This window comes from Podarcis melisellensis (assembly GCF_964234715.1).
Source record: "Podarcis melisellensis genome assembly, chromosome: 2".
Taxonomy (NCBI): Eukaryota; Metazoa; Chordata; class Lepidosauria; order Squamata; family Lacertidae; genus Podarcis; species Podarcis melisellensis.
Window position 1 is genome coordinate 87470903 of NC_138529.1, and position 57536 is coordinate 87528438.

Sequence of the window (57536 nt, forward strand, 5' to 3'; positions counted from 1 at the left end):
TTTAAGTGGGGGGAGGAAAGTGAGGCAAAAGTTCTCCCCCCCCCACCCAAGCCCTTCCTTCCTTTCTCTTTCTCTCTCCCCCCTGCATGTTTTCTGGAATCTGCCAGAAATAAATATGGATGAATAGATGATAGACTTCCACTGATAATCTTTGCGGCTTAAGAAATTATTAAATATAGTTTCCTGAAAATAAACTACTAACCTCATTTTATGTGACCCAAGTGAACAGCAGAACAAAAAGGAGATAGCTCTGGTAAAAACTTTATTACACAGAGGTAAAATTATAACATCAAAATTCAAATGCTACAACAACAGTGAGAAACACCAAAGTAACCCCCATAGATAGGAAAGAAATGGCAACTTGGGAGGGCAAAAGTGTTCTAACGACAAAGAGCTACCTTTTTACAGTAATTGGAACAGTGCTGGTGCTTTATTTCTCATGAAAGAACTTCATTCATAGCCTTTTACAGCTGCATGTAGCTCATCTCTTATCTCACAAGCATTAATTCCTCTCCCCCTCCTAAACCTTTAGCTCAAAATCTGAATTAAAAATTTCAAGCATGTATAATATATGTTTCATCCCCCTAAATGCTTTCTAGACTGAAAAACAGTGCATTCAACATATATTTTATAGTATTTTAGCTATTCTTTTCAAGCTCACAGGGAAAGGCTCCCAAATTTGACAAATCGGTTTCAGTACACATATAAACAATGGACACAACTCACTGGCAACATCTCTTGAACACAGCTGTAATAAACCTTGGTCATTGGATGGTGCATAAGCATTATTATAGGTTACTATTAGGGAACTTTTGAGTATATTATTTGTTAACAGATGATATAACTAGCTATATTATCAGGTTAAATTCAACCACACTAAATATTCTCATCTAAATCTATCCTGTGTCCAAAACCAACAGTAGCAGTACACGGGGAAGGCTATTACAGCATTTTTCAAGTCTTATTCCAAATCAAAACCATGACTACAGAAATATGCTGAGGCTGAATAGTACGCATTCTCAGCAATATACATTGCAGATCAAAGTAAACAAGTGAATTGAGGCATAAATTGAGGTAGCAGGTGAGAAAACAGGCAGCACTACTGAGCTCTGAAGTTGTTGAACAAATGGATTCTGGGATACAGCTTATCATATAATGAACAGAAGCAACAAACTAGTTGCCTATTTTTGGCAACTAAACAAAACAACATGGAGGTGCTTCTCCAATGGCAAAATATTTTCATCTTAAATTAGCTGTCCTGTAGTAGGAAACAGGATAACTTGCTCTATGAATATGAAAAATACATTTGCACCCAAACTGAAACAGTAACTCAGGTTCACAGGCACATTGAAGAGTTACTAGTTTCATTAATAAATTGGCTATACTTTTCTATTTAAGCCCTGAAAACTCCTTCAAGAGTTTCTGGTTAGGTATGACACAACTGATCCTTGGACCAGCAAGCTTGCTCACTTGCTCCTATTTTTTTTACTCCATTCAATATCATAAGGATGGGTTGACTCAGAATCACAGGGAAACAATAAACAAATAGCCCTCCGAAAGAGTGCATGTGTGGTCAGTAAATTGAGCAAGATGTTACCAGTATGATCTTGTCTCCTTAATTTTTTTCTGCAGAGCGTTTCAAAAGGTACACAGCAGCATGGAGTCCCCCAACATTCACCCAGATGGTGTGAGACTTTCGCCATAGGTGTCCCATTTTTGACAAGGCCTGAAATGCAAACGAGTGGCAAGTTTCTCTTGACAAGCAGATATGAAAGTTACAGATATGTTTCCATTTTCACTTGCTATTGAAAATGCGCCTATATGTCACTTACTACAGCCCCTATCTGAAACTCTCTCTTTTTTTTAGTCAGTACACATAGTGTACCAGGAAAATCAGTTTCTCCCTCTGTCCACCCCCCTTCTTGGCTTTTTTTTGGGGGGGGGAGAGAGGGGAGGGAGCCCTTTATCCTTAGTTTAAAAGCACAATTTGGGATCTAGAATAATATATATTACCCAGTTGAACAATGAAAACTGATAATGCTATAAGAGTGTTAGTCTTTTCTAAATGGCAGCAAATTGCTCTATACTGAAACAAGAATATTTGACTTTCAGTTCTGGCAGTATTTATCCTAGATAACAGCAATACCATTGTCCTGCCTTCAGCAGTGAAGAGCAAAAGGCACTGTTAACAAATGCCTGGGGGTTAGCTAGCCACTACCTACCTTAGCAAAGCATTTCCTATCTTGAGTCAGCAGCACAGCTCTGCCAGTCCTTGGTCTGCAGATCCGGCCCATCTCCATAAGGCAGGATGGGTAGAGATCCCAGTTCTTTTTCTTGGACCCTATCCTAGAGTGAAATTGAGAAGCAACAGAAAGGAAACTTAGAAGTACAAACAGTCTATTGTCCAGTATTTCTTGCCCATAGTAGTGAGTTTATCCATATATTTAATCAACGGCAACTCCTTTCAAATTAATGAGTTGGAGTGGGGAAGAGAATCCAAGCCTTTCATACTGCCTTGCTTTTAATAACTTATTGAATGAACATTGCATAGAGGGTTGCATGAATACAAGTGAAGAATAAGCTCTCCAGTTTGGAATCTGGTTGGTTATGTAGAACCCTGATAATCTCAGATTTAACTAAACTTCAAAAAAGATTTGTGGACGGTAGAATAATCTGTTTGCTCCTACCCTCTATCTCCCTTATAAGCAATTTTTAAGCATCTTAAAGCAAGGGATTTACTGAACAAATACTGAATGTTTGCAGGGAATGTTCCTCCCATCTTAAGGTGCAAAAGGGAAATTGATTATGGAGATATTTTAACATTAAATACCATCCTGGAAAATCAGCCATGTACGATGAAGAAATGGGCCCAACAATGTCTTGGAAATCAGTACACATTTCTAAAGAAGATTATGAACCTATCTAAGACAATTTCACTGCAGAATGTATTATTAATAAAATAATTAAATATTACAATGAATTTCTAAATCCAGAAATAGGAATGCAGTACTTAAATGATTTAAAGCAATGGCAAAATACCAGTTTAAAAAGTACACTAGTAGCCAAAATTGTGGAAACCTTTTGGGAAAGTGTATTTCCGAGGTTTGATGGCGCATAACACCACTTTTTTTGGAGTAATACCATAAAATTATTTTTCAATGGAAAGTTATTTAATGAAGAATGTAATGAAATAAATTTTATGAAGGATTATTCATTACAAGAAATACCTGACTGGCTCTCTAAACACTCCTTTTTTGCTATTTGGCTATAATTTTTTATAGAATAAAGATAATTGAACAAACCAAACCTTGTTGCATTACATTCTTTATTAAATTATCTTTCCATTCATATATAATTTTATGGTATTACTGAATTAAAAAGTGGTGTTATGAGTCATCAAAGCTCGGAAATACACTTTCTCCAAAAGGTTTCCACAATTTTGGCCACTAGTGTATAAAGAAGATGTTACAGGGTCAGGTCATTTTGACCACTGAGGGGGTTACAGGAGTCAAATTAGAGGTGCAACCTCTTCCGCGGTACATAAATATGGGGAAACCAGGAAGAGAAATGGATTTTTTTATGACCTTTGGTTTAGATTGGAATGAGGTTACATACATGAGAAAATGGCAACAAGATTCAGGTCAAAGAATAACTAGGGAACAATGGAATTGCATTTCAGCAGATCCAAATAATTATTTTAAGACCATTTATCAGTGCTATTTAAAGGTAAAGGGACCCCTGACCATTAGGTCCAGTCGTGGCAGACTCCGGGGTTGCGGCGCTCATCTCGCTTTACTGGCCGAGGGAGCCGGTGTACAGCTTCCGGGTCATGTGGCCAGCAGAACTAAGCCGCTTCTGGCGAACCAGAGCAGCGCACGGAAAGGCCGTTTACATTCCCGCTGGAGCAGTACCTATTTATCTACTTGCACTTTGACGTGCTTTTGAACTGCTAGGTTGGCAGGAGCTGGGACCGAGCAACAGGAGCTCACCCCGTCGCGGGGATTCGAACCGCCGACCTTCCGATCGGCAAGTCCTAGGCTCTGTGGTTTAACCCACAGCACCACCCGCATCCCATCAGTGCTATTTACCACCCCACAAAAGAAACTTTATATATAAGTGGGTATCAGATAAACACTGGTGATGCAGATCGAGCAAAGCAAGGTATATATACACATTGGTACCTCGGTTTTCTAACATAATCTGTTCCAGAAGACAGTTTGAGTTCTGAAACGTTCGAAAACCGAAAACTCAATAGCCGACAGCAAGGCCTCCGAGGCGTATTCGGAAACCGATGTATTTACTTCCGGATTTACGGCGAAAACTGAAATGTTTGTCAACGGAGATGTTAGAAAACCAAGGTACTACTGTACACCTTTTGTTTTTTGTTTTTTTTTTATAAATATTTTATTAGGTTTTTAATAAACAAATTTCCACTTTCAAATACATACTTCCATGAATCCAATGGACTTCCCCCATCTCCCGAGCACTGCATTCCCTGTGTAACCAAAACCTCAGCAATTTGTTGACTTGTTTTATACATAACAATATATCTTCCATTTTATCGTGTTATCTGATGTAAACATTTCGATACAATTGCATTAATTTTTAATTTCCACACAATAAAAATATTTCGTTACCTCACTTCTGTCTTATAGTATCTTATTTATCAATTCAGAAATTTGCCGATACTGAAGGTATACCTTCCTAGAAAGGAGCATTTTTTAACATTCATACAACTTATAATGCTTTTTCAAATAGTCCTTAAAATTTTTCCAAACTTCCTCCGTTTCTTCTTCTCCCGAGTCTCGAATTCTGCCAGTCATTTCAGCCAACTCCATATAGTCCATCAGCTGCGTCTGCCATTCTTCCAATGTGGGTAGATTTTGTGTCTTCCAGTGCTTTGCCAACAGAATCCTCGCTGCTGTAGTAGCGTACATAAAGAAAGTTCTATCTTTCTTGACCATCCTCTGGTCTACCATGCCCAGAAGGAAGGCCTCCGGTTTCTTAGGTAAGGTGAATCTCAGCACCTTTTTTAGTTCATTATGTATCATTTCCCAGAAGGCCTTCACTTTCGGGCAGGTCCACCAGAGGTGTAAAAATGTCCCTTCCTCTTCCTTACATTTCCAACATTTATTATCGGACAGGTGATATATCTTTGCAAGCTTGACTGGGGTCATGTACCACCGGTATATCATTTTCATAATGTTTTCCTTCAAGGCAGTACATGCCGTGAATTTCATTCCGGTGTTCCATAACCTTTCCCAGTCTTCAAACATAATGTTATGCCCCAAGTCCTGTGCCCACTTTATCATAGAGGATTTGACAATCTCATCCTGTGTGTTCCATTTAAGCAGCAAGTTATACATTCTCGAAATTAGCTTGGATTTTGGCTCAAGCAACTCTGTTTCTAGTTTCGATTTATCCTCCTGAAAACCCACTTTTTTGTCTGCTTTAAAAACTTCCTGGATTTGAGCATAATGCAACCAATCTCGCACCTTGTTTTTTAACTTTTCCATACTCTGTAACCTCCAATTATCTCCGATTTTTTCAATTATTTCCCAATATTTAGGCCAGTGGGCCTCCATATTGAGTCTTTTACGTGCTTTGGCCTCCATCGGTGAGAGCCACCTCGGAGTTTTACTCTCCAATAAGTCTTTGTATTTTGACCAGACCATGAAAATTGCCCTTCTGACAATATGGTTTTTGAACAATTTATGAACTTTAACCTTGTCATACCACAAATATGCATGCCACCCAAAAGCATTATCAAATCCCTCCAGGTCAAGGACGTCGGTGTTCTCCAATAGGATCCAATCCTTCAACCAGCAGAGGGCTGCAGCTTCGTAATATAACCTCAAGTCCGGCAGGGCAAACCCCCCTCTTTCTTTCGCATCTGTTAGTATTTTAAACTTTATTCGGGGCTTTTTGCCCTGCCAGACAAATTTAGATAAATCCCTCTGCCATTTTCCAAAACATTCCACCTTATCCACGATCTGGAGGGACTGAAACAAAAATAGCATTTTCGGCAATACATTCATCTTTATAGCAGCTATTCTGCCCAACAAGGAAAGTTTTAATCTTGACCATGTTTCCAGATCTCTTTTTATCTCTGACCAACATTTCTCATAGTTATCCTTAAATAAATTCAAATTTTTGGAGGTCAAGTGCACCCCTAGGTACTTTACTTTTTTAACCACATTTAGTTCTGTTTCTTTTCTGAACTCCTCTATTTCAGTAGTTGTCAAGTTTTTTGCTAAAACTTTAGTTTTTTGTTTATTCAGCTTGAATCCCGCCACCCGACCAAAATCAGAAATTAATTCTAACGCTCTTTTAGTACTAGAGGCTGGCTCCTGTAATGTTAATACCAAGTCGTCTGCGAAAGCTTTCAGTTTATATTGTTTCTCTCCGACCACAATTCCCTGTGTCAACCGGTCATTTCTAATCATGTTCAGTAGCACCTCCAGGACTGAAATAAACAACAGAGGAGATAGAGGGCACCCCTGTCGTGTCCCTTTTTCAATTTTAAACTCCTCTGTCACCACGTTGTTTACTATCAATTTGGCCTTTTGTTCTGAATAAATTGCTTCTATTCCATTTTCAAACCCCCGCCCTACTCCCATCCTTTCCAAATTTTTCTTCATAAACAGCCAAGAAATGTTGTCAAAGGCCTTCTCCGCATCAATAAAAATCAACACCGCTCTTGTGTTTGAATTAATCTGTAAAAACTCCAAAATGTCAATGATGTTTCTTGTGTTGTCAAATAAATGCCTACCAGGGAGAAAGCCTGCTTGGTCCTTATGAATCACTTCATTTAAGACTTTCTTAAACCTACTTGCCAAAATGTCTGCAAAAATTTTATAATCCACATTTAGGAGTGAGATAGGACGATAGTTTTTAAGTTGAGTTTTTTCAGATTCTAGTTTTGGGATCAACGTGATGAAGGCTTCTTTCCACGTTTCCGGTGCCTTCCTCCCCTCCATAATCTGGTTGCAAACTTCCAGCAATGGTTGTGTCAATGAGTCCTTCAGTACCTTATAATATTTGGAAGTAAGCCCATCAGGTCCCGGAGATTTGCCCAGTTGGAGGTTCTGAATGGCGCATTCAATTTCTTGGGTTGTAATATTACAGTTCAGGGTTGCTCTCATTTCCTGGGGTATTTTTTGTAATCCATTAGTTATAACAAATTGGTCCACCTCTGAGCTTTTTTGTGGCCTTTGAGAATAGAGTTCTTTGAAATATTTCTGGAAGGACCTTCTAATTTCATCGGGTTTCTGAACCATTCTCCCTTCAATCTCTAGATTTGTAACTGTGTTAAGTTTTTGTCTCTTTTTCAGCTGCCAGGCTAACAATTTTCCACATTTGTTTGCAGATTCAAAGGATCTTTGTTTCATTTGTTTAATTTTCCATTCCACCTCTTGATTTATCAGTTTCGAATATTGTGCCTGGAAAAACTTCACTTCTCTCAATACTTCCTTTGATTTAGGCCTGGATCTCAGTTTTCTCTCTCCTTCTCTTATTTTCTCCAAGATCTTCTCCTTCTTTTCATTCCAGAGTCTTTTTTTAATCGTGTTCTGTTGTATTAGAAACCCTCTTATCACTGCTTTGCTTGCGTCCCAGATTATTCTTTTTTCCACATTTGTCTTTAAATTTATTTCGAAATAGTCCTTTAAAACTTTTTGTGCCTTCTTAACAATCTCCTGATCTCTTAACAAGGCGTCATTCATTCTCCATCTGAACGATCCGGTTGTATTTAGTCTCAATTCCATTCTCAAGGCGTTGTGGTCGGAGCAGGTTTTTGGGCAGATTTCCACTTTTCTGGTCTTAGGTGCCAGCCCTCTAGTTATCCATATTTGGTCGATTCGCGTCCATGTCATATGGGCCTCAGAAAAGAAAGTTCCTTCTTTCCCTAGAGGGTTCTTGATCCTCCATATGTCAATCAAATCCAAATTGTCAGTCATTTCAAAAAAGGTTTTTGGAAGTCTGCCATCTTTCGTTATATTAGCACTTTGTGACTTATCCATATTCACTGAGGCGACACCGTTCATATCTCCCAACATGATAATGTTGTTATAGTCCAAATAGTCCAGCATAATCTCGTGCAGCTTCTTAAAAAATTCCGATTTTCCATCATTTGGGGCGTAAATTCCCAGAATTAAAAACTTTTCTCCTTGTGTCTGGATTTCAATTGCCAAAATTCTGCCCTGTTCGTCTTTAAATACAAATTTTGGGGACAAGTTCTCCTTTGCATAAATCACCACTCCTCTTTTCTTAACTTTATCCGATGAAATAAATTCTTGGCCTAACCTTTTATTGATTAGCACTTTTCTATGGAGTCTTGTCACATGTGTTTCTTGCAGGCAAATAATGTCCAATTGTTCTTTTTTCAAAATATGAAATACTTTTCTGCGTTTTTCTGGAGAATTCCCGCCATTTATATTCCAACTAAGAAGCTGTAGAGACATCCCGGTCTACTTCTTGGATATCACAGTTGGGTATCTAATTTGTCGTCCTTTTCCGGAAGCTGTGGTGCCGGGCCGCCTCCAGATGGTATGGATCCTGGTGGTAATCCCGGTGGTGGAGGCCAAGAATCTACGGCTCTCTTTTGGAGGTCCTCCTCGTTGTCGTGTAGGAACTTCTGGTGATCTTCTGGCGTTTTGATTCTTACCTTCTTTCCTTTATAGGTAAATGACAGACCTTGAGGAAATTCCCACCTGTAAGGGATTGCGTTGTATCTTAACAATTTGGCCAAGTCTGTATATGTGGCTCTAAGGTCCAGCAAATATTTAGGAATGTCTCTATAAATTTCTGCCCTTTTACCTTCGACTTCCAGGGATTTTTTAAAGTGTTGGCCTAATATCTTGTCTCTTTCCTCTCTTGTTCTCAAACAAACCAAACAGTCTCTGGACTTATCTTTTTTAACCGATCTTCCCAGTCTGAAGGCCGTCACAATCTTGAAATCTTTATCTTCTTCAACCCCCCAAAATTTAGAAAACAGCTCCGTCAAGAATTTCTCTAGGTTGCCCTGTTCCAACTCTGGGACAGCCCTCAGCCTAAGATTACATTCCTTACTTTTCAGTTCCACCATTGACAGGTAGGCTTGCTGTTCTCCTACCTGTCTTCTCAGAGGTCTTACTTCCCCTTTGATCTCTTCCACCTTCTTGCACGCTTGCTCAGCTTTTTGATTGGCTTCCGCAGCTAATTTGTAGTTCTCCGCCGTAGCTCCTTGCAGTTTCTCAATAGCCTGAGTGTGCTGCGAAACCTGATCTGTTAACTTGCTGATAGTAGATGTAGCTCTATCAATTTTAGATGACTGATCGTCCACCTTCTTATTCAAAAGTGCCAATTGTTCCAAAATTTGTTTCAAGACTGGATCAGTTCCTCCAGCTGCCATTTCTTCTGTAGCAGGCGTTTCAACTTCCTCCTCCTGCGCCGTCAACACAGTTGGCACCGAGGATCTACGGTGATGAATCAAGGTTGTTTGGACCAGCTGCCCAGCTCTCTTGTCTTTTTTCTTTTCTTTAGCTTCCTCAGCTAAAGCTTCCTTAGCTTTAGCTGCTCTTGTTTTCGCTGGGCCACTCATTCCCTAGCTGCTGTTCAAGGTCAAATAGTCTTTCAATCCATGAGAAAGGCAAGTCCAGAGTATAAACAATTAAACCACAAAAAATCCCAATAAGATACAGTTCCCAGGCCACTATGCCTCCGCAAATCCACTAGGGGGGGTTTTCAAAGGAAAGAAAGTTTCTTTTCCACCATCAAAGCTCCTATTTCAACTAAAATCCCCAAGTTCAGAAAGGAGGATTTCAGAGAGTTCTGTTTCAAATTAGTGCCACAAGGTAACAGAGAGGTTTCGATGACAGTATTAAAGCGATAGTGTATCCATCAATGCAACAGTTTATGTTAAGAGAAAAGTTTCAGCAGCCTGACAGTACTCATTTGCAACACTGGCAGTCCAATAACTCGGTTATCCCCTTCAATTCCACGTCTCTTCACAATAGGAGGAAGATTCTCTAGCACACTGAACTAAAACATTTATTTCTTCACCCTTTTTCGATTTCTAGAAACACACAGTCTATTAATGCCCCTTCTTACTTCTTTCAAAGTCTCTTTTTAACGCTTCAGCCCGCATCGGGTTCTTTGCTTTGCTCCGATTAGCAGGACCGGAAGGCGGACTTCCTGTTACTCGCCTCCCGTTTTCAGCCAAAATAGACAAATTTAAGTTAATCCTTAATCAGTTCTTTGGTACCCCTTACTCACGGGTAAATTGCAGCCAATCTCGATGTTTTTCAAGAAGAAAGGTCGGCGCTCATCAGCAACAGCAGCGCGGCTTCACTTCCGCGAAAAGAGCGATGAACTCACAGCGCCGCTCCCCCGTTCACGATCCGGAGCCTCTTACGAGGTCCCTTCCTCGCTTCTGGGGGGGCTTCTGGCACCCGCCGAGTCCCACGGCCACAGGCTCGCTCTGCCTGCGGTTTATCTGGATGGGTCTCCGCTTCGCCGTAGCGGAAGACCCTTTTTCGCGGAGCCCCTCTTCACTGAGTAAAGAGGACCGCCATTGCCGTTTTGCGCCGCCTCCGGAAGTCCCACTATACTGTACACCTTTTGAAACTGCTCTCAAATACAAACTTTTTTGAAATTTGTACAGGCTACATTTCTGGTATGTTGGGATATCACATACCTTTAGAAGTTAAAATATGTCACTTGGGTATCTGCATGATGTTGTCCAGGAAAATGGCTGAGAAATATTATTCAACCTTGTAACTGCTGTGAATGTTATAGCCAAAATCTGGAAAAATGTTTATCTCCTACTTTATGTGCATGGTTTGGAAAAAAATCTGGTCTATAGTAACAATGATTACATTAACTTATTATAAAAGAATACATATGAACCAGCCTAATCTGTTCATAGAAAAATTGTGGGTTGTTTGTCCAAATATTATGACTGTTTGTCCAAATATTTATGTATTTACTTTATTGGAGCTAATAAAAAATTTTAAAAGGAAAGAAAAAGGAATAAAGATCAAGACCCAAAGATATGTTGACCATCAGCTGAGCAGAGATGGAGACCTATAGAAATGCGATTGTTTTCAACTTGGTAACTCTACAATGCAGTTCTCTACATTCAAATCCAGCAATTCCTTCCTAGTTTGGAAGCTTCATTGTACCTGCAAGGCTCTGGATCAGAAACACAGCTGTAAAACACCCATCATTTACCTCTTTCCAAATGGCATATCTGTTACAATGACATCCACAGAGCCAGTCCTCAGAGGTAGAGAACAGATATCCCACTGAATACTATCTATAGGTTTGCCTGCAGGTGTGCTGTTAAGAACAAAAAAACTAGATAAGTTAAGGAGTCACTACTTGGAAGAAATTTTTCATACCATACCAACAAGCTCAAGTTAATGAACTGGGAAACATTTTTTAAAAATATCTAAGTGACTATAAAAAAGTTACACAAACAAACGGCAAAACAAATATATGGCATAAACCACCACTGGGTACTTAATTCCCACCTTTCTTTACTTTGAATTTGCTTCAGTAAAGAGGCGATATTATTTGCTGTTCTCTTCACAGCCTGTGGATTGTTATCCCCAGCCATATGGTAGCAGTTAGGCCATTCAGTAGCCCCCTATCAATGAGAAAGAAACAGCAAACTTAGCAGCAATGCAAGAACCCAACTGAAATCTAATTCTAGGAGATAACATCTATGAATGCATTATATGGCACAAATTATCAGAAGGGGAACTGATCCTTAGTCCACCACCCCAAGTAAGGGGGCGGGGATTTCTCTGCTGTAGTGCCAAGGAAATCCCAAGGGTCAAACAAACAGAAAGCAGATGAGAAATCCACCCACCTAAAATGACTTTAGATTGGAACTTTATGTCTCTGCATGGCAGCTAAGAAATTATTCCCTTTGTGGGAGGGAGGATTGTTAGACAAAAGCCCAAGCTAACCAAGATGAGGTTTCCAAACTGTGATCCCAGCTCAGAGGAGAGCAATTTGTTCTTTTACCTTGCTTAGATTTTGGAAAGACCTTTAAGCCAGAGAGTCACAACAAGTAGAGAGAAAATTCTGTATCGGACAGCTGCTGAAAATACCTCCCACACTGAGCTGTGGGATCATATACAGGACCAGCAGTGAAGTAATATTGGCCTATCTCCTAGGGGTGCTACAAAGATTTCCAAGACTACATTAAAGATGACCAAGCACCTTTACTTAATCATAGTTGTGGAAGTAGAAATGGTTTATACATCTTGCTAGCCTGAGGATGCGCAACTTATCTGGTCATATTGTTTACCCAACACAGCATAAGGAATCAAAGTCTACAATCCTAATCAAACAAGGGAGTAAATCCCTTTGAACCCAGTCTGATTTCCATGTAGAGATGTTTAAGACTGCTTTGTCACCCTTACGTTCCAGTACACCAAATCCTACACTGTCATACCTCGGGTTACAGACACTTCAGGTTGCACATTTTTGGGTTATGGGCACGCCAAAACCCAGAAGTACCAGAACAGGTTACTTCCGGGTTTTGGCAATCGCGCTTTGCACATAAGCACCGAATTGCAACCAGCTCGTGCGCAGATGCGGCGCTGCGGGTTGCGAACATGCCTCCCACACGGATCACGTTCGCAACCCAAGCGTCAACTGTACAATGTGTTGCAACAATACATCAACATGCCAGGACATTTCTGGGACTTCAAGGGATGTTTCGTAGCTTACTATCAAATCTGAAGATATTGCTACTAATAAATAATAATACAGTGGTGCCTCGCAAGACGAAATTAATTCGTTGCGCAAGTCTTTTCGTCTTGCGAGTTTTTCGTCTTGCGAAGCACGGTTTCCCATAGGAATGCATTAAAAATCAATTAATGCGTTCCTATGGAAACCGCCTTCAGACCAGGTCCGGGGACAGTCTGTCCCCCGACCTCTTCTGAAGGCTGGCGGGGGGCAAAAGTCTTTGCTCCCCCCTGCCTGCCTTCCCGGGAGAGCGGAAAACGCAGCACTGCCTTCCCGCTCTCCCGGAAAGGCAGGCAGGGGGGACAAAGACTTTTGTCCCCCGCCCGCCTTCAGAAGAGGTCCTGGACCTCTTCCGATGACGGGCGGGGGGCAAAAGTCTTTGTCCCCCCTGCCTGCCTAACCGGGGGCTTTTAAATCGCCCCGGGACTGTCCGGGGCGATTTAAAAGCCCCGGACGGCTTTTGAAGGCAGGCGGGGGGGAGCAAAGACTTTTGCCCCCCGCCAGCCTTCAGAAGAGGTCCAGGACCTCTTCCGAAGGCAGGCGGGGGGCAAAAGTCTTTGTCCCCCCTGCCTGCCTAACCGGGGGCTTTTAAATCGCCCCGGGACTGTCCGGGGTGATTTAAAAGCCCCCGGACAGCTTTTGAAGGCAGGCGGGGGGGAGCAAAGACTTTTGCCCCCCGCCAGCCCAAGGGGCGATTTAAAAGCCCCCTGGACCTCTTCCGAAGGCGGGCGGGGGGCAAAAGTCTTTGTCCCCCTGCCTGCCTTTCCGGGAGAGCGGGAAGGCAGCGCTTGCCTTCAAAAGCCGTCCGGGGGCTTTTAAATCGCCCCGGACAGTCCCGGGGCGACTTAAAAGCCCCCGGTTAGGCAGGCAGGGGGGACAAAGACTTTTGTCCCCCGCCCGCCTTCGGAAGAGGTCCTGGACCTCTTCTGAAGGTTGGTGGGGGGCAAAAGTCTTTGCTCCCCCCGCCTGCCTTCAAAAGCCGTCCGGGATAGCGGGAAGCGCTTCCCTGCTATCCCGGACCGCTTTTAAAATGCTGGCAGTGGGGAGCAAAGCCTTTCGCCCCCGCCGGCCTTCCTGGACCTCTTCTGAAGTCCGGAGGGGGGGGGGAAAGGCTTTGCTCCCCACCGCCAGCATTTAAAAGAGGTCCCCGGAGATTTCCCTATGGGCTTTCGTCTTGCGAAGCAAGCCCATAGGGAAAATCGTCTAGCGAAGCGTCGCAAAAACCGAAAAACCCTTTCGTCTTGCGGGTTTTTCGTCTTGCGGGGCACCACTGTAATAATAATTTTATTATTTGCACCCTGCCCATCAGACTGCTTTGCCCCAGATTGTCAGTAGATGTGGTACAATCCTGTGTATGTCTAAGAAGAACTCGTACCACTGGATTTAATGGTACTTACTTCCTGATAAGTGGGTATCGGGTTGCAACCCAATACCTGGGTAAGGTATTTTATGCTTTAAAACTGAAAAGATAAAAAGCTACAGTACCTCTATTGGTATAGCACCTGTACCACACATTGGATCAATTATTATGTCCGCTGGCTGAAGATCACAAAGCCTAAACAAAATGAGGACCAAAGTTTGTGTAATAAAGACAAAAGCAAAATCTAAAAATATTATAACAGACATAAAAAAATGAAAAAAAAGCTGTTTCTTTGAAAAACACATCCAACTTCCTCTTTTGAATTTCTGGGCCGAAATCAAGGGCAAAGTGTAAAATAGTGAATCACACAAAAGACACTGCCAAATAGATGTCTGATCTTAAAAATCCCAAGTATACTGTAACTAATAATTTATAAATGTGGTCCCTAGAGGCTGTAGGACATAATAGAAAAAAATTAATACACTTAAACATTATTATTTTTTTTATAAAAAGGGGAACAGGAGTATTTCATTTGAGGAGGATTACTTATGTAAGGTACATTGAGACTGTCCTCTGCTTAATGTTTAAAAGTAGCAGAATATGCAGAACATGCAGTTACACAACAAGTTTGAACAGAGAACATATGTTTTAAGAGATCTTGCAACTGTTCCAGTTTCCTTACCTGAGCATACCATAAGCTAGAGTAGATCGAAGAGTTGTGGGTCCAAAATGGGTAATATTTCTTCTATGAAGACTCTCTTCTGTTAAGGCAATCCCCACTACCACTTCATTATTGTGGATGTTGAGGAGAACCTAGAGTAAAAGTCCCTTACATTTAACACAGACATTCCCCCTTTCACTGTAGGTAAACATTGATATATACACAAAAAACAGAACAGACTACCTCACTGAAGTGCTAATGTAGGATTTTCCAAAATTCTATCCTTTAAAGGGCTATCTTCCATAGTCCTCCTATACTTGGGAGATGAACAATCTGACCCACATAATCTGTTTAGTCTCCCAGGATCTAGTTCATCCTTCGCTACCTGTCCCTTCCTACAGTTATGACAGGATAGCTGAAATAGGCAAACAGCTGAAACATCCCAGGCTAGGAATTCTATGAATTAGAAATCCTAAGGTCAGAGGAGCCAACTTCTAGGAGCTGTGGGGGCTTTGGCCCCCACAATAAAATATTTGAGGGGGCTGGGCCCCCACGAAGTTGATAGGCATTGCCATTCAAATGGTGTGCGCGCACTGTGTCACGTGATTGATTATGCGGGGCAGGGCTTCCCTGGGCCCCCACAATATTCTATTCAAGTTGGCACCCCTGCCTGAGGTAATGCAAAGAAAGCAATGACCATCCACTGGTGTATTTTTGTTATGTGACGTGGAGTCTGAGGTAGGGGGGAAACTAGGAAAACATATGCCAACCACTAAAATATACAGCAATCCAACCAATTCTTAGAACATTTATCCTCCCCACCCCACTTTTGCAGATTACAAGGAAGTGAGATAGAAAACACTATATCCAACCTCCACTATGTTTCCTTGTAACATAGAATGAGGTATCTTGCAGTTGGGCAAACTTGAGACCATTAGTCAGCACTTGATTGTCAGTCATTCCAACCCTAAATCTCTCAAACTGGGAAGGCTATGTTATATCTAATGTAAAAGATGTAATTTTAGACTGGCCAGTATATGTGACCAGTGGTCCCAGTATGAAATCTCAACATAAATTAATACTAACATAGCCATCTCCATTTTCGTTTGAGCTGGTTCAGACACCAAGACAAAGAAAAGCTATGGTTTTCCATGATGGGAACAGAACACAGCAAGCCTTGGGCTTCAATGCTCCCCCACTCTCCTTTCTTCCTTTGGCACAGCTGCAAGATCAGATGTTTTCACTTCTGTTTTTTTTTTAACTGTAGCTTGTCTTTTAGTCCAAACACAACAGGCTCTGACTAATCTTAATTATAATGATTTTGAAGCTTGCTTGTTCCAAATAAGCCATTGTTAAGATAACCCCCCCCCCTTTAGGGTTAGGGCATAATGTTAAAATTGCAGTTAATAGCACACATAAGAAAAAAAGCTTTGATCACATGAACTTCATTGTAATGTCAGAAGCAGACTACTGCATACTGCTAAACCATGTAAATTCTGTCATATTTTAACCCACCCCTACTATTAATGGAGTAATAGTAATAATATTTTAATGGGGGGGGGGGAGAAAAGTATGCTGCACCTCCACATCAAAATTTGTCATGTCTGCTTTCCACTGAAAGAAATCTTGCACAGCTCCTCCAAAATCTCTCGCCGCCTCATTTGATTTGAAGCTGTGGTTATCACCGGCTCTGTTGCATGTTACCCGGAACTTCAGCGTCTCAGCTTTCATTTCACACTTCTTGCAGTCACCTGATCCATTTCTGCTTTCGCCATTGGATGTCAATTCTTCTTTAGAATCAGACAGTTCATCATCACCTGGTTGCACAATTTCATCTGCATTTTCTGGGTCTTGGACATCAGTATCCTCAAAAACATTTTGCACAGGTTCATTAATTGTTTTATCAACAGCTTGCTCTCTGCTCCCGTCATCCTCTTGTTTCTCTTTCTTTGCATTGGTTTGATTCTTTTTCCGCCTTGTTTTTCTTTTCTTAAGGCTTGTATTTAACCTCCACACATCCAAAGGGTCCGTCCATGGCAGTTTCTTAACCAAGTCCTCTAAATCCTTTAGAGCTTCTTCCTGAAACGTATCAGGAGAAAGTATCCATAAAAGTCATTTAATACAACCAATTATTTTCTATGTTTGCTAATTTTCAGAAGAGTAGCTGAGTTTATCTGGAGCAGCTGCTGCCCTGCTGCAGATATGGCACATTAGAGATTGGGCCTACCATGGTGGAAGTTTAGGTAAGTGAAATGGTTCGTGTATGTCATTAAGCTTTCAACCCCATTCACCAACAGCCACACCTTCATATCACATAGACAACTACTGAAATTATCCTGTATTCAAAAAGCACTCTCACATGTGGCACAGATGGGGTGTTCAGAAAGAAAATAATGTTCTGCAGTTCTTTAGAATACTTTCATAGGACATCAATATCATCAGATGTGTCAAAGAGGCAGCAAAAGTGGTGGGTACATACACACAATAAGAAAAACAACGACAAACAATTTTTTGCTGCAAGAGACTAACTAGGCTACCTCTTTACATACTGATACATACAGTGCGGGGGGCGGGGAGAGAGAGAGAGAGAGAGGAGAGAGAGAGAGAACCTACCTTAGTTTCCTTGAATTGATAATCTTTGAATTCTTGAACAACAACAAATAAGTTGTCCACGGACCTTAACTGGTGAACCTAAAGGAAATTAGAGACAATCTTTTTTAATGCTGTATTCTCCTTTTCTGATATTTGTCACCTGTACTTAAGTTCTGTAGTAGACCAACCATTTGTAGTGGCTGTCTTTATCTTAAAAAATGTAAAACAAAACATGTGTCTGAGGGCATTTCATGTCTTGAGGACATTTTGTGTTATATCACTGTAAACTTTAAATACAATTTTTTGTTTCATTTTTGTAGCTTCTATTTGCAGAAATGCATAAATAATGCACATGCACCTCTCTTCGGAATTAAGTGTGATATGGTATTAAATGCTTCAGTCCTGTATCTACTTACTTGGGAGTAAGCCTCATAGGACAGAATGTAGATGTGTAAGGATTGGCATAAAAGTACCATTATTTCAAAATAAAATACAGACAACTCCCTTTTTCCCCTGGGGTTGCATTCTGGGTCATTGTGCATGTCAGTGATCACACAGAAACATGCTGCACCCCCTCCCCATTCCAGGAAAACGAAACATACACTGGCGGTTGCGCTGGTATTTGGCTGTTTCCGCCCCCCTCAGTTTTATTTCCCCCCCAAATAATCTTTACTGGTTTTCATGTAAATACAAGGAAAGTTTCCTTGCTCCACAAAGACATTTAAAAAAAATATGTTTGCACTTCTACAGTTTACTATAATGAAGGAAATGTATATATCAGTAACTGCAAGGAGTACAACACCCTCAATCAATCAAATAGTTACCAGGATATATTATTCAAATAATAAAATATGCAAACCTTTGGAAGGCTGGTTACAGGAATTTCAAAATAGATTTTCCCTCGGTCCTTGCTAATTGTAGACTTTGATGCTAGCTTCTCTTGTACTTCATCCGCTGCAGTTAGCTCAAAGCCAGTTGGCACAGTAGCTCCAATAGTGACCACAATATCTTTAGGGGTTGCATCAGGATTGGCTTCTCTGTGCTCATCTAATGGCTTGCATGAATCACCAATGTTCACTTCAGATAGCACAGCAGCAGCATCTTCAGCTCCAGACATTCTGGTAGCATATATGGCCTGCACAGAGGCTTATATTTTAGAAGAACTTCTGTAAAGGACAATAAGTCTTTAAGCAAATCTGCAAATGTAATTCAAGTACTGTAATTCACTTGTTGAGGTATTTAAAACAGCAAACAGTACAGATTCCAAAGCCATTACTTCTTCCCTATTTATAGGCATATTACAATTTAAAAGATGTTTTTGTAACAAACAGCACATCTTTTTACATAGAGCCATCTGATCCCATTGAATTCGATGGACTTACTTCCAAATTAGCATTCACAGGATTGCTGCCTAAATTTCAAGCAAGTAGATACTTGTCATAATCTCAAGATAATTTATTTTTATGTATTTTAAAAATATAGACCACTATTTCATTAAAAGGATTAAAGCAGTTTACAACAAAAATACATAAAACCATACAGTAAAAACGTACAGGCAACCCCCCCCCCATTTATGTGGGGGTTACGTTCTGAGGTACACCATTGAAAAAAGCCGGCAAACACCCTATTCCACCCCTGCCTTATTTTGTGACATTTTCAGGTCACTTCTGGGTTTGGGCTGATGCTTGTTAGTGCTGTCACACACATATTGAATGTGCATAAATGAGAAGTTGCCTGTATTAAAAAGTTAGTAACAGGTATAAATTAACCATTGTATAAAAATGTATTCTTAACTTCTTTCATAGGCCTGGCGGAATGAAGATGTTTTCAGCAGGCATCCAAAAGTTAAAACAGCAAGCACCTGCTGAATGTCTATTGGCACAGCATTCCACAATACTGGGACAATGACGTGACAGGTTCTATTTCATGTTGTTATAAAGTGAGCCTCGCCAACTCAAGGAATGAGCAACAATGCTCCTGCAGATTATCTCTGTGATCGAGCTAGGATAGAAGGGGTCAGGTGATTCCTGAAGTATCCTAGACCTAAGTAGTTCAGGGCTTTGCAAATTAATACAAGGATAAGGCTCCTCTGACAATAGCACTCCAAAAACACAGGGTTGTGTTTCACTTCTATTTTAATTACAGTGGTGCCTCGCTAGACGAAATTAATCCGTTCCGCGATTCTCTTCGTCTAGCGGTTTTTTCGTCTTGCGAAGCAAGCCCATTGACAGCTTAGCGGATTAGCGCTACAGCTGTCAAGCGGCTTCCAGCGATCAGCTGTTAAGCGGCTTATCAGCGGAACAGCTGATAAGCGGCTTAGTGGCTTAGGAAAAGGGCGAAGAAAGCAAAAAAAACCCGCCGGGGGACGCAAGATTTTTTCGTCTTGTGAAGCAACCCCATAGGGAAATTCGTTTTGCGAAGCGCCTCCAAAACGGAAAAACCCTTTCGTCTAGCGGGTTTTTCGTCTTGCGAGGCGTTCGTCTTGCGGGGCACCACTGTATTCCCACCTATCTGCTTATTCAGATACTTGCACAAAAAATAAACCTCTGTGAAACCTGATAAATAGATAGCCCAATAAAATGTATATTGGCTACTAGAAATCTTTATTTGACAACAGCTTTCTATTTGATATTGCTTCATGCCAAATTACAGCCAAACTCAGCACTCCTAGGTGCAGTTACTTAAGAGGAGGTAGCATTCAACATGGCAGAAATATACACTAAGTTACACACCCAAATAAATGGAATTAATATGCACAAGTAATTGAACTGGGGCCCTACTGGGATGAACCTAGGCTGGCGAAGGCCCTACTGAATCCTAAGCCAGTCAAGTCCCAAAAAGGGACCCAGTCCAGGTCCACTGCTGTTCAAGTGTGGAGCAGGCACAACTAAACTCACAACCAAATACTTCAAAGGTTTTCCCATAGAATTACAAGGTCTTGCACAGCTTGGTGCTAGCTACATTACCTTTGAACTGCTTCCTTCCATACTGCCCAGCTCACTCACAAAAGTTATCATCAGAAGCTCTTCTAGCTGTAATATGTCCAGTGGAAGTACACCATATGGTGACTGAAAGGAGAAATTTCTCTGTGGTTCGCTCCACACTGTGTAACTACCGACTTTTAGAGATTTGCCAGGCATCTATGGTGCAGGTGTTGTACCAGCTGCTAAAAACTTGATGCCAGCATCCCTGGGCAACAATCCCTAGTACCAGTACTATTGAACTTTGGCAATCTGTTTATAAATGTTATTGTGTTGGCTTTATTTTGCAAACCACCTTGTTGTTTTTATAACATAAGAAAGTCTATAAATGGTTTAAATAAAAAAAAAACCTGCTGCCACATTCTATTCTGGCTGGGAGGAACTTTAGAACTTTGTGAGTCCCACTAGACATAGTGGAACTTCTTCTATTCATGTGTGCACATAAAATGTTTAAAAATAAGTTTAAGCCTTTCACTAAAATTAATGGGACTTAAAAGCAGTTACAGCTACTAGTCACAGAATAACAGCAAAAACAAGTAACACAATGAATTATTATCATTACATATTTATTTATACCCTACCGTTTTCCCTGACGGGACTCAAGGCTACTAACAGATACTGTAAAAACAATCACTAAAACATTAAAAAAATCATTAAAAAAACAATCAAACATTAATAAAATTAATACCATATACAGTACATGAACCACTTAGTCTTGCAGAAGAGTACAGGTGAAACTCAAAAAATTAGAATATTGTGGAAAAGTTCATTTATCTCAGTAATGCAACTTAAAAGGTGAAACTAATATATGAGATAGACTCATGACATGCAAAGCGAGATATGTCAAGCCTTTATTTGTTACAATTGTCATGTTTATGGCATACAGCTGATGAAAACCCCAAATTAACAATCTCAGAAAATTAGAATATTAAATGAAATCAGCAAAACAAGGACTGCAAATAGAGCAATATTGGACCTCTGAGAAGTAGAAGCATGCACATGTACTCAGTACTTGGTTTGGACCCCTTTTGCATCAATTACTGCTTCAATGCGGCGTGGCATGGATGCTATCAGCTTGCGGCACTGCTGAGGTGTTATGGAAGACCAGGAAGTTTCAATAACAGCCTTCAGCTCTTCTACATTGCTCGGTCTCATGTCTCTCATATTTCTCTTGGCAATGCCCCATAGATTCTCTATGGGGTTCAGGTCAGGTGGGTTTGCTGGCCAATCAAGCACAGTAATCCCATGGGCATTGAACCAGGTTTTGATACTTTTGGCAGTGTAGGCAGATGACAAAGTCCGATTGGAAAATGAAATCAGCATTCCCATAAAGCTCGTCTGCGGAAGGAAGCATGAAGTGCTCCAAAATCTCCTGGTAGACGGCTACGTTGACCCTGGACTTCATGAAGCACAGTGGACCAACATCAGCTGATGACATGGCTCTCCAAATCTCTTTTCTGATGAGAGCAGCTTTTGCATCTCACTTGGAAACGAAGGACCCAGTGTCTGGAGGAAGAATGGGGAGGCACACAATGTCAGATGCTTGAAGTCCAATGTGAAGTTTCCACAGTCTGTGTTGATTTGGGGAGCCATGTCACCAGCTGGTGTTGGTCCACTATGCTTCTTTGAGTCCAGGGTCAACGTAGCCGTCTACCAGCTGTACGCCATAAACATCACAACTGTAACAAATAAAGGCTTGACATATCTCGCTTTGCATGTCATGAGTCTATCTCATATATTAGTTTCACCTTTTAAGTTGCATTACTGAAATAAATGAACTTTTCCACAATATTCTAATTTTTTGAGTTTCACCTGTATACTTTAAAAAAATGATCCACGTAAAGCTAAGCACTGATTAATGAAATTAAGCATATTGTTAAGTCCCTTTCTATTTGAATAAATGGGTTTACGATGCTTAAATCTGGATGAATCGTGGCATATAAAATATCCTGGCCCGAGATGAGACACGCGAATTCCTTTCAAACCTTTTTGTGTGTGTGTGTGATAGAAACGATGCTACCTTATTTTTTAGAACGACGACGATAAAACTGAAATATCCACAACTTCCCAAGAGTGACACCCACAAACCCGGAAAAGTTAACTACTTAAATAGGACCGAAGTTCGAAAGGAATAGCAAAGAAGAAAAGTTTCTCGTGTCTTACAAGGCAGGAGGGGGCAGGGAGGGAAGCGCCTTTCCTTCCGAGCCCGTTTCGCGTCGCCCTGGCGGTCCGGGCGCCGCGCAGAGGGAGAACGGGGGCCGCTCGAAAGGTAAGACACACAGAGACACAGACCGTATTTCAAGTTCTTCTCTCAGGTAAGGCAACGGCCGGGCCCGTTTCCCTCAGCCGCAACGGCAGCAAGCATCCGATCCGGCCTGCGCACGAGGAGCACCGGGAATTTCTTCCGGGGAAAAGAAAAGGAGCGCGCTCGCTCGCTCGCAAGCACTTCCTGCGGAGCGAAGTCAGTCGGAGGCGCTCACGGCGAGCCGCCCGCTCTGCTCTCGCGCTCCGCTCACGCCTGTAGGAGAGCTCGTGCTCAACGGCTACATCGGCCCGCGTTGCTATGGAAACCGACCTCGCGCGAGACCCAAGGCATTGGCTCAGCCGCCGCCAACTGCCTTTGTTTTTATAGGGGTGCTCGTTGGTTTCCGTATGAGTGCCGGATTTACGTAGAAGCTAAACAAGCTGTACTGTATAGCTTAGGGCCCCACTCTCTTGGAGACCCCCCAAAATTTAAAGAAAACAAACCCTGGATGTACATTTCCAAAATATAAGATAAAAAACAAATAAAATAAAACCAACATACAGCAACAGTGCCTTGTGTTGTGTAGGCTCCTATGATGCAAGTAATGGGTCCGGACTGCTAGCCTGCTCCCTAAAATAACACTGGTTTCAGTTCATCAATTACTTTGATAAAATACAGATTTTGTGAAGTGCAAATACCTTTAGATACCTATTAGGTCCATAAATTGCCATTTAGCAATAGTCACAACAAAAAACGGCGACAATTTGTTGTTGACAAAGGACAGCTGGACATATAAAGGGCCCCATTATCATCAGTAGCTTAGGCCCTCATGGAGAGTGTTCTTCACCCTTTGCACTCCCCAGCCCCCACTGTTGACGGTGGGCACTCACGCACCTGATCTCTGTGGGGTGTGTGTGTGTGTGTGCCTGGTTTGCCCAATGTGTACCCAGGGCAATGCCCCCCCCCGTGCCCCTACACTATACCACTGACTAGTAGTCTTCCTGGTGTTGGATGCAAACACCCATCAGTCCCAATGGTTAGGAATGATATGAGCTGTAGTCCAGCAACATTTGAAGGGCCACAGATTCCTCCCCTCTGAACCACTCGCATGCGCATAGTAGGAGCCTCCAGCAGCCATGTTCCTCTCCAGCAAAAAGGCACCTAAGCTGCAGCCTAAAGCCTTCAGCCATCAAATTTGGGGGTTAAGGTTGCTCTGTAAACTATCTTCTTATGTATGTAAAATGTAAGGCTGTCATCACGCTGCAGTTTATGCAGCTGCCAATATGAAGACACATCAATTTCCACCATGACAACAGGCAGACAAGCAAGGAGGCAGCAGCTGGCCTAGATGTGTTTATCAAAGGGGAGAAAGGGCAGCACCCCCACCTCTGACTTAAAGGTGGAAATAATACACAGTCTCAACTTTCAGATGCAGAAATCTAAATATAGTAAAAGAACACTGTAGTCACAGTAACAAGTAAAATGCTACAAGCAATGTAATGCTACATATGTAATAGTTCCCAAGTCCTGGTCTTTATTTCTAAAATGTTTTATTTCTTCTAGTCCTTTTCTTCATATATTCCTTTCAGTGTTTTTTAGGGTCATGTAGCACATTTTTGTTTTAAAAAATGCACCAAAAGGTGATTGCAACAAGGTGATGCACCAAGAAAGCATTTTAATTGCAGCCACCTGTGGCTGTTTACAATGAGGAAATGATGAGTGGGGAAAGGGATAAGCAGGCCTCCTGCTGGCCTTTCTCCCCTATCAATTGCACCCTCCCAAAGTGGCTGTTGAAACAGGACATGGGGAGCTGAGCTGTAGCTTCATGTGCCTGTGTGTAATATGTGGTTTGGCTCTCAGGATGCTCACTGAATGATTTAACATGTGTGTCCAGGGTCAGCATTCATCACATCTTCAGAAGTCTGAGGGAAATGGGTTGTACCAAAATGGAGGCCATTATAATCTGAGAATATATTCCAACAGTCTGAAGACTAGTTTATCAATTGGAAATCCACCAGGAAAATAAACAGGTGTTGACTTTAGCTGAGAGTCATGCGATTTGTTAAAGGATTATTCCAAATATTGCTTCAAGTCTGAAATGCTCGTTTTACTTCAGCTTGATTCCCTCAAAGCTGATATTTATTCTGTGGGTGATACTGAATGGCTCACTAGAGGGCAGTATTGCATGAATATATCAATCATAAACCTCACAACCACATCAATAGGTACGGCTAATTAGTACCCAGGGTAAAGCCAGCAGAGTGGGCTGAGATTTTAATTCTGGAGGGCTTTGAACATCTAAAACTCTTACTGAGGACAACTCTCCATGATATTTACCATCTAATAGGTCTGTTAGGTCAGTTTGGCAGTTGCAAAACAAGTGTGGCCCACTAAATAAAAAGAAAAGCTGCAGTGTAGAGTGCTTCTGTTCATGACTACAGGCATCCCCTAGGATACCCCATTCCACTCTCCTCGGTTTTCCGTTTTTCTTTGCCAACTGATAACATGCCTTGGCCACTGAACATTCCTCATTGGCCTCTGGCTTTTCTTAAAAACAACACCACCACCAATGTTTTATGCCTCAAATGTACCCCTTACTTCTTCTCCCCACTGTCCTCACACATCTCCCCACTCATTTCACTTTATGTTTCTTGCTTATTCCCACTTCCACCCCTGTCAGCCATCTCTCCCCACCCTCTCGAAGTAACTGGCTTGGTTTGGTGGCCTGGTGAGTTCCAGATTTTATATTTGCTCATTACCACATGCTTGTGCAATCTAGCTGTTCTCTGTTTTCAAAGGATGTTACCCCCTAAGCCTGGGTTGGGGGATCCCTTTTAAAAAATTTTTAGAAGCCATTCACTCATGCTGGGGGACCAAACAGGGGCCAGTAGGCTTTTCTTAATCCATGGCCCCTGCCAAGGCTGCCCCATGTTGCAGCCTCAGTCTTCAGCCAATTTACAGCACAATCACACTTTTCCTCTGCCACCACCTTCAGATAATAAAGTTCAGCATTTCTAGTCACACTTTAATCAAAGGTAGTCTGATAAGATTCCAAAATGGCAGCAGTTGGTTTTTGCTTTAAGCCGTGCCCTATATCAGATGTACATTCTGTGCTCAGGTTTGACTATATGCTATCTTAAAAGCAAAGCATAGAATTACCTTGTCCTTATCAGGCCCATAATGAGAAAATATATCCCTGTTGTTAACGCAATCAAATTAAAGACTCCACTCACTTAATATATCTGGCTTCTTCATCAACTTTTGCAGTGTAATGGTCTCAATAGCATTTTTTTAAATTTCAAATGCAGAGGGTTTCAGACTGGAAATATCTCCTTTCTAATATTCAGACGATGTAGAGGAATGGCAGCCCTTGTTGGCTCTTGAACAATGTGAAAATGTGTACTGTGCCAAGAGGAACTATACCAAGCCAAATATTAGGAAAAATTATTGTCTCAAGCGGTTGGTTTCAGATGGTTTTGTAGCATTCTGATCCAAATGATTGTGTACTCAGAGCCATTGTTAATCAAGCAGCTTGTGTAGACAGCTTTCGCAGTGTGCCATTGATGAGGGGGCTGGCATATATAGCCTTGGAGAAACTGTACATTGCAATGCCAAGACTGTTAGAAGTACTTCTGCAATCAAAGAACCTTATACTCCAGTAGTCTGTTTATGAATGATGGTGTAAAACTGTTGTAATTTTAACTCATCTTCCAGTTAGTCAAACAGATATGGCAGTACAAAGCTGCTAGTCAGTTTTTCTGCCCTGGCAAGACTAGCTCCAATGAATGAATCTCTCTGTGTATCCTTTATTCACCACTAAAATGGGAACATAAGCTTACCTCAACTCATTTTGGAAATTGGGCACTTGAGAATTTTAAATTATTCTCTGTTCAGCATAAAAAATTACCACTGTGAAATACAGACATGCTAAAAAGAATGAAGCACTTATGATTGACAAAAAAATATTGAAGGTCAGCATTAAGAAATAAAATACAGCAATTAGGAACTAACTTATAGCAGCCTCAAGGAATCCCTGTTGGAGTTAGAGAACAAATGAGAATGGAAGCTGTGAGGCACACAAGCAATGTCATTAAACAGAAAGACAAATACCAAGCACCTTAAGGTGAAGAATTGTTTCCATGACAACAGATTGCTGCTGGAGCTATTTCTTTAAAAAATTATGATGATCTTTCTGTCTGTTTGGTTGCTACAATCTAGGCCTCCATGTTCAGGAAAATTATGCTGATGAACAGAAGAGGTATATCATCCTCTTGACTTGTTGTTTTTACAACCATGGTCCTAAACACTTGCTTCTTATTGGAATGATAAGAAAGCTTGCTATAGTTAAAAGGGTATGAGGAAGTGATGCAGTGTAGGAGGGAGGGAAGAAAACAACAACCCCAAGATATGTTTTATAGTTTTAGGGTTGCCATACATCCAGAATTTCCTGGCCATAACCAGAATACTGCAGTTGGAAGCAGTGTCTGGGTGGAAATCGCTGAAATGTTTGAAATATGCACCTGATTTGTCTGGGAGAGATAAACCAGGAACATGGATTCACACAGAACACTAAGCCAAAGCATAGCTTAGCTAACAGCAATGGGCAGTGGTGGTTGTACTTACTTACTTACCTACTCTGTAATAACAAACTTCAAACTCCACTCCAATGGGTTCTCCTAGACCCAGGCTACTACTACTATTCAGTCTCACTTATTGCCTGTGAGCACTTAACAATAACTTAGGAATTGTAGTGTAGAGGAGTGGTACAAAGCCAGCTAGCTACAGATGTTACCATTAACAAATGTATTTATGCTGATTTGTTACAAGATCATTAAGTGCACAGGCTTATCTGGTTATTTTAAAATAGTCCTGCATATTTAAACGAGCACACACTTTGTCAACTTGTTACTGCCCTTTTAAATACCAACAGCTTCTATTCAACTACAGTACATATTAATGAAGGAAGGAGACAGCTTGAAGGAAGCAGTTAGTTACCCTATAAAAACTCCTTACCCAAAATGCTCCCTTTATCTCTCTATGCACCCCAATTAAGCTCCCCTAACACTGTCAATGAGGGCTGGGCTGGAAGCCTTCTTTCCCCAGCCCTTTACTGGCCTATTAAACCACAAGCTGGTCTGGCTCCACTGCCCTGGAAATCTTCCCCCTGATCCTTCTACCAGCCACTAGCGACCAACATCCCAAGCTGCTTCTCCCTTCTCCCCAGTTTCTCCCCTTGTCTCTCCCATCTAAGCCAAGTGATTCAATTGGCCCCAGCAAGTCTCTGGCCATCTCGATCCATTTCAATTGGGGTTTTGGCCTAGTTTTGGCCCATAAACTGCTTTGGACTCTCTGCATGATAACCTCTGTCAGGAGAAAGATGGAGGAAATGTGTTACTGTTAATTCTCCTCAATCTCTCAGCAGCTTTTGATACCACCTGGAATGGCTGTCTGAGTTGGCACTGATTTTGCAGTGGTTCTGGTCCTGGATGGTCATTTCCCAGAGGGTGATGCTTGGGGTGGGGGTGGCCCTGTGTAGCCTCCAATGTGGGGTTCCTCAGGACTCAATTTTATCCACCATGCTGCTTAACATCTACATGAAACCGCTGAACTTCTGGAGTTTTGGAGCACGTCAGCAATATGCTGATGACACATAGCTCTACTTCTCCATGATATCTGCAGCTGTACCAGTGGAGGTGCTGGACCGTTGCCTTGCCTTGGCAATGGACAGGATGAGGGCCAACAAGCTGAAGCTCTATCCAGCTAAGACTGAGGCATAGCTAGTGGGTGGTTCACTAGACCACATGGCTGGGAGGTTGCCTGCTCTTGATGGGGTTACATTCCCTTTGAAGGAGTGGGTACATAGCTTGAGGGTACTCCTGGATCCTTTGCTTTCGCGTGAGGCTCAGATGACCTTGGTGCTGCAGAGTGCTTTCCATCAGCTTGGGCTGGTGGCCCAGCTGCACCTTTATTTGGACAGGGATAGCCTAGCCCAGGCACCCCCAACCTTCAGCCCTCCAGATGTTTTGGACTACAATTCCCATCATCCCTAACCACTGGTCCTGTTAGCTAGGGATCATGGGAGTTGTAGGCCAAAACATCTCAAGGGCTGCAGGTTGGGGATGCCTCACCTAACTTCTGTTGCCTGTGCTTTGAACCTCTAGGTTAGTTTACTGCAAAGCGTTATGTGTAGGACTGCCTCCGAAAATGGTTTGTAAACTTCAACTGGTGTGGTATTTGGTGGCCAGGTTGCTCATGTGATCATCATCTGAGGCCTGCCTTTGTGTGTCCTCACTATGAGAGGCCTAGAGGGGAGTAACATGAGAATAAGCCTTTTCTGAGGTGGCTTGCCTGGTGCCTTCATTACATATCTTTACGCACCATGCAAAAACATTTCTCCATAACCAGGCCTTTGGCATATTGATTTGTTTATTTTATTTTATTATGTATTTTGTGTTCTCATTTTGTATTTTTATGTTGTAAACTGCCCTGTGATCTTTGGATGAAGGGCAGTATACAAATTTTATAAATACCAATTATCTTCTTCATCATCATCAAGCCACTCTGCCTGCCTCTGAGATCTTCCTTCTTCTTCCCTGGTCCTCTTCCATCTTCATCTTCTAGATGACTTCATGAACACCAAGCTCCAACATCGCTAACTAACTCCCTACTGATCAGCACCCATTCATATATACACTTCCTCCGGTCCCTCTAGTTCAGCTCCAGCCAATCACCCTGTCTAACTGAAAATTCTATACTGCCCTCCACCAATCAAAATCTCCTTTCCCTCCTTCTTCATACTGAGAATTCTGACACCAAACCTTCCTTGCATGAGTCTGTTAAGACTCCAAGCGACAGTTAAACTGATTTTTACAGGATCAGACAAATACACTACAAGACAAATGTCACGATGAATTATATAATACCCATTCATATGAACAGGATTTCTCCATAACATCTAAAGAAGGTGGGCCAGGGAAAACAGTTAACAGCACAACCCTTAACCGTTTTCTAGTAAGAAGTAAGTTATATTGAATTCAATGGGTTTACTTCCAAGTGAGTGAAATGATTGCAGTCAAAGCACAAAATCTAAAATTACCTAACTGCACCAATGACTGTCAGGGGCTGTAAATCTTATTGCTGTTCCAGCAAGGAAGGAGGCATGCGTAATCATTTCCATACTGTTTTTCGGGTCAAAGTTGTTCTACACTCTTAGGTTGTTTTTTCCACTGCAGGCAGACAAATAGAAGTACAAATGTGTACAGGTGAAAGAGTCTGATCACATATTGCAATCTACTCTGGAGTAATGTATTCTGTGTCTTCATATGTTTAATAAGAAAAGTTAATTATATTTCTTAATTAAAATAACAAAAAGGGGATAATAAAAAATTACCCACCACAAACGTCATAATGAATGTGTGCCCATTACAGTGGTACCTCGGGTTAAGTACTTAATTTGTTCCGGAGGTCCGTTCTTAACCTGAAACTGTTCTTAACCTGAAGCACCACTTTAACTAATGGGGCCTCCTCCTGCTGCCGCTGCGCTGCCAGAACACAATTTCTGTTCTTAACCTGAAGCACTATTTTTGGGTTAGCGGAGTCTGTAACCTGAAGTGTATGTAACCTGAAGCGTATGTAACCTGAGGTACCACTGTATACTTGACGCATAATTAGACTTTATACCTTAGACATTTTTAATATAGATGTAGTTTACGATTATTATGCAGAGGATCAACTGCTGACTGTGTGAGGCTACTGTAATGTGACAGTGCCATATTTCTCTATATTTTCCTCTGTTCTATTGTAAAAACTTCAATTGCTCCATTATTGCCATATTATTTGGCACCAAGGAAGCCATTTACAACAGAGCACCATTATAGCTGTGCTAATTGAAAACCAGTTTGGACAGCTATAATTTAAAATTGCTGACAACTGAGTTCCAAAGTCCTTTTTTTTTAGTATATCATAGGTGGGTGGGTGGGTGTACCACCGAATTATTAATCTATTAATATAACTTTACAGAATAAAAGTTGCAATGTCTCAAAATAGTGGTTTTAAAAATACTTAATGAAGCTATGGAACCTACAAATTATTTTCTATGAGCCAATTTGAATGGAAACGAGACTAGAACTTACCAGAAAGAAGAAGAATCTCCTTTCTTTCACCTGTTCTAACTGAACAAAGAGCTCCATGTAACTCAAAAGCTTCCTTAAAGAAACAAAGTTATATGAGCTATAGCTCTACCTATCACCATAGATGGTTACTTTTTGTATACATTGGTGGCTTCTAACATACCTCCCTCCCCACTTTAAAAAGAGTGGCAAACCACCAGTTTCTTCTAAACATTTTAGTGTTGTTTCACACCACCCCAATCTCCAAGCAGTGTGAGATTCAAGGGGTTCCAGGTGCTTACCCAGAGTTCATGTTTCCTTGGGAATTGAGGCACAGTGGAGACTGTGCTGTCTTTAGGATATATGGTTTATTTACACATATATACAACCTGAGCTTACAATGGAGGGGTTCACAGCATCAACACCCTAAAGGGTCTTGTTTTTCCCATAGCCACAGCCCTGGATTCAAGCTGAGATCTACCATTTCTCTGCCTTTCTGACTTTCCCGCTTGCTGCCTTGCTTCTTAGTCATATAACTCCTTCCCCTCTCTACTCTAAATTCTGCCCTTATCTGTTGAGGGATGGGGGTTTCAGCCATTTGCCGACTTGCACAAGCCATTTGATGCCCTTACCAGTTCATTAGCACCATGCATCAAAACTCTAGGACTGAAAGGTACATTGGGGGTGGAATTTTATTTTGAGAGCTATCGGCTCTTTGGAGACTCCTGTTCAAAAGTATTTTGATATAATGTTTAGGCTGTTTGTGGCTTCAGATCTGTTCATGATGAAATTCCAGGTAATGTTTCATAGGCTTGGCTTCCGGCCTCTATTAGTTCTAAAAAATATCGATATTTGATCCTTTAAATAGGTGATATGAGACGTCTGCTTTCAGTGTTTTAAGACGGCATCTATGAATGTTTCTCATTTTACATCAGAACCTGGGAAAATAAAGTAGCGACTTCCTACTAGATAGTCTGGCTGCAGTAAAACCTATTTTATTAGGCTGTGTACGCATTTGTTGTTTAGTCGTTTAGTCGTGTCCGACTCTTCGTGACCCCATGGACCAGAGCACGCCAGGCACTCCTGTCTTCCACTGCCTCCCGCAGTTTGGTCAGACTCATGTTTGCAGCTTCCAGAACACCGTCCAACCATCTCATCCTCTGTCGTCCCCTTCTCCTTGTGCCCTCCATCTTTCCCAACATCAGGGTCTTTTCCAGGGAGTCTTCTCTTCTCATGAGGTGGCCAAAGTATTGGAGCCTCAGCTTCACAATCTGTCCTTCCAGTGAGCACTCAGGGCGGATCTCCTTAAGAATGGATACGTTTGATCTTCTTGCAGTCCATGCGACTCTCAGGAGTCTCCTCCAGCACCATAATTCAAAAGTATCAATTCTTCGGCGATCAGCCTTCTTGATGGTCCAGCTCTCACTTCCATACATCACTACTGGGAAAACCATGGCTTTAACTATACGGACCTTTGTTGGTAAGGTGATGTCTCTGCTTTTTAAGATGCTGTCTAGGTTTGCCATCGCCTTTCTCCCAAGGAGCAGGCGTCTTTTAATTTTGTGACTGCTGTCACCATCTGCAGTGATCATGGAGCCCATGATCCATGATACGCATGGTATACATTACCAGCTTGCTACTGGTTCACTCTTCTCCAACGTGTTTCCACTGCTGGTGTTTAGAGGTGGTGCTGTGGGTTAAACCACAGAGCCTAGGACTTGCCGATCAGAAGATTGGTGGTTCGAATCCCTGAGACGGGGTGAGCGCCCATTGCTCGGTCCCCGCTTCTGCCAACCTAGCAGTTCGAAAGCACGTCAAAGTGCAAGTAGATAAATAGGTACCGCTCCAGCGGGAAGGTAAACGGCGTTTCCGTGCGCTACTCTGGTTGACCAGAAGCAGCTTAGTCATGCTGGCCACATGACCCGAAAGCTGTACGCCGGCTCCCTCAGCCAATAAAGCAAGATGAGCGCCGCAACCCCAGAGTCGGTCGCGACTGGACTTAATCAGGGGTGCCTTTACCTTTACCTTTACATATGACATAGCCATAATCCAGGTGTATCTTGAGAAATACTCGAGTTTCTTGAGAAATACTCGAGTTTCTTGAGAAATACTCGAGTTTGGTTTCCCCTCAAACCAGCTTTCATTCAATTTAGTTATGCAAACCATGGTTAAGCTGAGGTATGTACAGTTCAGACAGCTGTTGCACATGTGCAGAAGACAGCTTCCTTGAATAGGAGTTTGCGGGGTTGCAGGGAAACAAGTAAGGTAATATCTACAGTGGTACCTCGGGTTACACACGCTTCAGGTTACCCGAGAATCAGGGGGTGGGGGGAGTGTTAGGAGAAAAAACTTAAGTGGGCCACCTGCATTCCCTAAATGGAACAACCTGGACTGAGCATGCTTTGTGGTCACAGAACACAGGCTGAAGGCGGGGCAGAAAACTAGGGAGGAGGAAGGAGAATGGAATGGAGTATCCTGAAAAGAGGCAAAGTTGGTGGAAACCTGAACAGGAGCACTCCACTTGCTAAGTTTACAGAAAGCAGCTTCTACCTCAGGTAAAAAAAGGGGGGGGGAGTCCCTTTACTCTATTATTAACTAAAGAAATGCCCAAAAGGAACTAGAGCAAAGCTTTCCAAACTTTTCAAGTTGGTGACACGTTTTTTGGACATGGATCATTTCGCGACACAGTAAGTCAGTTTTACTAGCAAACCGGAGGTTAAACTAACCCTTTCCAGTCCCAGGAGGAGCACAGGGAGCGTTTTGTGTGACACACCTACTACACATTGTAGCTGACACACTAATGTGTCGTGACACATAGTTTGGAAAGCTCTGAACTAGAGGCTAAACTGGCTTGTTCATGTACCTTCGTAGTTCTGGAGAAAGGAAGACTGCGGGGCTCAAGTTGACTTAGGGCTGCTACATCAGCCACTATAATTTATGAGCACGGTAATATCGATTTTACAATATATGAAAGCAGAACATTGATCTTCTTGCCTTCTCCCCCTTCTTGCCATCTTCCTATCCATATTTCTCTCCCCCCCCCCATAAGTGCATTGATTTCTGAGCTCAGTGGTTGAGCCGTTGAATGAATCACAGATTTACAGTGCTGAGCTCTGCTGTGCAATTGAACACAGGGAAGGAAGTCCAATCAGGGTCTAATCAGAGATCTACTCTCCAAAAAAGCCTCCTGACTGCATCACAATTAGATTAATCAGAGCTTGAGAATATTTTCTGACCTCTGCAGCTGAAGCAGATGCAACACAGCGAAGGCTTTTTGCTTAGAAAATGAAGACCCACTGAGCTGCAACTGAGGTGAAGGGATAAATCACCCATTTTAGTCACCATTCAGCACAGAACATTATTATGCTTACCTTCTGATTAGGGTGGAGCTCTGTGTGGGAACACAATGGCACTAAAATACAACAATTCTATATTGAATTTTTCCTGAGAATTCAATTATTATTCTTTTAAAAAAATAAAACCTGGATTTGTGTGTTGTTTCTTTTTTATATATGCGTGAATTTCCACTTGTGATGGCCCATGTTCTGTTGAATAGCTAGAATCATTAAAGTTGGCACCAGAATGTTTTATGTTGCTTTTCCTCCAGAAGGCCTAATCACTCACTCACTCTTGAGAACAAAACATTAAATTGGACTGCCAGTGTTGCCAGAATCCCAAAAGATGGGCACTTAATTTGCATCTAATTTAACTATTATTTGCATACTTTGATGTCAGAATGGCATTTGCTCAAACAATTATTGCTGCCTGGATATAATCCCAATTTTTCACATACAAACCCTGTCTACAGTGCCTTCTGTCCTCTCCCTCTGAAGGGAATAGGCGGGAATCTGTACTACGTTATCAGACGCCAGCGACCATACACCGTCTCTGCCCTAGCACCCTGAACTTTTATGGTGGGCTTTTACCGGTGAACTTCTTTTGGGAGCTAATCTTTACTCCAAAGCAGTGTGTAAATGTAGGGTGGAGTCTTTGTGCATCTGAAGGGCATCTGATCCAGTGGATGGCTCCACAAATAGTAGAGGGGAGGTTATTTTTACCGATTCTCTGCTCCCCTGCAGCTCCCCCAAACCCAAACATTGGCTCCAGAGAGTTGGGGCATCCTCCACTGTTGTATCTCCAACATTAGGAAGCTGATTAAAGATAAAAAAGGTAAAGGTAAAGGACACCTGACAGTTAAGTCCAGTCGCAGACAACTCTGGGGTTGCAGTGCTCATCTCGCTTTACAGGCTGAGGGAGCTGGTGTTTGTCCGCACACAGTATTTCTCGGTCATGTGGCCAGCATGACTAAGCCACTTCTGGCAAAGCCAGAGCATCACACGGAAACGCCATTTACCTTTCCACTTTTTGGCATGCTTTCGAACTGCTAGGTTGGCAGTAGCTGGGACTGAGCAATGGGAGCTCACCCCGTCGCAGGGATTCGACTCACCGACCTTCTGACTGGCAAGCCCAAGAGGCTCAGTGGTTTAGACCACAGCGCCACCCGTGTCCCTGATTAAAGATACCGAGCCTCAAAACAAGGCCTATTATGAGTACCTTAGTGTGTAGGTAGGTTCAAAGCTAAGGTCTCATTGCCTGGAACTCCTTTTAACAGGTGCTTTGAAGAAGGGCGAGCCCAAGCCATTCTGCTGCCTGAGGTGGAGCTACCAAAATCAGCCGCCTGAGTTGGTCACCTCACTCTGCCTACTGGCAGGGCCAGCCCAAGGCAAGTCCAAAATGCATCTTCCTAGGAAAAGCAGCTGCAGTTTAAAAGCTCAGAATATGAACCAGCTGATAGTAAAGAGCATTCCCTGTATTCTAGGAACACCCCCGACAACACACATTACTCATTACAAACAGAAAACGGTTAAAAGCTCAGGGAGGATGAGGATTAATACAGATCTGTTTTTGTCCTCCCATAGCTTCACTCCTCAGGACTGGAAAGCTACTTATCGGCTCCAAACAGAAATCAACACCCTTGCGAGGCTTGGCAGGAAGTTCGCTTTTAAAAACCATTTACAGTAGGAGATTTCCCTTTGTGTGGAAACTGCTAGAGGATTCGAGGGAGAGGAATGCAGCCAGGCTCAGATGCAGAATTGTTTGTGCTCAGTGGATAGGAAAAGTGAATGAGTGCGGATGGGTCGGGGGAGGACTGTAACACGGCCAGAGAGTCTGTAAGAAGAAAGAGCTGTTTGGCATCTGGCTTCCTGAAGCTCGGCTGCCTCTCTCGCCTTGTCTGCCATATCAAATAGCTTTTTGAATGCAACGTTCAGTGAACCAAAATACATTTCAAGATCTTATGTGGGGGAGCCTTGCCCCGAATTGAAGTAAGTGGTGGAACTCCCATTAATTTCAAAGCAAGGTAGAAGGAAGGGGGAAAGGCCTTTTGTCATCGTCCTCCACATTTTTGCCTTTGTTTTCCACCTCCTCCTCCATGCTCTGAAAATCATGGCTCATATCCATCTCTGGTGGTACTTGAATAACTGCTCTGCTGTGATCTGCATCACAAAAGTGCCTTTAAAAGCAAGTCAAGCGAGCAACACAGCGCTTGTCAGGGCTCCATTGCTCCCTCTCCCACTTTGATTTCTCCTCCCTCGGGACCCACTGCAAATCCGCCAGGCATCCAGATTTTGTTTGACAGAACAGGGAAGCGTTGGAAACAGAAACGTGTGGCGTCTTTGCAGCGGGAAACTATGGGTGTTTTCATTTGCCGTGTGCTCATGAGACACACAGGGTGGGTAGGTGGGGGGGAGGGGGTGAATAGTCAGTCGATAAATTCTATAGGTATCTGGAGAACTATGTTTTCAGGGGACGAAGCCAAATTTCCAAGAATGTGCAGGTCGTAGGACTGGTGAATGTAAAAGTAGGCACGGCCAGCAAATGCTTCCCTCTAGTTCAGGCATGCCCATTTCCATGAGTGGACGGCTGAGTCACTTGATTTGGCAGGGCATACCTGAAGGGTGTTGGGCACCAGAGCTGCTGTGTAAGGGTAAAGGGAACCCTGACCATTAGGTCCAGTCATGGCTGACTCTGGGGTTGCAGTGCTCATCTCACTTTACTGGCTGAGGGAGCCGGCGTATAGCTTCCGGGTCATGTGGCCAGCATGGCTAAGCCGCTTCTGACGAACCAGAGCAGCGCACGGAAACGCCGTTTACCTTCCCACCGGAGCGGTACGTATTTATCTACTTGCACTTTGACGTGCTTTTGAACTGCTAGGTTGGCAGGAGCAGGGACCGAGCAACGGGAGCTCACCCTTTTGTGGGGATTCGAACCGCTGACCTTCTGATCAGCAAGTCCTAGACTATGTGGTTTAACCCACAGCGCCACCCACATCCCTGTGTAGGTACAGCTATACTGAAGTGCTGATTTGGGGCTATCACATCAGTCACTACGTCTTGCTGTATTCTGCTGAATCATAAGGCAAATTCAACACATTCTGCAACGTGCCCTAACATAACTCCTTGTGAAAAGAAACAGGCCATCAGGCTGGACTGGTTGCTTTTAATCCAGGTGATCCATTTGCATCCTGTGATCGACCAATGTTTCCTTCTGCTTAGTACTCTCTGCCCACTTTCCCACCCACCCACCTGCTTGCTACCTCCCTAAACCATGGTGGGACCTGGTGGCACTGCCTCCAGAATGAGAGCTGATTTTTTGGTGAGAGAATGGAAGAACATCCTTCTATATGTGTTGTCCTAAAAACACTTATTTGTGGATCCAAGGTAAATAATCATAGCTCCAGTTTCTTAGCAGACAAGGAAGAAGAAGCATTATAGAGGATTTAACCACTTCCCTAACAATGGCAACAAAGAGTTAGGGGGAGTAAAGGGGAATTCATGTTTATACAATATTTCAAACAGGGGCAGAGACTTCCATGAAGTTGTGGATACTGCAGGGGAAAAGTCCTATGATGGGCCAGAGGCTGATAAAATCCTGCCATGCTCTGTAGCTGCATGAAGTACATCAGGCACAGTTAATAATAATTTGGAATTATAAATCAATTATAGTTGGAATGCAGTGAGTAGATCATCTTTTTTTGTAATTAGTCAAACTTAGTTTTTACCAGCGATTCAGCACAATGCGTGTCTGTATCTATCCTCCCCCGTAGAAACGCCAGAATACAATAACAGGTTGGAAAATCTGCCCTCTCCAAAGAGGAGAAGAATAAATTAAGACAAATTTTATACCAGGATAAAAATTATTTATAACATTTTGAACATCAGGTTGAACTGAGAGATTGCCAACTAAACAGACTTTACTGGGGAAATGGGAAAGAGAGAAAAAAACAGTATCCTGATAATAATGCTGCCATGCCCAGCATGCAGGAAGTGATTGATGTTTATTGGCACAACACATGTTAATTAAACAGATGAGTCCTATGAATTCCTTAATATTTCCTGTTCCAAGGCCAGGAAATGGTTAAAAATTTCATATTTTGTGCTGTTAGCACCCAAAAAGACCATATTGATGGGAGAGTCTCTCTATATAAACTAGGAAAAATTACATTGTGAATAATGCCCTGGTGTCATTCATCCAGTACCGGTATATTTCTCTGGGGTGTTTCCTTCTATTTGCAACAAGGCTCCTTCAGTATTAAACTGGAAAGGTTCAATTCAGAGTTCTGTGCTGAGGAAATTTTGGAGCACGTTCACTGCCCGCTAATAAGCCACTCTCTTATTACTCATGCGACTGTTGGCTTTGTCAGGTAATCAAAACCTTACAACATTGTTGAAAACTTCCTACACACAGCACTGAAAAATGAGCGTGGGTTAAGTGCATTTTTAGATGCTGAGTGAAGATAAAATGAGATTGGCAGACCGTAAGAGCAGCACTCAACGCCTATTAAAACCCTTCATGCAAAGTTCTTGATTCTTAATTTAAGAGCTTGTTGGAATTATATCTGTTAATCCTATGTATACATGGTTAAAGGGGTTATATGATAGCAATCAAACCTAAACTTTCCAACCACGGCTGCACCCTGACAAAACATTTTTTGAGTCAAGAATGAAGTGATGGCAAATGCTTCTATATATAGTGAAGTACAGTGGTACCTTGATTTACAAACTTAATCTGTTACAGAAGTCCGTTCTTAAACCAAAGTATTTTTAAACCAAGGCCTGCTTTCCCATAGCAGCGGGGGGCTCAATTTACACATGGAACACACTCAACAGGAAGCGGAACATGTTCTTATTCCAAGGCAAAGTTCACAAACTAAAACACCTACTTCCGGGTTTGCAGAGTTCTTAATCCAAGTTGTTCATAAACTAAGCTGTTCTTAAACCAAGGTACCACTGTAGCTGTAGCAGCAGCAGTAATAATAATATTTATACTCCGCCCATCTGTCTGGGTTTCCCCAGCCACTCTGGGTGGATTCCAATAAAATATTAAAAATACAATAAATCATCAAACATTAAAAACTTCCCTAAACAGTGCTGCCTTCAGATGTCTTCTAAGAGTCAGATAGTTGTTTATTTCCTTGACATCTGATGGGAGGGCGTAAAATCTGTTTTAAAAAAGGAACCCAAACAGAATTGTCTTAAAGAAAGCATGTCATGTGTCTCACAAGACTTGCCCCACTTCAGACATTCAGATAAGGGCAGTGTGGCGTCACTCATGATATCTGACTTGTATAGATTTGCATGCTAAGAGATATATGATAAAATGTTATGTAGCTAAGGAGATATTTATAAGATGTAAGGTAAGGAGTGAGAGCAAGTGGGGGAGAGGGGGTGGAATGAAGGAGTGTGTCATGTGTTGATATGCTGAGGGTGGAGTGTGACAGTTAGGAGATGGGTGTGAGAGGAAAGGGGAGAGTTGGATTTCGGGAGGGAGGAGACGGGGGAGGGGGCTGTATGTGTTGACAAGGACCTGCATGGAATGAAACTGTCTCAGGCACAGCTGTGCTCAAACACAGAAGACTAGAGCAATGTGCATCAGCTTTAGTCTCTTGACATCCTATCTCTACTGTAATAATAATAATAATAATAATAATATAATTTATTATCTACATCCCGCTCATCTGGCAGGGTTACTAGTGCTTATGCAAGACCAGCCCAACCAAGGTGAAGCATCTGCCACAGGTGGCAGAAACCCCTGAAGTGGTCCTTCCCTCGGCACCCCTTTGCCTCTGGCATCGGCGGAGAAGCAGTGCCATCATCAGAGCTGATTTCTGATGAGATCTCATGAGATCTTGGCTGGAAATCGCTGTTGATACTGGCACCGCTTTTCTGGTGGCAGTGCTGACAGAGGCGTGTGGTGCCAGCAGCTGTGGGTGGGCACAGTGGTGGTGCCAGCGGCAGAGCAGGGTGGCACTTAGCACTGCACAATTTTTGCTTCATATGTAGATTGCAAACTAAGATGGTCCAGAAAAAGAAAATATATTTTATTTGTAAAATCTTTCTTTGCACAGGTATAATGCATCATAAATGGCTTAAAGTAAAAACTTATGAGCTGCTTCCAGCCCCCACTTGTATATGAATCTAAATTTGGTTCCCAATAAAAAGGGATCTTAATATAAGCTGTCTTGCACAGAGATTTTCTCTTGACTTTACTAGCAGACACAGGCAAACTCGGCCCTCCAGATGTTTTGGGACTACAACTGACCACTGGTCCTGTTAGCTAGGGATGATGGAGTTGTAGTCCCAAAACATCTGGAGGGCTGAGTTTGCCTGTGCCTGCTTTACTGCTTCAAGAAAGCTACTGTGCTAGAATGTAATCACAGTAATCTGGAAACTCTAACGGAAACTATGTGGTGCCCTCATTAATACCGCCAAGGCTGCAGCCTCCTACATGATTGGATGGAACCATTAGTCATCAAGTTTTATGCACATTTTCTCAACATTAAATTTCTTTCCTTCTTTATTACAGCCTTATGCTATCCATCCAATGAAAAACCTTTCAACCGTGAAAGGCCAAGTGTCTCAGGCCTCAGGGTTGGGATAAGAACTATCACACAGAACGTAGCTAGGATTGTAAATAAGGCAGCACACACTGGCATTTTCACTGTCCATTAAAAGTTCCTTCGAATTTGTTCTTGAAGTACTGCAGCTGAGTACCAGAAAGGCAAGTGAGAAAGTAAGTGGTATATTAATTTGTTGTTGCTGTTTAATCCATAGCTGTGACCAGAGGAGAAATGGCTGCTGAGAGGAGTGCAGAGAGAAGAAACGCCATGGTGCATCTGCAGCAGCACAACCAGACGCCTTCATCTGCCCCAGCTGCAACAAAACATGTCTCTCTTGTATCGGTCTCTACAGCCACAGCAGGCACTTGTAAATCTCCAGTGGTTTAACTTCATCCCCAAAGGCGCACTCCTGTGTTGTCTCCTGAAGCAAATGGATGCCAATCCTATTGTTAATATAAGACTTTGAGACCTGTATTGAAACCAGGCCGAACCATTTATGAGTCTGCCTGGAAACTATTATAACTACCAACAACAAGAAGAAAAGTGAACCAGGACAAATGCAAACTACAGTGGTACCTCGGGTTAAGTACTCAATTCGTTCCAGAGGTCCGTACTTAACCTGAAACTGTTCTTAACCTGAAGCACCACTTTAGCTAATGGGGCCTCCCGCTGCCACTGCGCTGCCGGAGCCCGATTTATGTTCTTATCCTGAAGCAAAGTTCTTAACCTGAAGCACTATTTCTAGGTTAGCGGAGTGTGTAACCTGAAGCATATGTAACCTGAAGCGTATGTAACCCGAGGTACCACTGTATTTTCTCTTAAGAGGCAGCATCAGAATCCACACACAGTGCAACAGGTGAACATCATTAAATACCCAAGGGTCCACAATTGACACTCCTCAAATATTACAGTCACACTCCTTCAGTGCAGTTCATAGCTGTCAACTTTTCCCTTTTCTTGCAAGGAATCCTATTCGGAATAAGGGAATTTCCCTTTAAAAAAGGGAAACGTTGACAGCTATGGTGCAGTTCACTAACAACTTAGTTTCCTCAAAATAATCTGATGGCCTGGTGCTGATAAAGGGAATCAACAGCTAGGAGCTAGTGATAGTTAGGAGTGTATATAATTTGTCTTGTATTACCCAGGTTCTTCTCAAAATCAGTTGTGGCTGGTGCCCATTGGAACTGATGGAGTCAGGGAGGCCAATAGTAAGCTGAACCACAGCGGTGACAGGCAGAACCACCCCTGACTGGCAGACTGAGGTTGGTGGAGTAGAGCCCCTTATGGACCAGCCTCCATTGCTCAAAAGACTCTATCAATCTACCTATTTTTTTGTGGGGCCACATTAAGTCACCCTGGAATAAGAATGATTGTCCACCACCATTGTTGTGCAAATGACAGACTCCATTTCCTGTTTACTGTTTAAATCTAATGTTTCCAGAGCAATTCATTTGCAAACTGTGTTTGCAATAGAGATGCACCTCACATTTAATCACAATAAACATAAATGATACAAAACCAACTAGGAGCCTTCTGAAAGCTGGGAGATCATTTCTTAACAAACCATCTTAATATTTAAAAGGTAAAGGACCCCTGGTCGGTTAAGTCCAGTCAAAGATAACTATGGGGTTGTGGCGCTCATCTTGCTTTCAGGCCGAGGGAGCCAGTGTTTGTCCACAGACAGCTTTCCGGGTCATGTGGCCAGCATGACTAAACCACTTCTGGCACAACGGAACACCGTGATGGGAACCAGAGCGCAAGAAAACGCCTTTTACCTTCCCGCCACAGCAGTACCTATTTATCTCCTTGCACTGGCATGATTTCAAACTGCTGGGGTGGCAGGAGCTGGGACCGAGCAATGGGAGCTTTACCTTTATCTTAATATTTAAAAGTGATAGAGTATGCAAGACAACCAAGGTAATTGAGGTTTTTTTAAAACTTGAAAGCCATGTATATATCAAAAGGGAATAATATGTTCCATGTGTCAATAAGATCAAAGAGATGTCTGAAAAAGTATGTGCGTGTAGGGAATAAATATTTTTTTTGCTGCAATCATATGTACTTTTGCAGAGATCAAGCCCCACTGAACTCTGAACCCTCATAAAACACTCACATCGCCAGAAAGCACTTATAGGGTAATTTGGAGTGAAAAAAACTCTCACTTTGAGAAGGACACAAACGCACCTTCATTTTTCCAGCATCGCATGTCCTTTTGCTTTTGGCTCTATAAATGGGAGAAAGGTGGGATATACATTTTTGATAGGGGACAGATGGAAATAAACCTGGGATAAAGACTAAGACTGGGGTTGGGGCAGTAAATGAGGGATTGAGGAGGAAGTCCTATCCTCTCATCTGATTCCAAATCCTGTCCTGGCATTCATAGAGCACGTTAGCATTGCTAATGTGTAAACTGTGCCTTTCCAGGCTTAGTAAGAAAAGACCTCCAGCTCAGCTGCTTCCCTTCATGTGACAAGATTACCCTTCTTGCTTATCTTTTGAGCAGTACACGATACTGTAAATTGAAGAGAATGCTTGCCTGAAGAAGTTGCATCCAAGGGTGTAATAACAGTCCATCGTCTTTACAAAAAGTGGAAAGTGTGGGTGGGTTGGGGGGGGGAGGCGGGGAGAGATCCACAGTCTGCCAAATCACATGACCCAAAATCTTTGAAGCAGATGGAAGATGCCGGTAATGCCCAGCTGGAAAGCGTTTTGAGTAGTTGAGAAAAAACCTGACTCATATATTTCCTCTACATTCTCTTAGTAGGTTTTATTTGAAAACTCTGGCATGCATTGCTTGTAAGGCTGTGTGTGCTCTGCTGCTAAACCTTTCTCTTTGACCACAAGAAACCCCTTTCCCCCCCTGAACCTGGTTGTTAAATATGAATACGCTTTAAGTACGTTATCATTTTTGTGCACATGGGTGTTCTGATTAAAACCGGTAATGTGGCTAAGCTGGTATGTGTGCCATGATTTTAATTTTGTGAATTCCAGCAGTTCTTTTATCAAGTATTTGTACAGTTTTACCGAGGTAAGTCATAGGAAGATAATACGCACGTATGCTGCATCTTTGGATAATTTATTGCAGATTGTGTGCTTCTGAAGCAGTTGTGCAAAGTAACATTGTGAAAACCAGATGCAGCCACGTATCCTTTGGAACTTTTCTGTGGGTGGAAGAGACTGAATGATACTTGGGTTATATGAGAAGAAAAAAATCTCTTTAATCTAATTAATTGACAAAGTTTGGATACCAACATTCACACACGGGTTTTCAGGGTGGTTTAAAAACCAGCTTTCTGAATAGACTCAAGACAACACAACGTATTCACAATGAAACCAAAAGCAAAACAAAAATAGGAACCTAACAAACATAAGGATATTGGATGAGGAGAGCCTTGTTCGGACAGAAAGCTATTCCAAGCAGTGTGGTGGAAACTGAAAAGGTCTTCTTTCTAGTGCAGACCAACAAGGGTCTGCGAATAAGTTGTAGGGCTGTATCAGCTGATCTCAAGATTACAGGGAAGCTCATTTAAAAATGTTGCAGATAAAAATGGAAACCGTATTTGCAGGTGTTAGCATAGTGAAAGTTCAGACAGTTGGTGGCCTACATTGCACTCATTTCTATAGAATGCAGTTCACTCAATTGGCATCAAGGTATCCTCACTGGTATACAGCAAGGAAGAAGCAGGCCAGCCTGATTGTGGCAGCTATCACCTAGAGACAATGTCATTGGACAGCAACCGTTGGCTACAGAGTGGGCAAGGTCTCAAAGATGCCATGGGAGCACAGCTATGGAAGACATAAGAGGATGTTATGAACATATTAAAGTAGAAGGTAGAGAACGAGGTGAAAGCAAGGAATAGAGGGTGAAGGAGATAAGTGAATGAAGCAGTGAGAAGACAAGAGTAGAGAAGAAAGAAGAAAGAAGCCTGGCTCTGACTGGCTCCAGCTGAGAGAAAGGAAAGGAATGGGAGGAGAGGAAATGAGAGTTGGAAGGAGTAGGCCATTAAGATGGAAAGCATGCAGGGCTGGAACAAAGGCAAAAGAGAGAAGGAGACTGTTGGGGCTAAGGCAGAAGAAGGTCAAGAGACAAGGGGAGAAGCATGGTGGAGTGATCACAACCAGCATGGGTGGGAAAAACTTCCCAACAAAATGCAATTATCTGAGGGTGTTGTACATCTCGGCCTCTTTCTTCCATCAAGAACCTGCTGGGTGATTTTGATGTTTTACTGTGGTTTTCTAATTTGTTGGAAGCCACTCAGAGTGGCTGGGGCAACCCAGTCAGATGGGTAGCAGATAAATAGTAAATTATTGTTGTTGTTGTTGTTGTTAATTAACTGCCATCTCCTCAGGGTTTTTTAAATTTGGAAATTAAGTGGGTAGTAGTGAAGATAATAGAGATTATAGCCCTTCACTCACCCCCAAGTTCTCATGCTGTACTATAGGGAACCGAACCTAAGCATATGTAAATGAAAGAGTTGCATATTCCTACCTTATTTACTATGCATTTCCTACCCCCGTTCCTCTGTTGTTTTTCCTGTGTCATATTTTAGATGGTAAGGCCCTTGAAGCAGGAGCCTATCCTTTCATTCTCAGTGCTGCCCCATGCATTGGCAGTGCTGTATACATACAACAGAGATGCATGAGTGGTACTTCATCTTGGATATCATATCCTTGTTAATGCCCTGTAGGTAGGGAAGAAATCATTCAATTATTTGCATCAGTGTGTGAAATGCAGCCCCCTGACTTTCCAAGAAAGCCGCCTTGCTTCCTTGGTTCTACCACCACTTTGGCTCCTTCCCGTTACTATCCCCATGCTCGGTGTGGGTTTTCCCCATTAGCCTCACAAACTTTCTGCTTCTGTCATAGTGATCACACTGATGGATAACGTTCCTCAACTAACTCTTCCCTCCAAACGGTTAATGAATATCCAGTATGAGAATAGTTCCGTTGTGGGTGGATGACAGGCAGCTAGCTTGTTTTCGCTCGTTCTGTAAATCCAGTGGCCCATTATTTTTGTTTGCTATATCTTCTCATAGATATATGAATGTAAGGCTGTCATCACACAGAAGAAGAAGAGTTTGGATTTGATATCCTGTTTTATCACTACCCGAAGGAGTCTCAAAGCAGCTAACATTTTCCTTTCCCTTCCTCCCCCACAACAAACACTCTGTGAGGTGAGTGGGGCTGAGAGACGTCAAAGAAGTGTGACTAGCCCAAGGTCATCCAGCAGCTGCATGTGGAGGAGCGAGGAATCGAACCCGGTTCACCAGATTACGAGTCCACCACTCTTAACCACTACACCACAAGAAATTCACACCTCTCCACTCTGGCTCGGAGTGGCTACGTCCATGAGCTCTCCAAGCCGCTACTCTGGGCGGCCAGGTGAGGCACACAGACTTATCTTGGTGCCTTGGCGGAGGAATGCAAGGGACGTGTTTGTGTGTGCCAATACAGCTCCTTGCCAAGGGCGCAAGGGAGCCTAGGTATGCCTCTGGTTGGAAATGACTGCAGGCATGAAGAATAGGAGGGGATGGTGGCTTCATAATGAGGCAGAGGGTAAAAAGGGTGCTTGGTATTTGGAATGTATGGGAAAAAGATGCAGGAGGTTAGCAGGAGTTGGTTTGTGTGCAGGTTGTGCCCAAAAATGAAGGGATGAAAGTGAATACCTGGGTGCATAGCAGGGCTGCAAAACAGAAGAGAGAAGAGACTTCAGAAGTGGGGTTGGGGTGGTGAAAAGCAAGCTTAGTAGCTGCATGGGGTGGGAAGGGGAAACTCTAGGGGGTTAATGTGGTTGGAATGGCAGTGGAGTGAGTGGGGGGTGCAGTCCCTAGCGTATTTATAAAAATGAAATATAAACATTCATGTGCTGTCACATAAAATTAAATACAACTTGCCTTCTGCAGACATATTGTTCCTAGATGGCACTTGGAATGGAATGGGGGAAGTTCTATAAACACACCACGCACATGCAGACATAAAACGTTTGTACCAAATTTGTATTAATTGAAAACCAGTGTGGATTCTCCCACCTCTCCCACCCCATTCTGGCAGTGTCAGAAAGCTAGATGTTGCCAAAACAATACAAAACAAATTTGAATGAACCATCTGTTATGATTGCTCATATGTCTTTTGTGGTTTGGGGTGGAGAAGGGAGACCAAATTGGGACAGCTTTTTATAGGAATCGAAACAGACACAATGAGCACAAAAAGTCCCTGCTATTGATACACAATGTAGTCTGATTTTATGCAAAGACTTTTAAACAACACTGAAGGATTTGCATCATTTCCCCTAAGTCAAAATGGAGAATGTATTCTCAAATAATGCTCACAATCTGGCTAAGAATGTTTGTGACTAATGTAACTTTTGGCACTCTTATGACCACTGGCCCACGTGGAACGTGATTCATGATTTTTTTAAAAATATGATTTTTATTCAGTACACAAATGTATTTTTCTGGTCAAAAGGTTGACTGATGTCCCTGTTGATTAGTACTTTGTATTTTAATATTACCACAAATCTGGGAAAGAAGGATATGAAATTGAGGTTTAGGCCTGGTTTTGGCACTGAAACTGCTTTGGTCGCCCTGCTTTTGGTTTCCTTTGTTGGGAGAGAGATAGGGGAAATATATCCATGTTCATTCTCCTTGACCTGTCAGTGGCTTTCGATACCATGAACCACAGTACCCTTCTGGAATGGCTGTCTGAGTTGGGAGTAGGTGGGACTGCTTTGCAGTTGTTCCGGTCCTACTTGGATGGTTGTTCCCAGAGGTGATGCTTGGGGAGTTCATTTCAGCCCCATCAAGCCTTCCCTGTGCAGTTCCTCAGGGCTCAATTTTATTTCCTATCATAGCTGTCAACTTACAGATTTGAAAATAAGGGACCAGCAGCCTTGAAAATAAAGGAACCTGCAGCCTCACCTGTTCCAGGTACTCCAGTCTTCCTGTCCTCTTGCAGTCTGGTCAAACTCATGCTGGTAGCTTCGAGAACACTGTCCAACCAACTTTGTAACCAGAGGTTCAACTGAATAGAATCTGAATCACATGCACCACAAGGCCTATGCAGCCTCAACTTAAGATGGCTCCCCAGCCTGGCTTTGCACTGCAAAGTTTGCAGCAGCACATGCAACAAAATGGCATCCAGCATTCAAAAACCCTCTCAGCTTGCATTAACTAGCCACACACAAGGCATGCAAGCTCCACCCCCCAGTCGTTCTTAGACTTCTTATTGGGTGAGCAACACAGCCAAGCAACACAGTTGGAGCCCCCCTCCTCCCTGGCCAGCAGGGAGGGAGGGAGAGGAGCTGCTTCCTTTGAAATTTAAGGGACATCATTTAAGGGACATTTAAGGGACATCCATCAATAAGGGACAGCAGCGGGACATGGCACTGGAATAAGGGATTGTCCCTTCAAATAAGGGACACTTGACAGCTATGTTTCCTATGCTATTTAACATCAACATGAAACTGCTGAGTGGGGTCATCAGGAGTTTTGGAGTATGGTGTCAGCAATGTGCTGACGACAAACAACTCTACTTTCCCTTTACATCTGCAGGTGAGGCGGTGGATATGCTGGACTGTTGTCTTGCTTCAGTAATAGAGTGGATGAGAGCCAACAAACTGAAGCTCAATCCAGATAAGACCGAAGCATTGTTAGTGGGTGGTTATCCAGATAAATGGGAGGTTGCCTCCTCTTGATGGAAGCTGGTATGTAGCTTGACAGTGCGTCTGGATCCTTTGTTGTCGCTTGAGGCTCAATGCACCTGCTGTGACATGCACACAGTTTTATCTACGAAACCTCTGTTGCTGTTGAAATCTCTGTACACTTGGATCTTTGTCCTTTTGCAAAGCAGGACCTTTGGGCACTGCTAAGGAGTCTGTATTACATTTGTTGTTATAGGATGATTATAGCATTGTACACACTGCTCTTTTGAGTTTCTTTATTTATTTCTTTGTTTTTTTCTGCAAAGCCACTCTTAGGGCCTATCCACACTTTTGTTCAATGATTTCAAGTGATTTTAAGTCACATCACCTGAGATGGGCTTGTTTTTGTTGTTTTGTCCCATCACTTTCCCCAAGAAAACCCACTGTTTACTGCTGAGTTGGAAGAAATGTCATTTGGGTTTTCTGCAGATTGGCGTTTGTTCCAATTCAGTATACCGCAGGTTTTCCAAAGGAAAGCACTGAGAGAGAGAAGAAACACTCCCAGACAACTAACTTGAAATCACGGAAAAAACAAAAGTGTGGATGGCCCATCCTTTTGAGCTGTTTTGTGTTTTAATTATTATTTAGAAGTTGTTGTACTGTATGGTTTTATTCTGTAAACCGCTCTGTGATATTTCATGAAGAGCAGCATATAAATGAAACCACCACCACAACAATATGGAAATAATAATAAAAGCTTCCCCTTCATAAGTATTTTATTTATATAAAAATGCATGGATATTTAGCCTATTAAAGCTCACACAATTAGTTAGCTGAAATTTCTTTAATCAGGTAACAGATGTGCATTTATCAAATTATTTCAAGTTCTTTCCTCAGTTCCATCAGTCTATAATTTAGCTCACATCTCTGCCATGTTAAAGGAACGATGGGGAACTTGTGGCCCTCTAGACGTTTCTGAACTCTCATCTTCCCTCACTATTGGCCATTGTGACTGGGGCTGATGGGAGGTGAAGTATTAATACAACTTTGGGACTTTGGTTCTTGAGACCAATGTCATTTTAAAATATCTTGTTCCTCTGTCGGTCAGAGCAGAAACCAACTTATTTTATGATTTATAACCTTTCTTCCTCTTGCAAATTTCTAGTGGCTTTTCTGGGACCTTTGGCCTTGTTTCTGTGGACTTAATGGGTTAATTGCAGCTCAAAGCCATAACACTAATGTGCTGTTTCTTTTTTCCAGTTGCTACATTAAATATGGATGCTGCAGGAGCTCTTCAGAATTATATGACTATAAGAATGGGAACATTCATTCTATTTGCTTTCTTCCTTGAAACGACAGATTAGATTTCAAGGTCTGGGAGAAAATGTATCTGTTTATAACGAGATCTTTTCTGTGGTCCTGTTTCTACAGACTTGGCTGTTCTCACCCACTTTTGAGGGGTCATTTTCTACAGTGGGTTGAGTAAGATAGAGCTTTCATGATGATTAGCTCTACTGTTATATTGCATATTATACAGTAGATAAATATATGTATTAGCTTTTATCACGAATCACTGCATTAGCTCTAAACATATCCATGCAAATGACTGGGGGGCACCTTTTTTTGCTGAAGGGCTGCATACCCTTCAGAGGTAATCTGTGGGCAAGGCCTGAGCCTCTGGTTGGTAGGGCTAGAGCCAAAGTCGGCAAAACACTCCCTTTTCTTCCTTTCTGCCTACCCACCCTCCCAAATCTCCCTTTGTCTCTCTTCTCTCTTTCTTCCTTTCTGCCTACCCACCCTCCCAAATCTCCCTTTGTCTCTCTTCTCTCTTTCTGCCACTGTGGAGACACCTGGAGAACCACAGGTGATCCTCATCCCTGCCGAAGCCCGCTTACCTCATAATAGGTGCAGCGGCAATTCAAGCTGGCTGCCTCCTTCCCTGGTGCTGATCCGACACAGCCTTGACACGGTGGAGGATTTCCAGCAGGCGGAAGGCCAAACGAGCCTCCTCAGCTGCCGGGAAGTTTGAATCCAAGCCTGCTGCCTAATTGGCCAATGGCGAGCAGGCTTAGGGGCAGGCACTCATCCAGAGGGCGGGCCCAACTGAGCAGCAGGCTTCACTTGGGTCCACTCCTAGAGTATAAAAGGAGGCCTGCCTCTTCCACTACACACAGTTCCTGATCTCCATTAGTTAGTTATAATTGCGTTTGTCATTTTTTTCACAAAAGTGACTCAAAGCATCTTACAAAATAACAGCAGGCATTAAAATCAGGTGTAAAAATGAAAATAGAATAAGAACTTACACTGCTCATCCACAATGCATTGTTACACTCTACTCCAGTCTCTGAGTGGTATGGGATTCCAGGGTTATCAGGCACGCTAACCAAGGTATGTGTTTCACTTTACATACCTACAACCTGAGCCAGGATGGAGAGAGTGCAGAGCATTCACATCCCAGGAGGGTCCTGTTCCTTCCATTGCTGCAGCCTCAGATTCCAAGAGACCCCAAATATTGGGTCTGACCCTCTTTGCAGCATAAAACAGACAGCCTGCCTTGTACTCTGGTCCTCTGGCTTGCAAAACTGACACTTTTCCTCTGTTCACTTACATCAGGCAAACTGCAGTCCTAAACAGAAACTACTGGTCTTTTGTCTTACTAAATACCCCCCATTTACATCTGGTGCGGCAATGGAATGGTCTCCCTCGGGCGGTAATGGACTCTCCTTCCTTGGTGGTTTTTAAGCAGAGGTTGGATGGTCATCTGTCACAGATGCTTTAGCTGAGATTCCTGCATTGCAGGGTGTTGGACTAGATGACCCTTCCATAGGCGCCGACTCCATGGGGCCTGAGGGGGCCCGAGCCCCCTCAAAAATTCGTTTGGGGGGGCTCTGCCCCCCCAATAATTTAAGAAAATTATTACCGTATTTTTCCCTCAAAAAGAGGAAGCGGCTGCTTTCCTGCATTCTGCCTCAGGGTCTTACTGCCCACCCTCCTCTGTTTCCTTGCTGTGTTTGCTCAAACGGAACAAAGAGCAGGGAAAGCCCCTCCCCTCCAGGCAAGCAGAGTGTCGTCTCTGTGCTCCAGGAGGGGGAGAGAGAGAGAGAGAGAGAGAGAGAGAGAGAGAGAGAGAGAGAGAGCGCGCACTCGGGAGCTGGCTGGCTTGGGTGGGTAGGTGAGGGAAAACTTTTGCCTTCCTTTCCTCCCTGCCGTTATACCCCTCCCCTGCATTCTTAGCCAGCTGCTTCTCTGCACACCCCTCTTGTGCTCCTTGTCCGTTCTGTGTTTTTCCTTCCCACTTAAAATGTGGTTTAAAAGCATGGATCCACATGGATCCTCAGGATCTTTGCATTGGGTCACCTCAAATTCACCAACAGATCACATAGCATGTCCATGGCTACAGCCTGCCCCCCAAAAATCACGCACCCACTGTTGCCTGGGGCTGCAGTGGTGCAAAAATGTGGTTACAAAACATGGATCCACAGGGATCCTCAGGATCTTTGCATTGGGTCACCCCAAATTCACCATCAGATCACATAGCATGTCCATGGCTACAGCCTGCCCCCCCCAAAATCACACACCCACTGTTGCCTGGGGCTGCAATGGTGCAAAAACGTGGTTACAAAACATGGATCCACAGGGATTCTCAGGATCTTTGCATTGGGTCACCCCAAATTCACCATCAGAGCACATAGCATGTCCATGGCTACAGCCTGCCCCCCAAAAATCACACACCCACTGTTGCCTGGGGCTGCAGTGGTGCAAAAACGTGGTTACAAAGCATGGATCCACAGGGATTCTCAGGATTTTTTGCATTGGGTCACCCCAAATTCACCATCAGATCACATGTCTGTGGCCACAGCATGAAGCACAAAAATGATACATCATTAATATTCACCGCCCACGGCGGCAGCCAACCTCACAGGTTCACTTAAGGTCGGGGCAGCCCGGGGCTCGCCCCTTTCGTTCCCCCAGCAGCAGCGGTTTGGAGGTCTTGGGCCCCCCCAATATTTTTTATAAGTCGGCGCCCCTGCTTGGGTCCCTTCCAATCTTGATGGGTCATGACTCTGTCTTTGTTTAATACAGTAATGGCTTATTTCCAGGTAATTCCCTGGTCAGGAAAAAAACAAGTTTAGCCTGTATTTTTACACTGCTAAATTCAATGTCTGGCACATTCTCTTACTACTCCAAGTATTGCTTATATTCTAACATTTGCTAAATGTAGGCAGAAGGGTGCATTGCACCCACAAATCCAGGCACTCAAAACCTATAGCAATATATAAAATGGAAGATCCAACTCAAGCCACCCCACTGAAACGACAAGCAGAAAAAGAGGCCTAAAATACCTAGGTACCCTTCAAATTAAGGGCCAAAAGCCTGGGTGAACTAAAAGGTTTTTTCCAGGTGCTCCAGGGTCTTTAATTCTCATTCTTTTGATTTAAAAAATCACATTGGAGTAGTTCTGTGAGGGATAAACCTGAGAATCTCTGACAACAATCTCTGGTAGTAAGACACCGGATCTTATCCTATGGTCTTCTCCTTTAATAACAGTTTCCACAATTTTGAATATGATCATTTTTAACAAATTCTGTTGAGCCCAATTTCTCCTAAAGGAATTGTTTCTAACATCATAAACACAACAGCAAGGCTCCACTTGACGCCAACCAAAAGAAGTGTTTCCCAGCAGCCTTTGAATAATATTTTTTTTAATGTGATGCATATATATTGCTGTGCTTTGCTGTAACACCGAGTAGAGGCCGTCCTTTTTTCTTTTAGTTTTCTCCTGATATTATGCTAGCTGTAGGATATTAAGTGAAGACAATACAGCTGGGTTATAAACATACTTTTCATATTATGGATCTTGTTAGGTGCTTCATAATAGCCTCTTATTGCATTATGTACTTCAAATGTGATAGTCTTATACACATGATACAACCTGACAGCATGTTCAGAGGGCCAACTGCTGTTCCCTCTGGTGAAGAAGTGCAGTGGAAAGCAAGACAGGCACTCTCTGTGGGGATCCTAACTATGAGATACAGAGCATCATTAAAAATGGCTTAGAATAACGCTGAGAGGGTTTTGTTTTGTTTATTTTATTTTATGGTTCTGAGAACCTGATTTACCTGTGACTCAGCACAGTGGGAAAGTTGTCACATCATTGCTGTTTGCTAGTTGGCTTTGTGTCGATTCATACAGCTATGTTTTCTTGCAATCCAGAGCTGATTAAAGATGCGTTAATATAAAAAGTAACCTAAATTTGTCCAGCTTAATTTTTGAGATATGTTAAACTCAAGTTGGCTAACAATCTCAGCGTATTTGGGTTTGCCTCATACTTCAGGCCCACTTGCATTATTTATTTGCCTATCTGTTTATTAATCTCTGATATTTATATCCCACTTTTCCTCCAAGGAGCTCAAGGCGGCATACACACATCTCCCACTCTCTATTTTCTCCTCACAAAGCCTTGTGAGGTAGATCAGGCTACGAGATAGTGGCTGGCCCAATGATCACCCAGTGAGTTTAATGGGTGAGTGAGGATTTGAACCCTGGGCTCCCAGGTCCTATTCAAACACTCCGACCACAACACCACACTGGCTCATGTCATTACTGCAATGAGACAACAACTACTAAAAGGACTACACCAAGTTGGATGAGTTGAAAAGGCCCAACGCCATAAATCTTCGCCCACTAGCTCCTTGAAAATCAGCTGATTCATTTCAGGCTCCAATTTGCCATTATTTATTTATTCAAGCCATTTACACACCACCTTTCCTTGACAGAGCTCAAGGCGGCTGATCATAATCATAGCAGAATCAAAACATTACGTTGTTGTTGTTTAGTTGTTTAGTCGTGTCCGACTCTTCGTGACCCATGGACCAGAGCACGCCAGGCACTCCTGTTTTCCACTGCCTCCCGCAGTTTGGTCAAACTCATGCTGGGAGCTGGGAGAACACTGTCCAACCATCTCGTCCTCTGTCATCCCCTTCTCCTTGTGCCCTCCATCTTTCCCAACATCAGAGTCTTTTCCAGGGAGTCTTCCCTTCTCATGAGGTGGCCAAAGTATTGGAGCCTCAGCTTCACGATCTGCCCTTCCAGTGAGCACTCAGGGCTGATTTCCTTCAGAATGGAGAGGTTTGATCTTCTTGCAGTCCATGGGACTCTCAAGAGTCTCCTCCAGCACCAGAATTCAAAAGCATCAATTCTTCGGCGATCAGCCTTCTTTATGATCCAGCTCTCACTTCCATACATCACTACTGGGAAAACCATAGCTTTTACTATATGGACCTTTGTTGGCAAGGTGATGTCTCTGCTTTTAAAGATGCTGTCTAAAACATTATAGTACAACACTAAAAACAGGAGGGAGGGGAGAAGGCAACTAGCTGTTGCAAAGAAGGAAGGTGTCTGTTGGCCATTGATTTAGATGGGGCACTTCTGGATGTGGCACTTCTAGGAGAGCCAAGTCCCTTCCTTATGATTATCCATCAGACATATCCTGCTTTTCTTCTCCATTGATCTGTTGGGTAAGCACAAGAAGAAACAGTTTCCACAGATGCCCCTGGATCCTGAGAGATTTATTCCCTGGGGAGCTGGTCCATCTGCTCTTCCTTTTCAAGGGCTCTGACTTCACTGTTTTAGTTGTTAGTCTTTTATCTAGGCTCCAGGCATTCCAAAACACTGGCCTGGCATCATGATTGCTGACTATTTTATCAGGAAATCGTGAATGCGACTCTCAGCCAAGGACAACACTTGGATAATGTAATCTTTCCAAGCCAAAGCCGTGTGTCAGCTCACTTCCCTCGGCTTAAATAAATGACAAGAGGGAGCTGCCAAAGGGAGCCTAAAGAATCTGGAGAGGCACCAATGATTTGTCAGGTACACAAGTAATATCAGGACAACATGGCCTGAGGGTTAGCCAGCAAGTTCCAAAGTGCTTCAGATCACAGTGAGCGAGCAGCTTGTGCAAAACATGCCTATGAATTCATGGGTCTACACCAAAGGCCAACCATTTTCAGCTGTCTTTCTGGCCAACAAAATATCTATCTCCTTCCCCCATAACCCCGTTCCCCTAAGAGGCAGGTTATTGGCTCTGTGCAGTACCTCTGAAATGTAGCACAAGGTTAGGGGGAAATTGTGGAGATGAGATGGGGTTCCTGTACAAAAAAGCAAGCAGCCACCCCACTGCATTTCAGAGCTGGAGGGGAAGTGTGGATGCTCCTGTCTCTGTGTCTGACTGGTGTTCAGAGCTTGAAGCACCATTCAGGTGAACAGACAAGCCCACACATCTCCACCTCTTCCTTTCAGTGCTGGAAGCGAGAGATGGCGGTGCATCACCTTTCTCTGTCTCTGTGCCTGAGTGGTACTCCATGCTTACATGTTCCATACATACATGCTTCATTGTATGTATGGATATTAGATGATAATAAGAAGTTGCCTTATACCAAGTCAGACCACTGGTCCACCCTGTTCAGTATTATGTACACTGCCAGGTGACAGCACTCAAAAGGTTTCGCACAGGAATCTTTCCCAGCCCTACCTGGAGAAACTAGGGGGCTTAAGAAGAAGAAGAGGAGGAGGAGGAGGAGGAGTTTGGATTTGATATCCCACTTTATCACTACCCTAAGGAGTCTCAAAGCGGTTAATAATCTCCTTTCCCTTCCGCCCCCACAACAAACACTCTGTGAGGTGAGTGGGGCTGAGAGACTTCAGAGAAGTGTGACTATCCCAAGGTCACCCAGCAGCTGCATGTGGAGGAACGGGGAAGCAAACGCGGTTCACCAGATTACTAGACCACCGCTCTTAACCACTACACCACACTGGCTGAACCTTTTGCATGGAAATAAATGCACATGCTGAAGTCCAGTCGTGAGGTGTATGGAGCAGGCAGCACTTGCCATCGGGGATAGAGAGCCCTCCTCCATGAACAACAACAGCAACAACATTACTTATACCCCGCCCATCTGGCTGGGTTTTCCCAGCCACTCTGAGCGGCTTCCAACAAGAAATTAAAAATACATTAAAACATCAGTCATTATAAACTTCCCTAAGCAGGGTTGCCTTCAAATGTCTTCTAAACATCAGTTGTTTGTCTTTGACATCTGATGAGAGGGCGTTCACAGGGTGGGTGCCACTACCAAGAAGCCCTCTGCCTGGTTCCCTGTAACTTTGCTTCTTGCAGGGAGGGAACTGAACTGCCAGAAGGCCCTTGGCGCTGGATCTCAGTGTCTGGGCAGAATGATGGGGGTGGAGACGCTCCTTCAGGTATACTCCTTCAGGTATGAATAGCTAGAAGCACACTGAATGTTTACAAAGGGCTTTTGTTGCTGTACCAGGTATAGACTAAAAATTTAAAATGATCTGTTGTGGGGCTGAGTGGATAGAAACTGAACTTCAGCAATGACAAATGTAAAGGGAGGGTCATAGTTCAGTGATAGAGCACTTCCTTTGCACGCAGCATGCCCCAGGGTTCAATACTTGACACCTCCACCAGGTTTGAATTATACATGGAAGTGAATGGACCCAATTTGGTTCAATTTCCATTATTATAAAAGAATGCCATGGATAACAAATGTGTACAGATGCTGGTTTTCATTATCTCTTTTGTCAGTCCTTTAGGGCTGCTGGGGTTTAACTCTTTTAAGAGGCCCCAGTCATGTTTCCCTCCCCCCGAATTTCCCACATGGCATATACTTCTGAGGCTTTCTGGGAAAATAATGATGGGTACCCGTAAGGACCACCATTTTTTTCTGTAGAATGTCCGAGAATGATGCAATATCCTGGTCATGACAGGAAAATCAACTGTTGCCTCCTAAAATCTTGATGTCACTGTTAGCAGGGGCAGCAAAAAAACCCAAACAAGTAAAAATATGAATGAAAACTAATGTGATATGAATTAATAACAAAATGAACGAAGTCTTTAAGAAGCAAAATTAAATGAATTACAAAATGAAAACGTTTATTTTGCAGGCCCCTGCTTCATTCCAAAAGAATAAAAGAATGGGTAGACACTTAAGTTTTAGAAAGCAAATAAGGTGTTTAGGGGAATGCAAGCAAGTTTGCTCTCAAAGCAAGACTTGCTTCAGTTTGGCAGTGTAGTGAATAATCTATACCCAGTCTTGCATTCTTCATTTGCAAAAGACTGTCTATGGCTCAAGATGGAATTGTGATTATGGCATACTATTTCACATCTGACTGAATGGGAGGGGGGAATTCAACAGAGCGATGCCTGGCAAATTAAATGCTGAAGCCAAGAACCCCTGGGTGCAACTCAATACTGGCAGTGTCTCTAGTTTGGAGAGAAATCTAATCACATTCTA

General features: G+C 42.8%; 1 protein-coding gene across 5 annotated transcripts; it reads right to left on the reverse strand.

Annotated features, from left to right (window-relative positions):
* Positions 1-245: 245 nt before the first annotated feature.
* THUMPD3 (THUMP domain 3 tRNA guanosine methyltransferase) lies at positions 246-29209 on the reverse strand. Of its 5 annotated transcripts, none has more exons than XM_081902649.1 (10): positions 29150-29209; positions 18214-18489; positions 17376-17453; positions 16344-16841; positions 14784-14914; positions 14227-14296; positions 11514-11629; positions 11212-11319; positions 2223-2346; positions 246-1726 (listed from the first exon to the last, which is right to left on the reverse strand). In XM_081902649.1, exons 1-10 carry the CDS (start codon positions 29192-29194, stop codon positions 1616-1618), a joined length of 1557 nt encoding a protein of 518 aa, XP_081758775.1. In that variant the 5' UTR covers positions 29195-29209; the 3' UTR covers positions 246-1615. The 5 variants fall into 5 exon arrangements, with proteins under 5 accessions (XP_081758775.1, XP_081758777.1, XP_081758778.1 ...); XM_081902651.1 differs by lacking the exon at positions 29150-29209 and adding an exon at positions 22628-22846 and having other exon boundaries at positions 18214-18520; XM_081902652.1 differs by lacking the exon at positions 29150-29209 and adding an exon at positions 22628-22846 and having other exon boundaries at positions 18214-18550.
* Between the last annotated feature and the right edge of the window lie 28327 nt (positions 29210-57536).

What these genes read in the sequence shown, in the direction of transcription:
- THUMPD3 (XM_081902649.1), bottom strand. Translation starts at nt 29,194, where the DNA reads ATGAAGATGGAAGAGGACCAGGGAAGAAGAAGGAAGATCTCAGAG. An exon ending in ATCAATTCAAGGAAACTAAG is followed by an intron (nt 16,842 to 17,375) that starts GTAGGTTCTCTC and finishes GATACGTTTCAG; the next exon opens with GAAGAAGCTCTAAAGGATTT. An exon ending in CAAATTCAAAGTAAAGAAAG is followed by an intron (nt 11,320 to 11,513) that starts GTGGGAATTAAG and finishes TGTTCTTAACAG; the next exon opens with CACACCTGCAGGCAAACCTA.